This window comes from Microtus oregoni, unplaced genomic scaffold, assembly GCF_018167655.1.
Source record: "Microtus oregoni isolate MIOR12 unplaced genomic scaffold, Mior012 000034F_ref0000314, whole genome shotgun sequence".
Lineage (NCBI taxonomy): Eukaryota > Metazoa > Chordata > Mammalia > Rodentia > Cricetidae > Microtus > Microtus oregoni.
The window spans coordinates 26343455-26415543 of NW_024543093.1; the positions used below are offsets into that span (position 1 = coordinate 26343455).

General features: G+C 43.2%; 1 protein-coding gene across 2 annotated transcripts; it reads right to left on the reverse strand.

The window, feature by feature from the left end:
• Nucleotides 1-1201: 1201 nt before the first annotated feature.
• On the reverse strand, nucleotides 1202-34662 carry LOC121432381 (zinc finger and BTB domain-containing protein 10). Of its 2 annotated transcripts, none has more exons than XM_041630318.1 (6): nucleotides 33633-34662; nucleotides 19898-20780; nucleotides 9317-9415; nucleotides 4996-5172; nucleotides 4636-4808; nucleotides 1202-4394 (listed from the first exon to the last, which is right to left on the reverse strand). In XM_041630318.1, exons 1-6 carry the CDS (start codon nucleotides 34587-34589, stop codon nucleotides 4089-4091), a joined length of 2595 nt encoding a protein of 864 aa, XP_041486252.1. In that variant the 5' UTR covers nucleotides 34590-34662; the 3' UTR covers nucleotides 1202-4088. The 2 variants fall into 2 exon arrangements, with proteins under 2 accessions (XP_041486252.1, XP_041486251.1); XM_041630317.1 differs by having other exon boundaries at nucleotides 4969-5172.
• Nucleotides 34663-72089: the final 37427 nt, after the last annotated feature.

Consider the following 72089-nt stretch of genomic DNA (forward strand, 5'->3'; position numbering starts at 1 on the left):
ATAAGCCCCAAATTTCATTCTTAATAGTGTATTCCAAATTTAGTACCCCAATATTCTAAACTCCAGGGCTAGAAATAGAAAACATCTTTGAAAGTGTGCTTATCCCTAAAATGTTTTAAATGACCTTGTTCAAGTTCACTTGAAGCCTGGGATACAGCAGGGAAGGGACAAAATAAATAATCCTATTTCAAACCCTAAATTGATTAAGAAAACATCTGTTAGTTCAAACTGTGTAGATTAGGTACCATAGTTAAGCTTAAGGATCTGGGTGACTGAACGGCACAAAAACTGAGGCTTACATCTAGTTCTTCGGACTAAAAACCATCCTTTTCTAAAGTGAAAAGGTCAGGGCTCACTAATGACGCCAACCACAGTGAGGTGTTTAGGTCAAAGTGACGAGAGCTCCCAGAGGACCGTGTGGTAGGAAGCTTACTGGGGGCAGATAGGGTACAAAATTCCTAACGCAGCCATTTTACAGGGAGAATATAAATTTACAAAAGAGCTGTTTTATGGGGCAAATAGAGCCCCCTAAAAGAGCCAGGGCTTCCAAAGCAGACCTGATCAAACCCAGATCTGGTAAGCTGTAGTAGTTAGGCAAGTGTCTGGTATCTCTGAGCCTTTATCTGTAAAATAGAATAGCACCTACTTTAGAGTCTAGAAAAAAATAAGGCAGACAACACAAAAGTATAGGCATACGGAAAAGGCGTGGGAGCTCGAGTCAGGAATCCTCTTCTGCTATCTGCTCAGAGAAGGGTAAGGTCTCAGGCTTGTCACTGCCTTCCATGTTTACACTAGAGCCAGCCTTGGGCCCTTTCAAAGTCCCAATCCTTTAACTTCCTTTCTACTAGCTTTCATTAATTTTGTTCTTGGCTCACGTCTAAACTACTTAGTGTGCTTGAGTAATCTGTGAACGGCAATAATTAGCTCACTTTTCATCAGGATGACTCAACCTAAGCCAGATAGTGTTTTTTGCCCCCAAAGTAAAAACTACTGGTTACTGTCCTGTTTCCCCTTCCAATACTGCACACCCTCAAGATCCTGATCACTAGGGCACTAAAATTTAGCAGCTTGTATAGGAAATAATAACCATGACAAATGAAGGACCATATGGGAAGTGTGTCTGGGAGAAATAACACATGATCTGAATTTATGACATGGTATTGCCACTGTGGAATATGAAAGTGTATGCTCTTCCCCTTCATTAAAATTAAAAACTCTAAAAATATTTTATTTAAAATATAAATTACAAGAAAAACTTCACCAAATGTACAACATAACTCTGTCAGACTTCCAGACAAAATCATGAGTATCCAATCCATTACCTTTCTGAGACCAATCAAAAGTTCTTAAGCAATTTATCAACTTCCTGAAGTTGTATTGTCAGAAAAGGAATATACTTAAAAAAATAGAAACGTCCAGTAGTATACCTTAGTACTAAAACTATTTTTTAAAAAAGATCTCAAAGGGAAAAAGGCGATCCCTCAAGACCATGAAACAAAATAACTTAGGCAGTCAGCAAGTAGAAAAATCTGTCAATTCTGTTCTGGTAAAGTGTTTACTTCAAAGAAACTTATATAGGCTGAGGCAAATATATATTCAAGAGTATAAACATTTTTTCCTTTGGATTACCTAAAAACAAACTTTTTAAAGTATATTTCAGATGACTAAAAATATAGCCAAATCTGTCACAACACGACATAAAAGGCAATGGACAATTATAGAATATTTTAAATTAACAGTAATAAGTCATCTACATCAAACCTGTTTCCAACTAAAATCAAAACAAAAGCACAACAACCCCGTAGTGTACCAAATGTGTATTTCAATTTACTGTATGCAATCTAACAAAAATTTGGTCATAATTTACCAGATATACATAAATGATTTAAGTAATAAAAGAAATTCTGTTTCAAGATAAGGTCATATCTCGAGTAAAATAAAGTACATTAAGGATGTAAAACCAAGTCCAGTTTCTATGCAATAAGTGAACTACTGTCTAATAAAGCAGATTTAGGTGATTTTTTAAATATATATATTTGCTCTTTAATATATATTTATAATATAGACAGATCTACCAATTGTAAACTATGGTTTATTTTAAAGGAAGGGGATAAATGGGATGAAAGAAATCTTTATACTATACTTACATATTCACAAAGCAGAACATTTTACGTTTAAAATACTTTTTCATTCATAATATTTCTGCCCAACTATGTCTACTTTGGACTTTACTAGAGTTACATTTTACTCATTTGTTTCAAACACTGAGAATAAGGTGTACTCTTCATTTTAAACAAAACTCAAACCTGAACTAGTCTTCTGCCAGGCTCCCAGGTGTGCAGAGACTACCATACAGTTGAGGGCCATGGGGGCATCTCACAATGGAACACTAACATTTCATCTCTCATCTAGCCACACAGAAAGTCACTGACCAGTATCAAACCATCATTCTACTGAAATCAGAGGCAATGATCAAGTTTGTCTCTTTAAATGGAAATCAACTTTTCAACTTTGACCAGACGGAGCACCAAAAAGATTGTGTCTGTCAAAGAGGCTCTGTGGTTTCTTCCACACAACTGGCCCACTTTAGTTACTTGATATAAAATAGGAAAATATACTCAATTTGTATTCAAAAGAAAGTTGAAAATATGCTGTCTCTCACTCTTCTCTAGTATACAATATGCTCTTGATCCATGTCGTCATGTTAGCATGTAGAAGGCTGCTCAAGTTCCACTGTCAGCCAGTTCATGTCACCAGACAAAATAAATCTAACAATTTCAACTCAATGAATCACTCTTTGACTCCTAAAGAATTTAGATAATGGAACAATAAAGGCTCTCAACATTTTATTTGTAAGATTTCTGCAGTTTGTTGAATCATGGTGACTATAAAGATTTCATCAAGGTATGGTGACTTTAAGGAATGGAAAAACAAATTAACAGCCACAATTTATATCACTCAATATCCCGGTAAGCATGAAACAAAAGAGAATGCACATTTTGGGTTAATTTTAATGATTTTAAAAAAAGGGCACAGGGGGAGAAAACCCTGATATTTCACTTATTTTGCATAACAAGCTAACCAAACTGGACATGGATGATAAATTATAAAACAAATAATTTTATGTGTTTTTCTATGACTTTTCTTCAATTAGACTTCTGTATTTCAAATAAGGCTGAGGTATAGTACACTGGCAAAATTTAAGAGGCAAACAAGAATAGTGCCAAAGTAACAGATACCCAAAACCAAAAACTATGTCAGAAAACATTATATAGTAACCATTTATCGAATTAGAGCAGCAGGAGAAAGTCACTTCTAAGTCATCATCATTTTAGTGGTTTGTCAGCTTCACCATGGCAACGTCGTAACATCATTCTTCATTTGTGCAGTGGGAAAATTCATGTCAAAGTGGAAGGAAGGAAGGGGAGTCAGTTCATTCCAATAAATTACCTCTCCAGTTCTTATAAACATGCCTATCAGCACAGAATTCAGAAATAATATCTAAGACTAGAAGAGACTTGGTTTAAGTTATAAAGCAAATAAAATGAAAAAAATACAAGAAAATAGAACCAATGGGGTTGAAAAAGCCCCTCACTGAAAATCTCTATTAAAAAAAATAAAATTAATAAAATAAAAATAGAAACAAAACTCTACTAGTACAAACTAGCCTGAGTGGTTTGATTGACAGAGTGATTGGGTCAACTGTCACTGTACTTCCACAAATGGATTTTCTTCATTCATGTTACAGTAGTACATGAATGTAACCTCTAGAAAGGACAAGTACTATATTTTCATAGAACCCAAATAGTTAACTGTATATCCTATAAATAAAAAATATTTTACTTTGATAACTGACTGAATGTGGGGACTCCATGTATCCAACCACATGGTTGTTTGCTGTACAGTCCTGTGCAAATATAAAAAAAAATTTTTTTTTTGCTATAAGGCTTTAACCCTACAGTTTTTCACAGCAACGTAACTACCATCCAGCATGTACCATATTTTGCAAGCCTTCAAGTTCAACAATCCAAATTGTCGATTCATAGTATGTCCAAATGCAGCATTCTTGAGGAATATAGTAAGGTCAGTTAAGCATCCAGAGACATACAGACATCTCCCGATTCATCCCATCGAGACGCATCATTCTGGTCTTCTCCATTCTCAGCCAGCTCTTCATCAGGCTCTCCTCCTTCATTCTCCTCGTACTCTTCATCCCGAGGGAACTCTGCATCCTGTCCCTGATCTACACCTTCTTGCCCTCCTGGCTGTGACTTATCTGCACAGTCCATACAGACTCCATAGCGTCGAGATCCATGTCTTATTCCAACACTGGCTGCTAACATGAAGATCTTCTTACACACCATGCATTTGTATTTCTTATCCTTTTTATGCACCTAATTGGGAGAAAAACCCAAAATAAGGATAGTACAGATAAAGACCACATTTGAGCCATTCAAATTAAGCCATACATTTAATAATAAAAGGATAGCTAATGGATAAATACTTTCTAGAGGAAGGACAGTATCAGCTCAAAAATAAATGTTTAAAGCAACTTAGCCATTCTTCCTTAAACTTGCGAATAAAATGCTAGAAACATCCGTTGCCATAAAAGCCCTCATCTTCATGATCACTCACCAGGGAATGTCTTTTTACATGTTCTCTTCTAGTAAACAGCTTCCCACAAATGTCACAGCTAAACGATCTCACTCCAGTATGAATGAGCAAGTGTCTTTTTAGTGTTCGTCTGTATTTGGCTACATAGGTACAGTGAGGGCATTTTAACTTGTTCATGATTAGAGATGAGTCACCTTAAAGGAAGAAAAACAGTACTGTTTAATATATATACCTTTAAACAGAAACCTTATATCAATACTTCTATGCTTAGCCATAAAAACAGCAACTGTTAACACAGCTACTATTTATTTTTTAAAGCTCAGAATGTGGAAGCTTTTAAATATTAAAAATTACCATTTTGTATTTGTTGATAATACTTGCCATTTTCCCACGTTTCTTGTTTGGGCCAAGATTCTGGCAATAATCCATACTTGAAATCATTTGAAGCACCTGGTAACAATCCATATTTGAAATCATTTGAAGTACTTGGTAGCAATCCATACTTGAAATCATTTGAAGTGCTAGGCATCACACCATACTTGAAGTCATGGGATGCTCCTAGAGCAATTGGAAAGGGATATTGAGGAAATGGTTAGGGGAAGTCTGTTATCCCTTAATTAGAGCCCAAGAAAATAAAACACAATTATAAGAACATGATAAGCTTTCTAATAGACACTAAAACTCCATGTTCTGACTCATTCACACCTGTGAGACAGGCCAGGAGTTCAGGGCCAAACTTGGATACACTGTGAATTTGGAGTTAGATATGGTCACATAGAAGATCCTGTCCTAAAACCTATCCGATTCCCTCACCCCGTCTTCACTCCAAAACCTAAATAAAAACAGGTCTTGGATTCAATTCCCATTCTAAAACAATATAAATAAAATTCTTGAACCTCCAAAAATGCGAGCTTACTAACAACAAAAGCCTAGTCCTATAAAAACCCGACAAACACAGAGTCAAGAATTATCTCTTTTTGGATTCAATTACATTTTAAATATATACATACAATTTATTGGGTCAAAGAATTTCTTCTGTATACAGAATCATCAGTTTGAGACTCGATCCAACCAACCATCAATTCTAACATGCAGATTCTTTTTCAGTGGTTGCCAACTTGCTACCCAGTTCCCACTCAGTCACAGCATTTCCCCTCTGAGGCGTGGTATTATGCAGTCCAGGCTGGCCAGCCTTGAACTAAGCAACCTCCTGCCTTCACTTCCCAAATGCACCACCATACCTGTCAGCAATTGTTTATAAGACAATAAAACCACAATGCTTGGGGGGCTGAGGCAAAGCCAGACTAATAAGAGAAAGACCCTGTTTCAAAAATAAGATCAAACCCAACACACTAATTTAGAGCCTGTCAGGCCGCGAGAATCAAGGGCTACCCATCTAACTCACTTTCAATGCCAGATCAAAGACTAATACGATGGAGCCTTTCCTTCCAAACACCTCTCTGGGCTGCTCCATTCCAACATAAGGACCTCTGGGAGGTTTCTCCATGTGTGGTAAATAGACACTTTTAATTCTGACTTCCCTGAAACATTCCTTTTTAATATAGATAGACAGGCACAGAACATGTAGTAATAACACAGGCAGAACATCTCTAACCTAAAAACCCACACAACCTCAAATGCTCACAAATCTAGAATGCTTTTAGAACATCGTATGCTCAGAAAACTTTCAGACAGGATGCTGGAGAGATGGCTCAGTGGTTAAGTGCACTGACTGTTCTTCCAGAGGACCCAGGTTCAATTCCCAGTACTCACATGGCAGCTCATAACTGTCTGTAACTCCAGGTCTTAGGGATCTGACACCTTCACACCAACAAACCAATGCACGTAAAATAAAGTTAAAATTAAAAAAAAAAAACAAAAAAAAAAAACAACTTTCAGACCTTGGACATTGTCAAGCTTTTAGATGAGAGATGTCAACCTATCCGTAAATATCAAAATATTTCAAAATTCAAAAGACTCCAACATTTTAAAAACATCTGGTCCCAAGCACTTTGCTAATAAAATTTCCCATTTACATATTGTACTGTTAAAAATTAGAGTAAAAATTTCAGGCAGTGGTGGTGCACGCCTTTAACCCCAGCACTCAGGAGGCAGAGGCGGGTGGATCTCTGTGAGTTTAAGGCCAGGCTAGTCTACAAAGCGAGTTCCAGGACCGGGACCAAAGTTACAAAAAACTAGAGCAAATTTATTTTCTTTGGTAAAAGAATATAGAAAGAAGTTAAAAAAAAAAAACTTCGTGGGATGATTTTTTAAAATGTACTACATTACCATTATATAGCTTTATACACACACACAGGGAGAGAGAGGGAGGGGAGAGAGGGAGGGAGAAAAAGAGAGAGAGAGAGAGAGAGAGAGAGAGAGTGTGTGAGTTAGTTCCTGGACAGCCAAGGCCATATAGAGAAACCCTGTCTTGAAAATCACCAACAAACAAACAAACAAAACAAAGAATACCCTTCTGGGGCTATAAATACAATGCTGTTGATCTCCCAAGTGGGACGTGGGACAGGGAGGGGAATGGAATGGCAGCCTGAGGCAGTCAACTTTTCAATTTCTACTTTCCCATTTCTAAACTGAGCTGGGGCTTTATGATTCCTATTTCTTACCCATGTACAAAACAAATTACAGTTGCTCTCTAGGACAGCAAGACCTGTCTTACTTTTGTGCTTCTAGTGTTTAACATAAATGACCTTTACCTATTTGTTGAATAAATATTTTAGAAAGAGAACATGAACTTGATATTTTTAACGTGTTCAATATACTTCAAAAGTTGACCTCAGAAATCATATTAGATCTGCTAAAATTCAAATAAATAACGCTGACTATATATAGACAAAAAATATTTAACAAACTGACAATGCAAGATTAGAATTAAATTTAAAAAAACCACACACTTCCAGTTCCATGCTTCTCTGTATATACCATTCATTACTAACAGTCAGAAATACACACTTAGGGAGACTACGCAGTGGACTAAGGCCCTTGCCTCCAAGCACTATCAATTGACCGGTTCCCTGGGACCCACATGGTAGACAAAGTCAGTTCCCAGTTGTCTTCTGACTTTAGTGTCACATCGTGTACACACAAATAAATCAAAGTATTTTTAAAAACATTAAAAAATATTTACAATTCAAATTAAGAAACCCACACTCCAAATTTCAGAGAAGTCTTCTAATTCTTAATATTAGGAAAGATAACTTGTAGAAATTATGAGAAGCTGTAATTCAACATACCTAAGAGTTAATAAGGTCTATTTCAAACAAATACTTAATGTTAACTAATGTCTTTGGTATATCATTCCATAGATTAAGGAGAAAACAGTTGAGATCAAACTCATCAAAAGGGCAACCTATGACAAACAACTCTGGAATCCAAAAGAGCCAGCTTGATTAGCATCTGCCAGACCAAAATCCCAATATTTAGGGAAATAACCCTAAATCAAAGACTTACTCTTAAAAATTAAAACAAAATGGCTCATTTTCCACAGAAAGCTGTTTGTGTGTTGTTTTACAGTTTTACATTCTTGAACCCAATTTCTAAACCAAAAAATTGGGTTCTATTAAATACTCTTAAGACAATAGTAATTCTCCATACAATCAATAAATAAGTAATTTATTTAAAAGATCTTCAAAATTCTCTATTGCTCAAAAAAAAAAAAAATCCAAAGGCATGCTGGGCACTTGGGGGATAGGGTCAGGAAGATCTGAGTTCCAGGCCAGCCAGGGCTACAGAGTGTGACCTGACTCAAGCAAACGAAAACAAAAAGGTGTCCCTCAAAAGTACAGGGCGTGGCCGGCATATTCAAGGCCCTGTGTTTGATCTCCAGCACCTGAAAGGGAGTGGCAGGAGCCAATAACTTTTGCAAGCAGTGCCATCTGGTCTTCCACCATTAATTTTAAAAAGTTCAAATATGAAGTTGAATTTACATCTATATTTCACCTTTAGATGTTAGTATTTTGCCCACATTTTATCCGCTATTGTAACAGGTACTTTTTGCTTTATGCCTAAATACAATATATATATACTATACACAAATAAAAATGTGTGTGTACATATATATGTACATATATGTGTACACACACATATACATTCTTCTACAAAACCAGATGTATACAAATTTTAAACTGAATACTGCTAACAAATACATAGCCACATTTCCAACTTCTTCCTAAAAGGGCAAAAGCCCTTGATCCGATCAAGACCGTACTGTATTGAGTTCAGTCTCCTTTCAGCTAGTGGTTCCTCTGTATGTCTTTCTTTCCAGCCATTAGGGCTTGGACTGCTTGCTGTGTTTTTAAATTTTCTCCTCACAGATAAGATTCAGGTTAAACATTTTTCAAAAATACTTCCTCGGTTGCTGTGTACCCAAAAGTGTATCACATCAATAGGTTCATACCATTTCATTAAGTTGTTTTCAATGACAGTCATTCTAAACAGTCGGTTATATTAATGCTCCTCAGATCTCGTTAGTGTAACCATACCTCTTCCTTCTTGGTATCAATTTGTATTTACCAAGTTCCTAAAGTCATCACAACCGTAACTAATCTCAGACTGGTCTCTAAGTGGAAGCAACTACACACAAGCAGCAAAGAACCTACGGTAGACTTCAGTAACCATGTACACTAGCACTCCACAGCCTTCAGGTCCTTAGATATGTTCTTGCTAAAAATCTTACTGTACCTACCAGCATCACCTGCATCTTGACCACTGCAGGCTTCTGCCAATAAATTTGAATTCACGGTCCTATCGCCATCAGACCCTGAGAGTAGTGCACCGTCCAAATCTGAAAATGATACAAGAAGTTTATTTACAACCATGGCATAACAATTCACCCAAGAACAGTAGTTTCTTTCTAGACCTCTTTTGTTTATGATGCAGGCCAGTTAAGAGGCCTTCCAGTATTGTTTATCCACTACATGAGCAATCCTAAGCCAGAGAGGCATAGCTACAGCAGTACAAACAAATGTAAACTCCAGGTGAAGCAAAGACCCGAACTTTCCTACTGTTGAAAATGAACACCCTCCAAATACTTGTTAAATAGACGTAACACTCTATGTACCTAATGTGTGCCAAGAGTATGAACTTGCAGAGTCTCTCCTTTTACCATGAGTTTCAGGACTTAAATTCAGGATGCCAGACCTGCGTAGCAATCTCTTACAAGTCTTCTCACCAGTCCTGTTATTTCTGACTTTCCGTTAATTGTGAAAACTGTACTAATAATGTGAAAATACTTTTAATTAAATGTTTTTTGTGATGCTGAATGTTCAACCAGGGCTCTGTAGGTCCTAAACATCCTAGGTAATACTACCTTCTTTACAATGTCATCATGTAAGATGAGACAGAACATACTAAAAACAATGACAACATCATTTTACTTTTTGTATGAATATAATGCCTGAACGCATGTATGTGCACTATGTTTGTGCCCATTTGAGCTCCTGGAACTGGATTTACAGATAGTTGTATGCCATGATGTGGGTGTCAGATAATGAGAAACAAAGACCATGAGAAAAGGCCAAGTATATGAAAGGGCCCCTGAATTATTTTTATCCCATTCACAAAGTATTTATAACACTATTAGGATAATACTTGGATTAACAGGGCAAGTGGAAAGAAGGAAGGCTTGTGTTGGGAATCAAAGAATGAGGGAATGTTTTATGAAATGTGACTATAACATGGAAGAGTGAGAAACTGAGTAAGAATTATTTTAGGGGGTAAAAGTAACATCTTTAAACGCTGCCAGAAGTCACTGAAAGATGTCAAGGATACTCAACATATATCAACAATGAGAAGAATATTTTTAAGAATCCAGAACTTGCGGGTGGAAAGAAGGCTCAGCAGTTAAGAGTACTGGCTGCTCTTTCAGGAGTCCTGAGTTTAATACCCAGAAAACACCTGGTGGCTCACAACCACCTATAATGGGATCCCATGCCCTCTTCTGTCATGCAAATGGAGCATCATGCACATAATACATAAAATAAAATCTCTAAAAAGAAGACTCTAGAACTCCAGGTAGGAGTATTCAAGAGAACAGTGCTGAGTGTGCTAGGCTCGAACCAGTAATTCCAAATCCTTGAGAGATGAAGACAGGAAAACTGACCTGAGTTTGTGAAAACTGATAACACAATTTCAAAATCCCAGGACCTACATGAAATGTGCAGTGAGTGTGTCTGCAACGCAGTAACCCAGCACTGTTTTGGCACCGAGAAGATTGTTGGGCATTGCTAGCCAGGTTCAATGACAGATCCTGTCTCTCAGGGGACAAATGAGCAGGACACAGCACCCTCAATACCAATACTCTCGAAAAGAACAGGGTATAAACTGACAGCATAAAAAAATTTAAAAATAGTAAAATTCCATTGTACAAAACCTCTTAAGAGACTATGATCTATACAAGTTTCATTTTCATATAAACATATCCATAATTTATTACCATGGCATATAAAAAAGTATGCAGTTACTTAAAAGCCCTTTATTTATCATAACGAAAACGGGTATTTTTCTTTCTCTTTCCTATTCAGTAATTTCATTTACAACACAAACGTTGTAAATGCTAATTTCTTAGCATCCTACAAACTTGTTTTCCTTCACCCAAACTCACTGATTCAAGAGACTGACTGCCCTGTCTTGTTTATACTGGGCTCCACATAGTTTCTTCTTCTCACTATTCAAAGACATGTTTCTGTCAACAAATAGTCCTCAATACACTCTAGCTTCCTCAATACACTCTAATTCTAATTAAAAAGATCAAACCTCTACCTGAGAAACCTCCGCTGCCCAAGTCATAAAACAAATTTCACAACTCACTATCTGGCATACAAATATATAATATAGCCCTAAGCCTAACTCACCTCTCGTCCACTCACTTTGTCTTCTATCCTCTTGTCCTTGCACACTCCAGCTTCTTGCTACCCTGCCATGAATATCTTTGTTCCTCTCCTGACAAATTCCCCTACAACACCACACCAACTCTCACTGCATTCTCTCCCAAATCTTTTCTGGTCTGTCAGCCCACCTCCCATACTGGAACCTTTCTCAGGATTCCTAAACACCCAATAGATCATGAATTACTACTTACAAATTAGTTTTAGGTAAGATATTCTTAGTCTTAACCTCTAAAATGTGCTTGGTATCTTGAGATGTAAATTTTGTTTCCAGACTCTTTATGATGTGGAAAGGAATTTCCCAGAAGTATCATTTGTTATACTGTAACCTTTTTCAAAGAGTACGGCATTGAGAACAAAAATTTTCAAATACTCTGGCTGGAGTGTGATAGCTCAGTTACTTATAAACCAGTGCTGATAAAATGGAGACAGGCAGATCCCTGATATTACCTTACCAGCCAATCCAGCCCACCTGGCAAAGCAGGTTCAAGGCAAGTGAGACTCACTTTAAAAACAGAAAAGGGGGTGGAAATAAGGTGGATGTGCACACCTGTCTACATGCAGACATAGATATTCAAAACAGAAAACAGCCAGGCAGTGGTGGTGCATGCCTTTAACCCCAGCACTCGGGAGGCGGAGGCAGGCAGATCTCTATTGAGTTCGAGGCCAGTCTGGTCTATAGGGCAAGTTCTGGACAGCTTGGGCTGTTACACAGAGAAACTGTCTTGAAAAAAACAAAACAGGAGAGATGCCTCAGTGGTTAAGAACAACTGGCTGCTCTACTAGAGGACCTGGATTCAATTCATCCACTTAAAGGATCATGATCATCTTCAATTTTCAGTTCTTGTCTAGCTTCCATGGGCACCAACCATGCACATAAAAAACTGACATACAGGGCTGGAGAGATGGCTCAGAGGTTAAGAGCATTGCCTGCTCTTCCAAAGGTCCTTAGTTCAATTCCCAGCAACCACATGGTGGCTCACAACCATCTGTAATGAGGTCTGGTGCCGTCTTCTGGCAAGCAGGCATACACACAGACAGAATATTGTATACATAATAAATAAATAAATATTAAAAAAACTGACATACATGCAAACAAAACACTCAATGCAAAAATTAAAAAGGAGATAAATTCAACAGTCTGGTCAACTTACTATATTGCTGTCAGAAGCAAATAGTATTATATAAACTTGAGTGGTAGGATGATATGATAGGTACACAAAGCCCCCAGTTTGCCTTGCATTACCAAAACACAACTACTTCTCCAAACTTAGAGGTCCACATTAATAGTATTCAAACAACTTATCGCCTGCAGCAAACAAATCACAAAAAAGCTCTCTTACGGATTAGTTCACATAAGGCTTCTTTCTTCAGCTACTAAGTTCCTATAGCTTCACCTCTGTTGCCTGGGGTTTCTTACTTGCAGGCTGTAACCACCAATACACCCAAATGAAACCGGAAAGGAAGGAAACCAGAATTGAGAGTCTACATAACTCTTGCACCCGAGAGGCAGGGAGTCTCAATAGCCAGAGATCATTTCCAAAATGAAAAATAAAAAATATCAAGAGCCAAATTCATGAGGGGGGGAGGGGAGATGGCAGACACTTTCACAGTTCCATCTCTTAAGTATTTAAAAATTCTTATTTAGTAAGATTTCATGGCCCAATAACTACTAAGTGAGCAGTAAACCTTCCTTTTGGGGGGTTGGAAGAGGCTCATTCTTCACAACATAATCCTTAACAATTGAAGCCCTTAAGTGTTGCCTGAACATCTAGACATATGGAGTCCAAGTCCATAAACGGAGAGGAGAATGCACATTAGTCCAACCACCCACTGGAGTACATAGGCAGTACCCTTCAACCACAACATACAGACTGCAAAGTGGTGGTCTAGGCTGAACTACATAACCAGACCTTGCCACAACAGAATCATATCTATGATAAAATTTAAGACAAAACATTAAAATATACAAAACATTTGGTTAACAAAATTAATTTTCTTTAAAAATTTGGGATCTTGGACACTTTTACATAATTTCTAAATTCTGAGCTGTTTGCTTTCCTCCTTTCCCATTAGAGAAGTTGTTCGAGCTATACTAGGGGATTCTTAAGAAACAGAACCATACCTAAAACCCACATTGCAATCAAAGCAAACTCCACAGTTCTAGACTACTCTGAACAGTTCATACAAGAGGTTCTATTACAAGGTCAAAACAGTACGAGGGCTCAGAAATGCCCAACAGAAAACTATTTTAATGGCATGTGAACTATCTCAGTGGGTAAAGGCATGACCTGCATTCAGGCTCTGTGAGTTACATAGTAGAATAGATTCTCCATAAACTGACCTTTGACTTCCACACACAAGAAAGTATATAAATACACGTGCGCATGCACACAAACGTGTTAATTTTTAAAGAATATGTATGATTTTTTAGCATTTCAGAATTTTGCAATACCCAAAGTAATAATGAACAATAATTATTACCACAAATATAGGACAGAAATGCTGACTAGCATATAATCCTAACTAAAAGTTTCCTGCAATTAGAATTACTAGTTATTTTGGATACATGCTTTATTAAGATTCCCTAAAGGTATGTACTTTGAGCACTGCTTCCTCAAAACTGTTTTCTCAGCTGGGTGATGGTGGTGCACGCCTTTAATCCCAGCAGAGGCAGGTGGATCTCTGTGAGTTCGAGACCAGCCTGGTCTACAGAGCTAGTTCCAGGACAGGCTCCAAAGCCACAGAGAAACCCTGTCTCGAAAAAGCAAAAGAACAAAACAAAACAAAAACCTGTTTTCTAAATGTCAAATTATACTCTATTTCACTAAAAGGCAATTATGTGAGGCTAGGGTCAGTGAGATGGCCCAGTGGGTAAAGATGCCAAGTCTGTTGCCCTGAGTTGGTTCCCTGGAACCCATGAGGTGGAAGGTAAGGACTAGTTCCTGCAAACTGTCCTATTTCCAAATGCATACTGTGGAAACCTTACATATGCAACATGCAAAATAAATGTAATAAAAGACACAGGTTGGGGTAGCACATGCCATTTACCAAAATGCTCCAGAAGCTGAGGCAAGGGGATCACAAGTTCAAGGTCTTCATGAACTATACACAAAGTTCAATGAAGGCCAGGACATTACTATTAGCCTGTGCCAGATATAACAAATAAAAATTTAAGGCCTAAATGCGTATTTCATTAAGTAAAGCTCTTCAAAGAAAACCAGCCCACAAATCACAATCCCAGAGAATCTAGACAACATTGAGGACCCTAAGAGAGACATACATAGATCCAATCTACATAGAAGTAGAAAAAGACAAATCTCCTGAGTAAATTGGGAGCATGGGGACCTTGGGAAAGGGTTGAGGGGGAGGGGAGAGAGGCAGGGAGGGGAGCAGAGAAAAATGTAGAGCTCAATAAAAAATCAATAAAAAAATAAGTAAAGCTCTTGCCTTGCATTCACAGCGCCCTGTGAAAACACAATATTGAAAAATAAACTAGTAACTAAATTTTAAATCTTATAATTTACCCAATTTGGTTAGAATTTAATTTCCCAGTAACAAATCAGTTAAAAAAATTAAAAATCATTAGAACTCTTTTGATTGGCAAGTTTTCAGTTTAGTCTATAAATCCAATACGAAAGGACAAAATTTTAAAATCCTTGATTCTCCTTCATGAATTTCTGTGTTTAGATATGTCTTTTGATTAGGACAATTCAGTTAAGTCAAACAAGATATGCTACTTTAAAGAATCAAAATGTAAGACTCAATATAACCTCCAGAAAATGTTCGGAGATGCAATACCAGCTTCAACATTACAACGGGACAAGAAGACACATTCTTAGAGCTGCAGTTACAAACTGTAGACTTACGACCTGGGCGAAGTCACGTTCCCTTTACAGGTTTCACAAGTCTAAATGTGCCAAGCATTGATTTTTAGATTTCAAAATATTCACTAGCACTTTTCAGATATTTGTAATAGGAGATTTAAATTCATGCAAAAACATTTCACTATTTTTTCATTATTTATTATATAGAAGTTTATGAACAAATTTTCAGGTTCAGAATGAATTTTTTTTAAGATCTTAGCATGAGACATGAACCTGAAGAATCCTTTTACTACGGAATAATCTTAGGAAAGACCTTCACCTTAATAAACACACAGATTTGTTTTGTTGGTAAGAACTTCCTTACAAATTCCAATTCTCTATATTCAAAACAGGAGAAGGAATGGCACTTAAATTAAACATGAGTTCAGAAGTATTTAAATTTCTAATCCAATTAAAGGGTTTAAAACTATGTCCAAATTACACTAAAAAAACAGAATAAGGGTATTCCAGAAGTTAATTTTGGCTCAATATAATGGCAACTTCCATTAACACTTATCATATACACAGGCTGCTTAAGGTCATGTTTGTCAGCATTCAAGCAGGCCACGCTATGTAAACCAATTATCTAACGTTTGGCAAAAAAGCACACAGCACTGGAAAACTGTTATAAATAACTTCATGACCATGGTAGATAACTGTGCATGTATGCTTGTTGTTTAATTTCCATGTGCTCTTGTAAGAAAATAGAATGCATTTTTAAATAATAAAGATACTCACAACCAAACCACAGAGAAACCCTGTCTCGAAAAACAAAAACAAAACAAAACAAAACAAAAAAAGATACTCACAATCTTAACCAAGTCAATCATACCAATCCCACTCATGAAATGGGGAGTCAGTTTTAATGACTAACTGAATCTGGGCTCTTACTCCATCATCAGTTGACATGCAGCTCATCACCATGAAACCAAATTTGTGACTGAAGCCAAGTTCAGGCACCAAAGCGCTATAAATGATGCAAAAGCATGACATTTATCATTTTTAGGATGAGATAAACTGACACATTAAACTGCCAGCAGTTTTTGGTGCTTGCTAAAATAATTGCTAACAGTGTTGAGACTTTTCAAAGTATTTTCATCATGGGTCAATACTGTTGTTTTTGTTTTCTTTTTTCTGTTCTTTTAAAGTCATTCCAATTTTATGTGATCGTTTCTCTGTTTTTTTGTTTGTTTGTTTCTTTGTTTTTGTTTTTTGAGACAGGTTTCTCTGTAGCTAAAGCCTGTCCTGGAACTGAACTCAAAAGATCAGCCTGCCTTTGACTCCTGAGTGCTGGGACTAAAGGCATACGCCACCATTGCTAGGCTTTATAAGACCAAGATTTGCTCTAATTAGTTCTGCCATCACCCAAAATACCTGCTTGTTTCCCCAAAAATTTTTTATTATATTCATGTTTCAGTGGTTTAGGGTGTGTGTGTGTGTGTGTGTGTGTGTGTGTGTGTGTGTGTGAATATACACTTTTTAAAAACACTCTAGCTACTACCACGTTGGAATACATTACCATTTTTGAACTGTCAGGACTTCTGTATTAAGTCAATACTCAAAGTGCCAGCTGAGGCATTAGATAAAAACTACCTCAGAGGGAGGTATGTTGGCACACCCTTATAATTTCAGGACTTGGGAGGTGGAACCAAGAGGATCAGGATGGATATAAAGGTGATACTCAACTATAGTCAGAGGTCAGCCTGTGCTACATAAGGCTGTCTCAAAAAAGTCTCATCAGGGATTTGCTGATAAAACTGATATAAAATACAAGGAAAAAGAACAGCAGCAGGGCAGGGTGATACACACCTTTAATACCAGCACTTGGGAGGCAGAGGCAGGCATCTCTATGAGTTTGAGGATAACCTGGTCTACACAGCAAGTTCCAGGACAGAGTTACATGGGGAGACCCTGCAGTATGCATGCACATTCCCACACGTTAATTTAATTATAAACTGTTTGGCCTATTAGCTCATGCTTATTATTAACTAGTTCTTACATCTTAAATTAGCCACTAATTCTTGTCTATGTTTAGTCACATGGCTTGGTACCTTCTCTTAGTAAGGTATTCTCATCTTGCTTCCTCTGCATCTGGCTTATGACTGCATCTCTGTCTTTCCTCTTCCCAGAATTCTACTCTGGTTGCCCCGCCTATACTTACAGCCTGGCTACTGGCCAATCAGTGGTTACGAATACTGGCTGTTCTTCTAGAGGACCTGGGTTCAATTCCCAGCACCCACAAGGCAACTCACAACTCCAGTCCCAGGCAGGATATCTAAGGACCTCTTCTGGCCTTCACAGACATCACGCACAACCATGATACATAGATACAGATGCAGGTGGAACATTCATGCACATAAAAAAAAATAATGAATTTTTAAAAAATGTACAAGAGCCTTATCCAACAGCATTTCTCTTTTTTTTCTTTTCAAAGCAAGAACACTGAATCTAATTTCCTTTGTTTAGCTTTTTTTCTGATCATTATCTATAACAACTTGTAACCAACACTCTGTTAAACAAAAACAAATATTAATAATCCATTTTGCTAATATAGACAGTTCTAGGCTATTTCCTGATAATTGGGGGCACTAATAATCTTGTGGGGACCCAAAGAAAATTTAGTATTATTCATTTCCACATCATTATTTCTACTAGAGAAAACTAACTCAAATCCAAAAGGTCAAAACCCATTTCCCAGGCTTGCCTTCTGGAAAGGAAACAGTGTGTGACGACGAGCAGGATGGCTCAGTGGGGAAAGATGTTTGACTTGCCAGCTTACAACCCAAGTTTGATCCATGGAACTTTCATAAAAGTGAGAACACCACAGAGCAGTCCTTTGACTTTCACATGTGTGTGCTACGCTTTTACACACACACACACACACACACACACACACACAATAAAAATAGTAGCTTTTAAAAGTACTCCATCAAGATGGGCGGTGGTGGCGCACACCTTTAATCCTAGCACTCGGGAGGTGGATCTGAGGCCAACCTGGTCTACAAGAGCTAGTTCCAGGACAGCTAGGACTGCAACAGAGAAACCCTGTCTGGGGGAGAGAAAAAACAAAACAACAACAACAATCAAAAAACCCCACTCCATCCTCATTATACAAATCACACACCAACAGGCATGGTTTTTGTGGGGGGTGGAGGGTGTCTTTTTTTGAAAGTGCCTGTGAGGGAACTTGCTATGTGGACCAGGCTGGCCTTGAACTCAAGAGATCTGCCTGCTTATGCCTCCAAAATGCCAGAGTATACACGCAACCCTATCAGTTCAAGCAGGTTTTGAGGTAAAACAGGCATTTTCACACAATAGTGCACAAACTTAAAATATGGAAAATCTCAACCCCCAACCCCAAGATGCTTCAAAATTAGGAACAGCCAATTTAAGTCCATGCTATCTGTATTCTTTAGCAGTCTTTTACTCCAGTTTTAAAAAGGTCTTTACCACCAATATGGCATGTATATACTCACTTAAGAATATAGTGAAAACAAAGTCCTCTTTGCCATGTTTGAATAGGAAAATAAAATTCTTCAAAAACAAACAAGCCCCACCTCCTAAACTATACAAATTATATATAACGAGACTCAGGTGACAACTCAGGATCTCCTGCTTCTGAGGCCCTGTGCTAAACAGAGCAGCTCTAAACAAATTAGAGTTCTCTGAATTGGCAAAATTCTATAGCAATAAATATGCTAATGTTAACTAGCTCCTACAAATATTTCAAAAAGACAAAGTGATTAACTCTACACACGACAACTAAACACTCCCTTATAGTCATGCTAAAAACAGGGCAGAGGCTGCCCTGCAGGAGCCATACTCTGAAGGGTCCAATTTAAGAGTTTAATCCAAAAATTTTCCAAATTGTTATAAAACAAAAGCAAGCTCTCTACAACCACTTTACTTTACTTTCAGTTAACTGATTTATTAACTGAAAGTTACTAAGACATTTACTACTTATATAAGATAGAGCTCTTGTTGAATGAGCTGCCAAACAGTGATGTTCAAATGGCTAAGTTTATTAAATGCATTTCTGACTTAGAGACAGCTTCATCTTTTTTTTTTTTTTGGTTTTTCGAGACAGGGTTTCTCTGTGGCTTTGGAGCCTGTCCTGGAACTAGCTCTGTAGACCAGGCTGGTCTCGAACTCACAGAGATCTGCCTGCCTCTGCCTCCCGAGTGCTGGGATTAAAGGCGTGCGCCACCATCGCCCGGCTGAGACAGCTTCATCTTATGATGTGTTTACAGATATAACCTTATCCTAAGTCAAAAAGTATCTGTATATGCAATATTTAGTTATTAATAAGACAGACAGTACTTTAGTTACTACCCAATCTAAAACTTTTAAACTCACACACACACACCAACAAAAAAAAAAAAAAACAAATTTGAGTACCCCTGTTCTTACTACTATTCATGATTAAACATTTTCCAACTAAAAAATAAATCTCAAAATGATTTCTGAAGTACGATCAGAATGAAAACTAGGTACCTTTGCACACATGATAGTTACCTGGTTCTTCCTTGATGAGTAGGGAGTTATTTTCTTCTGGATAGGCAACAGGTGGCTGCATCACTGAGCAATCTTCTACATTTGTTTCATTATTAGGTGGTATATTATAAACAAATCTCTTGGTAGTTTGGTTTTTCCTCCTTGCTTTGCCAGTCTCTTGAGAGCTTACATTATTCCAAATAAACACTTTTGTTTTAACTTGAGATTCATTTTCAGCCAATTCAGGAGAAGCATCCTGGACCCAATTACTGTCATTCATCTGGTAGTTTTCTATTTGGCCCTCGTCGACATTACAAGCATCATTTTCAATTTTTATACTACTTGCCAAACTGGTAAGATTCCGTGTCGCCCAGAAGCTGGCGATTTTTTGATCCCTTGATGAAGTTAGGCCATCTCTATTAACTGGTTTCCTATTATTATAGTCCACAACCACAGACTCTGGAGCTTCTGACTTAATGCTTATATTTAAGGCATCTTTAATGAAATTTCGGCAAGTTTGGACAACTTCGCTCATTTGAAGGTAGCTGGCCACTGTCATCACTTCAATGGCATTTTGGCTTGTGAGCACCAGGTTCCCAGAATACAGGAAGTCCAAGATGACTGAAAAACCTTGAACTGCAGCAATATCTAAGTGGGTAGTATTGTTTTGGTTAGGGCTTTCTTTGTTTGAAACACAATATAAAGTCTTAAAGAAACGGCTGCCTGCAACCAGGATGTTCTTATGAGCTTTAAAGATTTTCCCGCTCACCACAATGCTGACATCACAAAGAATATCTTTCTTTCTCTGCTCATCTAGTTGACGAAGAAGTTGATAGCAATAAGAGTTCTCATTTGGCCTACTATTAAAGTCACAGTACCCCTCCTCTGACGGTATTTCTGACTCCTGTAATTAGAGGGAAAACATTAACATTAAATTTTATTTACATTCTAAAGCCCCCAAACCAAGGAAAACAAATGTAACTGTCAAAATAAATAGTTAAACACTCAAGTATATCAACTCATGGATAACTATATATTTTGAGACAGAAGTGTCCGCCATACTCAACACTGGGAGGAATGCGATTCACTAAATGAACAACTCTTACTGAGGATCAGCAGGACGTCATTGGTTCCTCTTTTCAAATATAAACTAAGGATATGAATTAAGAAACTTTAAAATGAAAAGAACAATTATTTTCTTAAAATTTTCATTTATGAGAGAATCAAATTAGTCTGTTTTATCTCTGATAGGAAAGCAGAAGCCTTCCTCTTAAACTCATTAAACTTAAAATACTCAGGTTATAACACAGTAGGCATATCACCTTCCCTAACACTATTAGGTAGTTAAAGTCTGGGCAGACACTGGCATAAACAGTTTGGGCCAATGAAGTTAATTAAATCTAAACTGGTAATGTTAAGACTGGCAGGAGAAAACCTGCTTCCACTATGAGTATATTCGGTTATAATTCTAGTCAACTTTCAAAATGCTTTCTCTTTAGGGTCCCAAAATACTATCTCATCTATAAGGTGATTAAAAGTTCCTGAATTCAAGAGGGTTCAATGTATATAAATTTTACTTCCCATGATGCAAACAGGTATTCATTATAGTTCTATTTAGCATGATTCCCAGAGAACAATTAAGCTAGACATAGTGGCCCGAGCCTATAGTCCCATCACTGGTGAAGCTGAGGCAGGAGGATGAGGCATTCAAGAACATCTGACGACACCATGTGTTTGAGGTCAGCTTAAAAAGGAGAGGGACTGGGGCTGGGAGCTGAGTTCAATGCCCAGCACTGCAAGAAAAACAAAACATCATATGACACAGGGCTGGAAAGGTGGCTCAGTGGTTAAGAGCCCTAAATGCTCCTGGCATAGGACTTTGGTTATAAATTCCCAGCATACACAGGTGAGCTCACTACCATCTGTTAACTCCAGTTTCAAGGGATATAGCACCCATCTTCTGGGTGCAGTGCAACTGTATCTTCCCAACACATACACAAACACAATCTTAAAAAAAAAACCTACATGATATAAGAGTATGATCTAATTTCACAATGTGTGTCCTCTGGCAATTCACTCTCCCTGAGGCCTTAAATGATACTGATATTAACAACATTAAACATTAGTTCTAATTAATAACTGTGGCTTCATTCAGGGAATAGGTAGGCAAATGCTCCAGGCAGAGCTCTATATTCCCCATCAACTTCATATTGCTTTGCACTATTTCTGCACGCTTTCCAATTGTTAACAGTCAATAAATAAATATAAATAAATAAAACCCACAAATGCGCAACAAAGCATTAGCATTCTAGCACACGAAGTGCTCCCAGGCCTGTGGACTAGTATGGACTTGGAAACCTGCGGTACAAATAGCTGCTGGAGTGGTGAGTGGACAACACATAGAGACTCAACTGCAGTCTACCCTTGGTTTCTTGAGGTTATTCTACTACAGCACACCTCCTAACCCATCCTTTTACACCACAATCTTCTAGACTGTACATTAGCTACTTCTCTTCTACTAAAACTCTAACAGTCAGGAATAACAACAAATCTATTTATTCAGTAGAGTAAGTCTAACTTTTTGCTTTGAAAGAGAGTGAGGTTTCAAAACTGAGAGGATAGCTGAAGAATGTGTGGCACAATAAACTTCTAATCCAGCACTAAGGCAGGCGAGTGATAAGGTGAGATGCTCAGTGATGGGTGCTTCCCCTCTTCCTGCACAATATGCATGCATGAGGTTATTTTTAAAATATGAATCTTGTATATAAACCACATTACAAAATTTCCAAATATTTAACATAAGTGAGTAAAAATATTTGACTTATGTAAATAAATGCAAAAGACAATTCTAAAAATGTCTATAATAAGCGTTGTTACAACGTAACTTCGAATAAAAGAACCAATCACACTGACCTGATAAAAAACCTGGATCCTTTTAAAAACAGACTACCTGAATAAAATTCATTAACTTACCAAAGCTCTCCACAGACAGTAGGAAACACGAAAGAGAAAGTTTCTGGTTGCTGTTGTTGTTTGTTTGTTTGTTTGTTTGTTTTGGTACAAACCTAGCTTTAAACTGTCAATGGTGTATATCTGGCTAATATAAATGGACTCATTTGATTGGTTCCAAGTTCTACCTAGCAGGTATTACAGTAAAGGTTTGAATCCTTGGAAGAAGTAGAAGTGTTCACCATTTGACAAATGAGGCAGCACTTCTACGAAGGCTCTGTGGAAGCAGTGAATTGCCATTTAAAAGCAAACAACTGCCAAAAGTTTAAATAACAAGCAGTGTGACGCACAGACCTGTAATAACAGAATTGGGGAAGCCAGGGCGGGAAGTTTAGTTGAGGCCAGTCTGAAATATATAGTTCAGTTAATGTGTGGGTGCTGGGAAGGTGAACCCAGATTCCTCTGCAAGAGCAACAAATGCTCCTAACCAATGAACCATCTCTCCAGATCCGCAAAGGGCTTTCTCAATACTGTTAGACATAGCATAATCCTCCAGTGTAAAAGGAAGTATTTGTAAAAGCAGACATTGGTGTTATTCTATAGTTATAATGAGAAAACAGGTGGTTACAGGGTGTTTGATTTGTACAGTATGGCTATGTTGTAGGTATGCTTTTGACTGGGGAATTTTTTCAAAAAATAAGGACATTTTGTGTGACAAATGCAACAAACCTTACATAAATAGGTTACAGGACCCAGTGACATAGCTTAGGACAGCTGCAATAATTAGATAGAACTACTGCCAATTATGGTTTTTACTTTCTCCTTTTGGATGGGATCTTATTCTAGTTCCAGGGTATTCAACTCAGGGGTTAAGAGTACTGGCTGCTCTTTCAGAGGACCTGGGCTCGGGTTCAATTCCCAGAACCCACATGGCAGTTCACAACTATCTGTAACTCCAGTTCCAGAGGACACTGATACCCTCACACAGACATACATGTAAGCAAAACACTAATGCATGGATCTTTATATAAAGAATATAGGGTAAAACAGGGCGATGGTGGCCTACGCCTTTAATCCTAGCACTTGGAAAGGCAGAGGCAGGTGGATCTCTGTGAGTTTAAGGCCAGCCTAGTCTACAGAGCAAGTAAGTTCCAGGACAAGTTTCAGAAAAACCTTGTCTCAAAAAAAAAAAAAAGAAAAAGAAAAAAGAAAAGAGGGTAGGAGGATGAACATTCTAAACAAATGAGATATTTTAAAAAGATAACCAAGATGGTCTGCAGCATCCTTAAAATTCTAGATTTATTTATACGAGAACTACAAGGTGTCCAGTGTCCATAAAGCACAAATAAGCACTTATCAAATTTCTCACACATAAATGTGTCTCACTTCCATCAGATTTATAAACAAGCAGCACACGCCTGTAGGGAAGGAGAATTACAAGGTCAAGGCCACCCTGGACTATATATAGGGCTGCAATAAATTAAATAACAGAGCTGAGCCTGATGACAAAGGCCTATAATGGTGGCAGTGACTGGGGGTAGCTAAGGCAGGAGGATCTCAAATTCAAGACCTGTGTGGGTTTTGGTTTTCTGAGACAAGGTTTCTTTGTGTCAATCTGGCTATCCCGGAACTTGCTATGTAGACCAGGCTAACCTCCAACTCACCACATAGACATGCCTATTTCTGCCTCCCAAGTACTGGGACTAAAAAGCATTAACACACCCGGTCAAACTAAAAAGTATTTAAGAAAACTGTAACGCCTGCCTACCATAGCCCTAGACTCAATCCCTGACACCACAGAAATAAATGAAAGTATATCTTTCAAAGGGGCAAGCACCACTGCTACGGATGCATTACAGAATTTACGAGATAGGGTTTCTTTGTGTAGCCCTGGCTGTTCTGGAATTTGGCATCGAACTCAGAGCAAGCCATCCATCCACCCGCTTCTGTCTCCCAAAAAGTAGGATGTGTGTTTTGTGTGTCTGTATGTGTCTGTGTGTTGTGTGGTGGAACCCAGATCCAGGCTTAAAAAATTAGGTACAGTATTGGATTGGCAGACAGACTCAAGAGATGACTATGGTGAAGAGGGATCAATACTACAGAATTAAACAAGAATTACTGTGACCAGTTGGGAACCTACTATTAGCAGTGTTAACACAGTAGCTCAATTGGCAGAGAGATTATCTGGCATGCATAAAGTCCCGTGTTTGATCCACAGCATTGTATAAAACTAGGCACAGTGGCAAACATCTACAACCCCATATGGGACAGGAAGATCATTAGTTCAAAATCATCCTCAATGACAAAGAACGAGTTCAGGGGCTGGAGAGAGATAGCTCAGTAGTTAAGAAAGAGCGTTTGCTGTTCTTGCAGAAGTGGGCTGGCTCAGTTCCCAGCACCCATACCATGTCTCACAGTCTGTAACTCCAGTTCCAGGGGATGGATCCTCCACCCTCTTCTAGCCTCAGCATATGCACTAGGTATGCATGTGGTTCCCATCTATCCATACATGCATGTAGGCAAATATTTACATCATAAAATAAATACTTTTACATTGAAAGAAAAAAGCATTTGAGTCCAGCCTTTACTACATGAGAACTTTTCGACAGAAAAGGGTGTGTGTGTGTGTGTGTGTGTGTGTAATGTAAGGTAGAGGGAAAAAGACATGTTAATGGAAAATAAGACAGCCTAAATGATGAGACATGGGAGAAAGAACAAAGAACTCGTACTTTCACCATTCTTCCTTGAAGAACTAACTATATTCCAACTTGCAGACCACTTAATAGAGCACTAGCCAAGTCACCTTTTACGGTGAAGGAGAAAAAGCTTATCATAAATAAGCAATAAAACCTCATCATAGCTTATCAAATCATTAACAATAAAAATTAGCAAGTATTTTCTTTCTCACTCAGAATTTAGTCCTTTTATGATAATCAGATAGCAGAAAAAACATTATTTTCAGCGATCATCAATATATAAACTTAAAGTACTAAAAATTCACTATTATTTGTTTCAAGAACTCACTAGGAACAATATTTCTGCTTCTAAGTTTAAAAATAAAATCCAGTTTCTAGGATGTGAGAACAAACAAGGCCATAGCAAACATGACCCCAATCTTCTTCTGGTGTTAGCAAATTCAAGAGCTGATGGGAAAGACACAGCTCTCCTCTGTAGTCTGTCCTCTCCATGGTAGCCTTGTGGGATGATGCTATAGTCTTAAACACCATCCCCACAAATTCTACTTCTGTTTTGTTTATTTTGCTTAAGGCAGGGCTTCATTATGTAGAGCCGTGGCCTGGAATTCACTATGTAGACCAATTCAAAGATCTGGCTGGGAGTAGTGGAATGCCACACCCACTATAAATTCTAATTCTGTGTTTGGGGAATGAGAAGGTGCGTGTCAGGTGGTTAAACCCTGGCATCTTTGGTAATCAATTATATATGCATTATCCCAGCTTCCTTCTCAAATTCTAAACCTACATATGCATTATGCTGGTGTCTCCAGAAGCACATACACATCTGATTCGTCCCTACTTAAAATGGTGTTGTTGCTCATTTGCTAACAGAATACAATGCAATTCTTTTGTTGTTTTCAATTGGTTTGACTGAGACAGGGTCTCACTCTGAACTCCCACAAACTTCCTGCTCGAAACAATGTTTAGGATGGTAGGTATGTTCTACTGTACCTTACAACGCCACCTTTATTGCATGAAAAAGATCCTTCAAGATCTGGTGATCTACCTGTTAAAACCTAATTTGTCACCTGCTCAGGAATTAAACAATCCATCTCTCAGGCATATCAGCTCTATTTTCACTCTCCTGCTGCTGCTTTCTTCCTCATGCACAGCCTAACACCCTTTCCTCCTTGGTCAAAACCTAAGTTAGCAGGAAGGACTCATCAGCCTGAACGGTAGTGTCTTCATTTTTTTAAGTTTTTATTTTTATTTTATGTACACGTGTCTGTGTGAGGGTGGTAGTTATTGGAGTTACAGACAGTTGCCATGTGGGTGCTGGGATTTGAACCTGGGTCCTCTGGAAGAGCAGCCAGTGCTTTTAATTGCTGAGCCTTCTGTCCAATCCCCAATGTTCTCTATTTCTACATGGTTACATTTCACTGTGGCCGCTCCTTGAGGGCAGGGAAGTCTTTCAGGTTTACCTCATGTCTTGTGTACCCACCTAGTATAGGAGGAAGATGTCCCTTCTAGATATGTAATAATTATATTTCCACACAAAAGAAATAAACCAGGTTTTATGAATCAATTACAAATTATACAATGGTAATTTGATGGATCATAGCCTCATCTTTCATACTAACTTTCCCTCTCAGAAGACTTTCAAGGGCTGAGGAGGCATGGATCATTTGCTCAACATATATCAGGCCCAGTGTTCAAGTCCCAATGCAGAATACACCAGTTGTGGTGTTAGAAGTCTCGCACCTCAGTGTTCAGGAGTGGAGTCAGGAGTTCATCCTCAGCTATACAGAATATGAAAGTAGATTTGGGATACATGAGAGCCTGACTTAAAGACTTTCAGGACCCACAAGATGTCTCGGCAGCTAAAAGCACAGTTTGACACTAGAGCCCACTGTAGGAAGAACCAACTTCTGAAAGCGGTCTTCTTCATACACACTCCCACACACACCATGTATGTACACACGGAACACAATAAAAAAGACTTTCAGAATTCTTCCTAAGTTGTTAAAAACTAGCCAACCAAGTAAGAGTAAACACCAAGCAACCTTTGGGACTTCCCGTTTCCAAAGCCCTACCTCACCTTCCTCTTCTCCACCTGACAGCATGCGCTCCAACCAGTAATTTCAATCACAGCACTAGGCTGAATCCACTGTTTAATTTCTGGAAAGGTTAACTAAACTTACAATAATAATAATTTGGGTGCATGTTGTAGGCTTAGCAGACTGCAGAGAGTTGACTGAACGAGTGATTTGGGCTCTGAGAATTTCACAATCGGGTAGAAAGTGCTCTGAACCAAGCTACAGTGGTCATAACTGTAATTAAAGCAATTTTAAAATCTTTCTGGGCCAAATGGCCAAATTCTGAATGAGATAGTTCTTGAAATTGACTCTGACACACTTCAGCACCAAACCAGTAAGTTTGTCTTACGGACACTTTCCAATGGAGGGTCTCCTCTTACTAAGAAAGCCTCAATACAGATTCACAGAGGATCTTAAGGAACCCTCCCCAGGGGCTGTGGATGTAGACCAGTGGCACTTGACTAGCTAGTATCCATGAGGCCCTAGGATCAAAAGACTCCCCCAAATAACCTCTCCCCAAACCAGGCATAGTATTCCCATCTGTAGTTCCAGCAACAGTGACGGAGGTGGCAGTACAAGAATTTGAAGCCATGCCGGGCGGTGGTGGCGCACGCCTTTAATCCCAGCACTCGGGAGGCAGAGGCAGGCGGATCTCTGGGAGTTCGAGGCCAGCCTGTTCTACAAGAGCTAGTTCCAGGACAGGAACCAAAAGCTACGGAGAAACCCTGTCTCGAAAAATCAAAAAAAAAAAAAAAAAAAAAAAAAGAATTTGAAGCCAGGGCTCCAGATTGCCAAGCTGGTAAGAGTGCTTATCACACAGCCTGACAGCTAGTAGTGCAACCCTTAGAAGGTCACAGCTGAGAGACTAACATCTACAAAGCTGTCCTCCAAACCTCCACACACATATACACAAACGTTTTAAAAATAAGAGTTTGAGGCCAGCCAAGAAATCCTGCCTCAAAAACAACAACAAAACCACATACTACTGCCACCACCAAAACAATTCTCCTTAGCAGTCCTTAATAACTAAAAAGACAAATATGAACTCCAAGTGCAGTAATACTCTCCAAGAGTTCTGATCAGATCAGAGGCAGATCACTGGAGGCTTGGAGTTCAACCAGCCCGACCACCACCACCAAAAAAACTAAAAGAACTTTTCTTATTTATATAAAGCATGAGAAACTGGTCCTAGCAAGGAACATGTCTGTAATTCCAACAGCTCAGGAGGCTGAAGCAGAAAGATCACAGGTGCAAGGTCTTGTAGGGTAAGAGTTGCAGGCCAGCCTAGGGGTACCTGGTGAGGGGCGAGAGGATGGCTAAAGATACAGTTCAGTGGTAACGCTCTGTTCTAGCTTGTGAGAGCCCCTAGCTTCAATTCCAGTACCTGACCTCCAAGGAATGAGAAATAGAATAATAGAAATAAACTTTAGTAATGTACTAATACCTGCCTGAATTCTCAAAACTCCAGCAGCAAAGAGTGATGGCACATTCCTTTAACCCCAGCAACTCATGGGAGTTCAAGGCCAGTCTAGTCTGTTTCAGACCACCCATGACTATGTCTCAAAACACTAACGAACAAAAACTCCAGCATGGTACAAGCAGGGAATCCTGGCACTTAGACCGGAGTACTGGGATCTTCTGTAGGATACTAGCCTGCGCTACAAAGCACAGTAAAATCCTGTCCTTAAAAACACAAGGGGCTAGAGAGATGGCTCAGCACTTGCTCCTCTTTCCCAAAGGGCTGGAATTTCATTATGACCACCCACATCAAGTGATTCACAAAAGCCCCTGGACTCAGCCCAGGGGGTTCTCATGTCTCTGACTTCCTCAAGCACCTGCACTTATGTGTACACAGCCACCTCACACCCCATACACACGTCTACAGATAATAAAAATGAAAATTAAAAACTTACAACATACAGTCTTTTAATAGAAAAGGGAGACTTTCAGGTGCAGCTCAGTGGTAGAGTGCTTGCCTAGCATAAATGAGGCCTTGGATTCGATCCTCAGTTGTCAAAGAAAGGAGAGTTGGGTGTGTTGACACACGCCTTTAATCCCAGCACTCAGGTGGCAGTTAGGCAGATATGTGTTAGTTAGAAGCCAACCCGATGTACCAAGTTCCAGACTGCTGGGGCTACAGTGAAACCTCGTGGGGGTAGGGGAAAGGAAGGAGAGAGGGAATAAGGAAGCAGGGGGGTGTGGCTGTTCTTCACGCCCACAACTGAAGAACACTACAAAAGGCAGGGTGAATTCAAGGTCATTCTGAGCTAGAAAGTGAATCCCTGTCTCAAAAAAAGAAAAACCGCCGGGCGGTGGTGGCACACGCCTTTAATCCCAGCACTTGGGAGGCAGAGGCAGGCGGATCTCTGCGAGTTCGAGACCAGCCTGGTTTACAAGAGCTAGTTCCAGGACAGGCTCCTGTCGAAACCCTGTCTCGAAAAACCAAAAAAAAAAAAAAAAAAAAGAAAGAAAAAACCTCCATAGGGAGGAAGTAAATCTAGCTTACAGGGTCTAACTATGTAGCCGAGAGATCCTGCTGCCTCTAGTTCTAGGGAGTATGCCATCATGCTCAAGTCAAACTCAGTTTTTGCCTAAATTCTATTTTTTTTTTTTTTCGAGACAGGGTTTCTCTGTGGTTTTGGAGCCTGTCCTGGAACTAGCTCTTGTAGACCAGGCTGGTCTCGAACTCACAGAGATCCGCCTGCCTCTGCCTCCCAAGTGCTGGGATTAAAGGCGTGCGCCACCACCGCCCGGCTTTGCCTAAATTCTAGAACTCCCATACAGTGTTTGTTAAAATTGTGTCTTGACTAGCCAGGTGGTGGTGAGCACGCCTTTAATCCCAGTACACCTTTAATCCCAGCTCTCCGGGAGGCAGAGGCGGGCGGATCTGTTGAGTTTGAGGTTAGCCTGGTCTACAAAGTGAGTTCCAACAGGCTCCAAAGCTACACGGTCAAACTCTGTCTCGCAAATACAAAATAAAAGACTGTGTCTTGGGCAGCCCAGGCAAACACACACACACATATATCCAAGAGCTGGGATTACAGGCATAAGGTAAAATTTGTACATAAGAACATTTTTGTATGCATACAAAATTCATCTTTCATGCCTGTTGGAGCCCCTGGACTGGAGTTAGGGATGGCTGTGAGGCATCGAGTAGGTGATGTCAATCAAACCCCATCTCTGAAGAGCAACAAGTGAGTAATAACCACCTAACCACTGAGCCATCTCTTCAGGCGCCATTTCATTTTTTAAATAAGGAAGCTAATACAAGATACTCTGTGAAATTTTGGAATGCCCAGGCTGATGATGGGCCTTGGTCTTAGGAAGTATGAATCAAGGGCAACACCATGACAAAGTGGCTTCAAAACTGATGACACTGAGAGACTCTGGGGCCAACCTGTGCTAAAAGAGACCCTGCTGAAATAAAATAAGGGTAAGAGGACACTGATGAGCAAGAGATCAGAAAATAAAGAAACCTTGGGCCTGGGGTGTGAAGCTTAGCAGTAAGAGCCTAGCAAGTGTAAGGTCCCAGATTAGATACCCAGCACTGCTTAAATCAATTTAAAGTTTCAGCGGGGTGTGGTGGAAATGCCTGTAGTACTAACATCTGAGAAACAAGTAGAGGACCAAAGAAGGGTGAGGCCAACCAGGTCAGCCAGGACTACAACAAGGCACTATCTTAGTTTAGTAAAATAAGCATGACAATAAATAGGGCTAGTGTTTACTAATTATGTACAGATGTTTAAGAATTTTCCTACTGAGAAAGTGGAGGATTAGGACTCAAGACCGACCCTAGGCCCTTACAGACTGTGTTACACTGCCTCCTAAAGGTAAGGAAAGGTGACAGGGCAATGACCACAACAAAACAGCAAATTCTCCTCAAAGTACTAGGAAACTGTCACTAATATTAGCAAGGGAAAGAGTTTCAGGTGGCTTTTTTTTTTTTGAAGAGCAAGCTATCCCTCAAACTAAGGTTAGCTACAAATTAAGAAAAATGATCAATTCAAAGTGGTAACACCTAAAATTCAATCAAGGAGACTAATATATAACCCCTAAGGATTTAACAAAATGCCCTAAAAAAGTGGATGTCTCCTAGATCACATTAAAAGGCACTGTCATTAAGGGGATGGGAAGGGGTAGGTCAGATCAAGTTGAGTAAATTTTTAAAAAAAAAAACAAAAAACCTAGGAATGAGCTGAGATCCAGGCAAATAAATGCCTGCAGGATACACCCATAGTAGTTCTACCATAAGGTTATCCAACTAACTCCCTCTCCCGGAGATGCGGATCACTGAGCAGCTAATTATAATTTTCAGTCCCAATCATGTTTGCCTACAGAATAGAATATTCTTGGTCCACTGTAGACTAAGAAAACACAATCCATTTTTTAAAGTTTAAAATTTCAAAATTGTTAAGTTTTTTTTTAAAGTTGTAAATACTAACCTACCAATATATGAAAAACACAGCTTTCCATTTCTACAAGCCACGACATCTACCATCTTACTAAAAACCTTCAGGTATCTATCACTTAACTCTTTAACGCCTGAAATGCATCTTCTGTAAAACAGAAACAAAATTACTGCCCAGAGTAATGAGAATGAGCCTGGCACACCTACAACAAGACAAATGTTAGTGCCTCTTCTCATTACATAGGCCCTAGTCTCAGCTGTCATCCAGGGTTTAAGGCAATTTACTAAAAATTTCTAGGCTTTACATTCTTGAAAAAACAAGCGACCTTCAGCCAGGCGTGGTGGCACACACCTTTAATCCCAGTAATCCCAGGCAAAGGCAAGGTGGGCCTGAGTTTGAGATCAGCCTGGTCAACAGAGTGAGTTCCAGGGCAGTCAAAGTTACATAGCGAGACCCTCATCTCAAAAAACAGTGATCTTCCTTGTAAGATTTAGGAAAAGTGATTTCTGAAAATATCAAAATCAATCCAAACAAACCCCATTTCCCTGCCTTCTGGGGAAAACAAACAAACATGCTTTTAAACCTAAAGCCTCTGCTAGATGAGCTGATTAGCTGTGAGCCTAATAAACTACATAGTGTACTATGATGAGCAACAGGCTGGCTCCCATCAACGCCACAGTGAGGTACTAATACCTGAATGCCGACTTCCTAAAAATCAATAACTAGCTAGCAATACAAAAGGCTGACACCACAGGTCGTCTGAGTCATAGGAGTTCAAAGGAGAACTGATCAGTATCTGTTTGACTTTAAAAGGGCTATCAAAATGGTTAGGTTATTATAAGACTGTTTTAAGAAAGAATTGCTTTGTAACTCTGGACTGCCGGTTTTCCAGGGAGTGAATGATCCAATCACTTCACACTAAATACTTCCAAAGCCGAGCTTAACTCTTCATGTATGCTACCCTGAACAAAGTTTGTGAAAAGGGCAATGAGAGAGTCTTAGAGGAGAAATACGGACAAAAGCAAGCAACTAAAACTAAAGTTAGTACTTTACCAAGAGCGTTCACCAGAGATGGACACCTCCACATTTACATATGCCTCTCATATTTCACATTATCTCGACCTGACCTGAGAATTTAAGAGGGAACTGCCAGTAGCACCAAAGCTGAAGGAAACTGCTTAAATCCATTCCTCGGGCTACTTCTAGCACTTTCGTGTGTACCAACACAAGGCTGTTCTAAAATCTGCTCTGATAAAAAAAAACTTTTAAACTTTTTGACCGAAAGTCAATCCTAAAGTTAAAATCTCTTTCGGATTCAATCTCCTAGACAAACGCTTAGTCATAAAAAAAAAAAAGATAAATCCAGCGCTACCATTAGAGAACTGTCGTTCCACCCCTCCCCCAATACATCCACAACTTTGGAAAACTTTGTTCCCAGGCTTTCTAAACCCCTACGCAGAAGCTCCCCCGAACCTCTCTCGATGGGAACGACGCCTTCACCCGGAGGATCTTTATTTTTTCTTTATCCGCTGTAGTTTTAGTCTTTCTCACTGATAAAACCTTTCCCGAAAGATCTCCAAAATTAAAAGTAAAAAAAAAAAAAAAGCAAGAGCAGGATCTACTGTACCTGGGCGTTGGCTTCGTGGAGTTTGTGCTCGGTGGAGACGTGGTGCCTGAGGAGCAGGGTCTTCTTGTAGTTGCGGGTCCCTCGCGAAAGCTCGTCGTGCCCCACCGGGGACAGGTCCGCGCCGCCGCCATCCTCGGGGGGCTTGTGGCACCAGCCGCAGAACATGAGGCCGGTATCCCTGGAGTAGCGCAGCCACGGGAAGTCCTTGAGCCAAGAGGTCTGGAAGGAGCACTGGAGCTTCTGCAGGAGGGACTTGGGCCTCGCGAGCGGGAAGTGCTGGACAGCCTCTCCGTCGCCAGCTCCCACACCGCTGCCCTCCGCGTCGTCCCCGCCATCGCCTCCCGACCGCCTGCTGCTACTGCAGCTGCCGCCTTCCGCCCCACTGCCGTCGCCCGGGCTCGCCCCCTCCTCCTCGTCCTCGGTGCTGTCGCTCAGGGACGCGCCGTCCTGCATCAACTCCTTCCCCTCCAGCGCGTCCAGCTCCAGCTCCACGGCCGCCGGCCCGCGCCCATTGAAATGCCTGAGGGGCCACGCCGAGGTCTCCGGGCGGCCGCGGCTGCTGCCATTGTTGCCGAGACCCCCGGCGCCTCCCCCGCGGAAGGCCAGAGTCCGACGGTTCCTTTCCGCTAGCAGGGGGCCCCCCGCGCCGCCGCCCAGCGAGGCGGGGCCGCCCGCGTCCTGAGGGAGCAGCAACTCCTTGGCGTCCTCGGCGGCGGCCGCCCCGGCGGAGGCCTCCGAGTCCTGGGGCTCCAGGCCCTCCGAGTCCATTTCCTCGTCGGCCCCGCGCCCATTGGGCTGCTGCGGCGCGGGCGGCGCGGGCTGTCGTGGCTGCGGCTGCGGAGGCCAAGCCGAGGCCTCCCCGCCGGCGTTATTGTTCGTGGGGCCGCCGCCGCCGCCGGTGATCAACCCGCCTCCTCGGAACGCCAGCGTCCTGCGGTTCATCTCACTGAACGACATGGCGCGCGCCGCCGCCGCCCGGTGCCTCGGCTCGCACCCGGCCTCGGGCCCCGTCCCGCGCGCTCGCCGCGGCTCCCCCAACGTCTCGCCCCCGCCCCCGCCCCCGGCGCTGCGCCGCTCCGCGCTGCGCTCCCGCCGGCCCGGCCTCACCCTCCCGCCGGCTGGCGCTCGCTCCCGGGCCGCCGCACGCGTCCGCCGCCGCCGCTGTCCCGGCCGCGTCCTCTCCGCCCCGCCCCGCCCCGCCGCGCTCCGGGCTGCGTCCCCCCGCGGGAGAGGTGGGCGGGCGGCGGAGCGGCGAGCCGGGGCGCGTGCGGCCTTCGAAGTTGAGGAGGAGTGCGGGCGGGCGGGCGCCCCTCCGCTGCCCCGCTTCAGCGCCGCGCGCGCACACCGGCCCGCCAACAGCTCTCCGTCCTCGGGGGAGCCGCGCCGCCGACGCCGGCTGCCGAGGCGCGGACGCGAGAGGCGCGCTAAGCCGCCGGGCTCGGCCACATAGCGAGCCGACAATAAAGCCGGCGGAGCGTTTCCGTCCGACCAGGCCCTGGCGGAGGTCGAATGGCAAATGAACAACGGACCGTGCGCCCACAATGCACCGGGGTAGCAGTAACCGCTGGAGGGGGAGAGGGTGGGGGCCGGCCGGGGGAGGGGGCGGGCTGGGCCGGGCTGGGCTGGGCCGGGGGCGCCCGGGGACCGGGAAAGGGGCCGGCCGCTCGGGCCTGCGGGCGGGGGTGCGGCCGCGGGAAGGAAGCGGGCGGCGGGCGGCGGGCGGGGCTCGCGCGGGGCCGGGGTCTCGGGGCGGGGCCGGCTCGGCCAGGACAAACAGCTGGCGGGTGTCAGGGACCGCCTCGGCGCCGCGCGCCCCGGCGCACCGTGCCCGGCTCTCGCCACGACTTCACCTGGGACTCCAGGAGGAACTGCGCTGGCAGCGCGCGGCAGCCGTGGCATCTGCTGAGGGGTGGGTGGCCGTGCCCGAGGAAGTGAACTTATTTTGTTCCTTCACAAAAGACTGGACCAGGCGGTGCCTTCCTCGCGAGGACACCTCCTCGGGCGCCTTTTGTGCGCCGGGCAGCACCTCTGGCCCCGGGCGGTGATCGTTTCGCAGAAAATGCACCGCCCCGAGTGTCTTATTGCTGTGATGAAATGGAAATTTAAATAAAAGGTCGAACACGTGCGTTCACTGGGAAGTATTGACATGGGTGTTACATCACCAGCAGCCAATCAGATGACTCCAGTCGTGTTTATACTTCTACAACCACCTTGTGAGTATTACAGTATGTCATAGCGTTATAAATATTAGGCAGGGTTTTCCCCACGAGCGGGGAGGAGTCAGCTGCTGCGGGCGCTGCGTGCGGCTGCGAGGAGAGAGCCGCTCCGGAGACAGCCCGAGCGGATGAGAATGAATTTTCAGGACTTTGAGAAGACGCTGTTGGCATCGCGTGTGGAATTTAGAGCGATTAGGACGGTCGAAGCCGCAAATGAACCTCCCGTAGTTCTCGTAGTCGAGTTTTTCAGGAAGAGGCTTGCCAATTAGCCCTTAAACTTACCTTCCCCCTTAATTATGCTCTATTTGGAAAACATTAACACGTTTAGACTTTTACTAATTTACACACTGTTTTCATTTATTTGGTTTTTTTTATTTTTTATTTTTTGAAACAGGATCTTCCAGGAGGCAGGTGGATCTCCGAGTTTCACGTCAGCCAAGGAAACACACTGAGACTCCAAAATTAAACAGGGCCCTGCTATCTAGCCCAGCCTGATCGTGAACAGCAGTTCTCCTACCTCAGTATCCCTAGTGCTGGAATTGAAGGTGTACACCACCATGCCCCACAAGATTAATCTTAAAATTCTTTTGTTCAAGCTTATTTCAGGCTTTTATTTCCTTTTTCTTTTCCTTTTTTGATTTTTTTTATTTATTTAAAGACAGGGTCTCTAGACTCTGGCTGTCACTAGACCAGGGTGGCCTCCAACCCACAGAGATTCCCCTGCCTCGAGCCTCCTAAAGGTATATACTACCATGCCTGACTCCCTTTTCCCTTTTGGGTGGGCTGGGCTGGGCTGGGGTGGAGAGAGGAGCCAGCAAAGATTCTCTCCACTTTACAGTTTTCAAGATGCTGGAGACTGGATGGACAGCTGTTCTTCCAAGGAGCTGGCTGGCTCCTGGAGCTCCAGCTACTGGGATGTGACAGCTCATCCGTCCCCAGGCACCAGGCAGCCCATGGTGCACAGATATACATGCAGGCGATACACAAATGCACATAATTTTTTTTAAATTTAAAGCTATGTGTTACAATTCTCCAAAGTGTTATAAATTACTGTTTGCCAATAGGGGTTTTTATTTTTGTTTTTGTTTTGTGAGCCGGCTTTCTCTGTAGCCTGGCTGGCCTTGACTTGGGTCATGGTTTTGTCACCATGCCCAGCTACCTAGATGGAGTTTTTGGGTTATTTTGTTTAAAGGTCTCACTTCATACCTCTGGTTGCCCTAGAACTCAGTGTGTAGCTCAGGCTGCCTTCTAACTCAGGCAGTCCCACCTCACTTAAGTGCTGGATTCAAGGTGAGAGCCACTGTGCCCAGTTGCCTTAACGTTTTTAATTGAACTAAACACAAGCATGAACGTTGAGATTTGTGTTGGTGCTGACTTTTCAAAGCCACTTTGACTTAACTTACCTTAATTTTAGGATCCGAAGTACTGCAGTTTTGTATATGAAATTGGTTAATTCCAGTGTGAGCTTGTGTTTTTTTGCCTGAGTTCGTCTATCACCTGTAAGGAACAACATAATTTCAGTGTGAAGACTGACAGGACTGCAGTTGCACAGAAAGCCGTGGGGCTTGAGTTATCTTCCCAAATGAGCATCTCATCACCTACATACATTGTCATTGGTCGCCAGATGCTGTAGCCACTTACTCTGATACCGTTGGTGAGCTCTGGTTGTTGATGTTAAGAGAGCCTGCACCTACCTTTACCTTGGAGTACGAAGAGAAATTTACCTGCTGTAGCTGCTGCAGTATAGGAAAATGTAACAACATGCTTGGTTTCCCATGCATTTTTTTTAAATTCTAGGCATTTTAGAAATAAGTACATAATTATATTTTAACCACACAGCCTCTCCCACTTGAAAATTAGTTATCAGATTAAGATGTTGAGGCATGTCGTCTGTATGTCTGTTTTATTCCAATACTAATAAATCTTACTTCATCTCAATCTTGTATCCCTAGCTAATATATAATTACTTTATCAAGTTATGGTATTATTTGCTTTCTTGTAGTGATAGGCAATCAAAAAAGTTGGGATCCTGGTGGCGCTCAGAGCGCCTTCCCCTCACACCTGCACCCTAGTTGTTGCGTCTACACTGTTGTCAGATGCCGTGACGGTGACGCACCACTGCGGTCTCAGAACCCGGGAGGCCGAGGCCGGAGGACCAGCTCAAGCTTGCCTCCGTTACCTGTCAGGCTTTCGGCCAGCCTGGGCTACACAAGACCCTGTCTCAAAAATACACTGATGATCAAATATTTAATTTAAATAAAATCATTTTCACATTGTGTTCTCTCTGGAAATTGAGGAGGAGCAAATAAAGAACGAATGGCGGTGGGGTGGGGGCGATGCTCACAAGTACCTCCTCTTCCTGCTCCACAGGCAGCCTGCCCCTGGCACACACAAACACACACAAATGTGTGAATGCCGTGGGAGTCGGGTCTCAGTATGTCGGCAGAGTTGGTGGCGTGCTTATCTAGCGTGAAGCCACGGTCTCACGTCTTGTACACAGGCATGCTAGCACCATGTCCGTGGTTAGATCCCCAGGACATGCTAGCACATCCCTGTGATGTAAGTAGAGGGAGAGAGCCACGAGCTAAAGGTCATCCTTAGCGCACAAAGTCTGGGGCCAGCCTGGCGTTCAGGAGCTCCTGTCTCAATAGAAAGGTGATGAATGGTTGAATGATGCTACGTTCATGGAAATGATTTAAATTCTACTACCACTGAACTGGTTAACAGCCAGATAGTAGCAGGGAGAGTAGCTGTGTGTGTCCTCTTTTCAGTGGTCTGCCTCTCAAACCTAAAGGAGATGAGAAGCAGATCTGTACCTCCAAATACCCTGTGCCAAGGGAACTTTGAATCACAAGGGGATCTCCTCTGTAAATGGAGTTTTTAGGAATTCCCCCACCCCTTCCAGTCTCCCACTAACAGGCAGGGACCTGTTCTCTCCTGTAGCCCCCTTACTATTAGGGTTCTGCCATATTCAAGGGAATTCCCCCTGATGCTTACCAGGGGAACCCCTGAAGAATGGGGCAATCCCAAGCAATTTGTCCCCTAATTTCATCTAATCTGTGTAAAACCTCTGGAGGTGATGTTTCGTGCTGTCCCCGTGGGCCTGATAGGGATGACCCTCTAGCCCTGCCGTAGCAGCTGCCGGGCCAGGCTGCACCGTCCGCAGCGCCTTGGTAGAGGGCGTTTGCCTTCAGCACTTTGAATCTTTAGGCTCCAGAAACAGTGGCCCAGGCTTCTGCGGAATTGGCACAGGTCCTCTCCCAGGAAGATGGGGATGATTTAACTGAATAAGGTGCTAGGCCCAGCCTGTCAAAAGCCAGCCACCAATAAGCTTTGGGAAATGCTTACCATGTCTTTCCTTGTGTAGTCCAAAACTGTGAGCCTGTTCCCATGTTGGCCAAAGGTCAGAGAATTGGAACTTACTTCTAGTTCCTTCAAGGGTGTCGTGCTTCTGCCTCAAACCAAAGGTTCCTCCTATTGTAAATCAGAGAGTTCTGCTCTCTCAAGGTTATTGTCAGTAGGTGTGGCTAATAGCCAGACCTTGTATTTCAGGAATTGAGAAGTAGACATGTTTCTACCTCAAATAGAAGTCTAAAGATCCGACTAAGGGTGCAGTTCCTTTAGGGAGATTTCTTGTATCATGTTAATGAAGTTTTTTGTCTTAGTCCTACCTTTTGGGGTCAGTGGTATTTGAACCAACTGGAAATTAAATGCCGGCAAAATTTCAGTACTTGCTGGAACTCCATCCCGATACTATTCTGTGTTTCACCATTTTATTATTTTTATTTGTATCTTCATATTCTTTTCTATATTTCTAAATCCCCACACCTCTACCAGCAAAAGATACTTTTGTTGAGACTGGTCCCCAACATTTCCTCACCATAACTCCACATGCCACTTCAATAAACGCTTCTTGTGTTTCTCTCTCCCTCTTTCTGGTTTTTCGAGACAGGGTTTCTCTGTGTTACAGTCTTGGCTGTCCTGTAACTCACTCTATAGACTAGGTTGGCCTGGAACTCACAGAGATCCGCCTCGCCTCTGCCTCCCAAGTGCTGGGATTAAAGGCGTGCGCCACCACCACCTGGCTTTCTTTTGTTTTTCCCATCTAAGGAAAAGTTATTCTTTCAAAAATAGTGAGTTAGAGCCAGAAAGGCTGGAACACTTGTGTAGTCCAGCCATTAGAAGGCATAGATAGGACGACCAGACACTGAAGGTGTGCCTCAACTGTAGAGAATATCTTCAGCTAGAGTAATACCTTCCTTCTTGAGAAGGATTGGGGGTGTTGGAAGAAGTATATCACTAGGGGTGGGCTTTGAGGTTTCAAAAGCCCAAGCCAAGCCCAGCGTTGCTTTCTCTTCCTGTTGCCTGTGGATCCAGATGTAGAACTCTCAGCTCCCTCTCCAGCACCATGTCTGCCTGTGTGCTACTATGTTCTCTGCCATGATGGCAATGGACTTAACTCTGAAACTGTCAACCAGCCCCAATAAAATGGTTTCTTTTATAAGAGGTACTGTGGTCATGATATCTCTTCACAGACAGGTTAGATAATTATTTTTTTAGTGAAAACGATTATTATTACTGTTTGTTTTAAGACAAAAATTCATGTTATCTTAGGCTGCCTCAAACTCCTGATCCTCTTGCCACAGCCTACTAGCTGCCAGGATTACAGGAATAATCCCACGTTTGACCACTTTATTGATTTCTATTAATTGGGAGGCTGAGCCGGGCGGTGGTGGCGCATACCTTTAATCCCAGCACTCAGGAGGCCGAGGGAGGCAGGCAGATCTATGTGAGTTCGAGGCCAGCCTGGTCTACAAGAGCTAGTTCCAGGACAGGTTCCAAAGCTACAGAGAAACCCTGTCTCGAAAAACCAAAAAAATAAATAAATAAATAAATAAATAAATAAAAATAAAAATAAAAATTGGGAGGCTGAACCTTAAGATTTCTTATACTGTTTGACTCACAGATTGGTTTCCTGGGGAGTTAACTTGGTTCTTTTCAGTGGGCACAACACTGTTCTCTGCTTATTATTTTTATTTTTGTAAACTCACAAATTCCAATCCTTGACAGAACACTGGCCAAGGAGCAAAGTTTGTTCTTGTTTTTGTTTTGGTTTGTTTGTTTGTTTGTTTATGCTATATAGACCAGGCTAGCCTCAAACTTCTGATATCTGTCTGCCTGTGTCACCTAAATGCTGGGATTAAATGCACGTGTCACTCTGTCTAGTTCAAGAAAATGTTTTATACAACAAAATGTCCTGGGCATCATGAGGAACAGAAGTAGCCAGCTTTCCACAAAGTTTAGTGCACGCAGTCATCCGTCACTTCAAGGCTTCTCTGAGCTATTGTCTGTCGGTTAGGACAGGGATGTTGAGATGACTCAGCCCAGAAAGGTACTTGCTACACGGGCTGATGACCTGAATTCTGCCCCCAGGACCCCATGGTGGAAGCAGTCCTCTCTACATGTGCGTGCTCCTTCCCACAAGAAATAAATGGTGGTGTTTTTTAAAGGATTGATTTAATAAATAATCATTGATGATTGAGAATATCCAAATTAGTAACGACAAGGAGCTAGCTCACTGATAAAAAGTGCCCGTCTATACTTGAGATTCTGGGTCCCATCTCCAGCAGAAAAAAAAATAATTTAAAAAGTTAAATGTTAATAAACTTATATATAAGTTGCTATGGAAACGTGGACTTAAAATGAAATACTCTTTTTCTTCTTTTTTGAGACTGGGTCTTCCTCGTAACTCAGGTCAACCAGACTTTACTATGTAGCAAGCCTGAATTAAGAGCAGTGCTCCTGCCTCAGCCTCCTAAATGCTGGGATTGCAGGTATAAGTTACTGTACCCAGATCAAAAAGAAAGTCTTGAGCCAGGTGGAGGTGGTGCACGCCTTTAATCCCAGCACTCAGGAGGCAGAGGCAGGCAGATGATCTCTGTGAGTCTGAGACCAGCCTGGTCTACAAGAGCTAGTTCCAGGACAGGCTCCAAAGCTACGGAGAAATCCTGTCTTGAAAAATCAAAAAGAAAAAAAAAATGTCTTGAAACTAGGTTTTTAGATACAAATGAAATTTGTTAAAATACAAGCTATTTCAAACATAAGCAAATGTTATGGTGATCACTGTATTTAGAGTGTAGGAGAAAGACTTGAGGTGAGGCAGGGGATAGGACTGGAGTTCAGTGACAGAAAGCTTGCCTCAAATGCAGGAGGCCCAGGTTTCAGTCCAAAACAGGCAATACAGGCTTTGATTTATCCTGGTAAGATAAAATGAGGAAACTGAAAGGGTTTTAACCTTAGGACAGACTCCACCAGCCCTTATGCATATCTGTTTCCTTCATATTAATTCTATGGTCATCAATCCATTCCATTTTTAACTTGGCCTTGACGTAGGTCACCTGCCAAGAAGAAATTTCCCTTGGAAACAAAGTATGTCACCTTGCCACGTTTGTTGATTTGAAGAGTAGCGAAGCCACTGTTCCTTCTAACATGCTTAGTTTGATATGGTGTACATGAATCTGACATGTTTCAGACCGACTCATCAGGCCCAGTTAGAGGGCCGTGCCTGAGCTGCAGATCTGGACGATACAGCAGCTAACCCCACCTCTTCCAGTCCTGCCCAAGAAGCTAGAGACTCTATGGGACTCAGAGATTGCCTGCTCATGGGGACACTGAGAATTCCCTAGTCCCTGTCTTATTTCTCTTTTCTCTTTTTATTTTCTTTGTGTCTGTGGTACTACATATTTAACCTAGTGACTCATGGCTAGGCAAATCCTTTGTAGCTAGACAGACACTCAAAGCAGCCATAGTCTCATGAGACAGCAGTCATACTTTAAAAGTTCTTACTGTGGCACATTTAGGAGGTAGAGGCTACACAGAGCTCACGTCCAGCCTATGATCCTGTCTCAAGGGGAAGAAGGGCTATATGCAAAAGCCATATGAAAACCTTCAGTTTTGTAAGCTAATTAAGTATAACTTAACAATTTAATGCATGATGATAAATGAAGAACAATAATACTTACAGTCATTATCCCAACTTCTAACAGATGCAGGTGGAGCTCTTTGAGATGGGCCCACATAAGGTTCCCCTCCAACACTCGGCCTTGCCGCCCCAGCAAGACTTGCAGACTTGCATAGTGGGGCCCAGCACTCAGGAGATGGAGGCAGGAGAATCTCAAATTTGACACTAGCTTGGCCTGCACGTGAAACTCTTTCTACAAAGGAAAACAAAACACAAACTAGACAGCCATGCACCTGGCTGGGCCAGGTAGTGGAAGGAGCAGAAAACACAAGCACCTTTGGATAACCTGCTCTGGACAGTCGCCATGCCGACACCGGGCCGGTCTTCCACAGCGTACCGTAGACACCCCAGTCTTCCACAGCGTACTGTAGACACCCCGGTCTTCCACAGCATACCGTAGACACCCCAATCTTCCACAGTGTACCGTAGACACCCCATTCTTCCACAGTGTACCGTAGACACCCCAGTCTTCCACAGCGTACCGTAGACACCCCAGTCTTCCACAGTGTACCGTAGACACCCCGGTCTTCCACAGCGTACCGTAGACACCCCATTCTTCCACAGTGTACCGTAGACACCCCAGTCTTCCACAGCATACCGTAGACACCCAGCCTTCCACAGCGTACCGTAGACACCCCAGTCTCCCACAGCATACTGTAGACACCCCAGCACCTGGGAGGCAGAGGCAGGCAGCCTGGTCTACAGAGTGAGTTCCAGGACAGGCTCCAATGTTACACAGAGAAACCCAGTTGGGGAGGAGGGGGAGTGATTATTGTTACACACGTGAAGAAGAGGAGAAAGATGTCTTTAGGACTGCTGAAGGGCAGAAAGCAGGCCCAAATGGCTACATTTGAGGAAAATGCTATGTGAGATGGAGAAAGAGGGCTCATGACCCCATGACACAGCACTCTGCAGCAAATGTGTGTATATATGTATACAAAAGAACATATATCTTTTTGTATCATATAGATATATATGTATAACAGAATATATACGTGTCTGTGTGTGTGTATTCATATGAGCAAGGGCAGCTTACCAAAGGCTACACCACTGAGGACTCCCTTTGCTCCAGTAACTTCCGTTGCTCCTCAGGGAAAGATGAAGCCTTATGAGCCCTCCCTGATCCATAATAGCATGTTGTTGGGCTTGTCTTGTGTTGGTACCTTCTGGTGCTCTGAGTTCACGAGGCAAGGACCGCTTCACCTCCAGAGAACAGTCTTTCACAGCCCTCCTAAATTCCTTCTCCCATTTCTTCTGTGGTATTTCCTGAGCTTTGTGTAGAGTTGAGGGTGGTAGTGATGCTCTTTTCCAGGATAAATACCAAAAGTCACTTATTCCCAACACTTTGACTAGTTATGAGTCTTGCATTACACTTTGCCAACTCCAGACATGTTTGTCTAGTAAAATAGTGACAGTAGGCCAATGACCTCCCAGTCATAGACTTTTGATGGGTTTTACAGCACCAGGTATGGATTCCTCCTGTACAGGAGTGGATCTAGAATCCAATCAGGAAACCCATGGTTACTGCCATAACAGCCATGTCACCTCTGATAGCATAACAGTAGAACAGGGTTCTATGATGACGTCACCATAGAACACGGTCACCTGTGATGATGTCACAGTAGAACAGGATAGGATCACCTGTGATGACATCACAGTAGAACAAGATAGGATCACATGTGATGACGTCACAGTAGAACAGGATAGGATCACCTATGATGACGTCACAGTAGAACAGGGTCGCCTGTGATGACGTCACAGTAGAACAGGGTCACCTGTGATGGCGTCACAGTAGAACAGGGTCACCTGTGATGACGTCACAGTAGAACAGGGTCACCTGTGATGGCGTCACAGTAGAACAGGGTCACCTGTGATGGCGTCACAGTAGAACAGGGTCACCTGTGATGGCGTCACAGTAGAACAGGGTCACCTGTGATGGCGTCACAGTAGAACAGGGTCACCTGTGATGGCGTCACAGTAGAACAGGGTCACCTGTGATGACTTCACAGTAGAACAGGGTCACCTGTGATGACTTCACAGTAGAACAGGGTCACCTGTGATGGCGTCACAGTAGATCAGGGTCACCTGTGATGGCGTCACAGTAGAATAGGGTCACCTGTGATGGCGTCACAGTAGAACAGGGTCACCTGTGATGGCGTCACAGTAGAACAGGATCACCTGTGATGGCGTCACAGTAGATCAGGGTCACCTGTGATGGCGTCACAGTAGAACAGGGTCACCTGTGATGGCGTCGCAGTAGAACAGGGTCACCTGTGATGACTTCGCAGTAGAACAGGGTCACCTGTGATGGCGTCGCAGTAGAACAGGGTCACCTGTGATGGCGTCACAGTAGAACAGGGTCACCTGTGATGGCGTCGCAGTAGAACAGGGTCACCTGTGATGGCGTCGCAGTAGAACAGGGTCACCTGTGATGGCGTCGCAGTAGAACAGGGTCACCTGTGATGGCGTCGCAGTAGAACAGGGTCACCTGTGATGGCGTCGCAGTAGAACAGGGTCACCTGTGATGGCGTCGCAGTAGAACAGGGTCACCTGTGATGGCGTCGCAGTAGAACAGGGTCACCTGTGATGGCGTCAGAGTAGAACAGGGTCACCTGTGATGGCGTCAGAGTAGAACAGGGTCACCTGTGATGACGTCACAGTAGAACAGGGTCACCTGTGATGACGTCACAGTAGAACAGGGTCACCTGTGATGGCGTCACAGTAGAACAGGGTCACCTGTGATGGCGTCACAGTAGAACAGGGTCACCTGTGAGGGCGTCTCAGTAGAACAGAGTCACCTGTGATGGCGTCTCAGTAGAACAGGGTCACCTGTGATGGCGTCGCAGTAGAACAGGGCCACCTGTGATGACGTCTCAGTAGAACAGGGTCACCTGTGATGGTGTCACAGTAGAACAGGGTCACCTGTGATGACGTCTCAGTAGAACAGGGTCACCTGTGATGGCGTCACAGTAGAACAGGGTCACCTGTGATGCGTCACAGTAGAACAGGTAAGAGACATAAACCATATGTGCAGCAGGCATTTAGAAAATAGTCTGCACTGGAGATTTTTCAACATATGTTTGGAAATTACCAACTTATACCATGTCCTTAAAATCAGAGTAGATGAAAGAAATGAAGGGAAACACACCAAGAGGTAAGAGGCTGAGAACTGAATTCTTTTTGCAGTACTAGAGCTTAAACTCAGGGCCTTGCACATGATTAGCAGGCACTGTTCAATTGAGACACCACCTCACCCCATCAGTAGAGAACTCAGACACATGAGACTGTGGAGACCTGAAGTAATCCCGAATCTGATAATCGTTTTCAAAAGTCCCTTTTCTATCTGAGTTGGGCCTTCCACTTTTCTGAGTCCATCTTGAAGAAAAGCAGCTGATCTTCATCCTGCATGTAACAGCCCTTCCTATGCTCAAATACTGTTATTAAGAAACCTAGCAGTCTTCTAACTTGGGCTAAATAATCTCTAGCTCCTATTTTTCTAACCCTTTAATCATCTCTGTGACTCCCTGTTGAATCCCTTCCACTTTCTCCACATCCCTCTTTAAGTTGTGGAGTCTGTGGCTAGATGTTGTACTTGCAAGGTTCACTTTGAGGGACCGTCAGAGCTCCCTCTCCTTTCCTTCACCCTTCCTCTCTTGCTTTTTGGTTTGTTTTTATTTTTTAAAGACAGAATCTTGAGCCTGGCAGTGACGGCACATGATTTTAATGCCAGCACTTGAGAGGCAGAGGCAGGCCAGCTTGGTCTACAGAGTGAGTTCCAGGGCAGCTAGGGCTATACAGAGAAATCCTGTCTCCAAAAACAAAAAAAAAAAAAAAAAAAAAACACACACACACTCCAAAGCAAAACAAACAAACAAAAAAACCAAGGGTCTCACCTGAGTACTTAGAATACCAATCTACCAGACAAGATATGCTCACTATTGTAATAATGACATTCTAGGGGTAACTGACCACTTCCTGATTAGATCTGACACCTGGTACCATAAACCTGGCCAAAAGCTGAAGGCTAGGAAGAGCATAGGCCATATTGTTAAATAGACATGCAGTTAAACTACTTTCCAAATACTTGTGTTTATATCCTTAGTCCGAGATGCTTCCTTTGACAGTGGGTCACAATCAAAACATAGACTCATAACCTGACAAAGTTCTATAAATGGACCATCTGCGTCACTCACCTGGGGCCCAGGAGACATCATGAACTATGAGGTGGAAAGACTGTAAGGCTGAAGGATTTGGAAGAGTCCTGTAAAATGCCTCTTCTGGGTATGACGTGCCATTGTAATTATGAATATGTGGCCGCTATGGCCACCTGCCTAAGGCTTACAAGAGACTCATACAAGACCTACAAACAGGAGAGGGGCTAAGACAGAAGAAGGAGGCCACCAGGAATAGGAATGGATACAAGAAGGTAAGGGGTGGGAATCTGATCGCAAGTAGAAACTATTAAATATGTAAAATCTCCTAATATTACAGCTGTTAATAAAAGAGGGCTGGAGAGATGGCTAGTAAAGTGGGCATTACTCTTCCAGAAGGGTCTGAGTTCAATTCCCAACACCTATATCAGGCCATCCACAACTGTAACTCCAGTTCCAGAGAATCTAACACTTCTGGCCTCCAAATATACCCACAGCATGTGTTATATACACATGGGTAAAAGTAAAAATACATCTCTAATAATGATAATAGTTACAAAAAATGAGGTCTTGCCGTACTGTGCCTAGGCTGGCCTGGAACTTATAGAGATCCTCCTGCCTCTGCCTCTCAAGTGCTGGGATTAAAAATGTGTTACAACCTCCTGGATCTAATTTTTTCATATAATTAATTTTTATGTATTTCTGTACTATACTTGGATTTTGGTAAAGCAGTTTATCTTGGTTACTTATATCTAATTGGCTAAAGTAATTTTTTTCATGTATTATTGATCTTAAATCCCTATTGTCACTCTTCAAATAATAATAATGTTTCAATGTTGTTTTCAAAGATTTACTATTTTTTGTGTTAAGTTTTGCCTCTATGTATGTATGTGCATCATGTATGTGCCTTGTGCCCAAGGAATCCAGAGAGGGTATCAGAGCTCAGGAATTGGAGTTACAGGTGGTGGTGAGTCTGCACGTGGGCACTGGGGACTGAACTAAGCCAGTGCTTTTAAATGCTGAGCCATCTCTCCAGTTAAAATAATAGTTCCTGATGCCATTATAGATGAAGTAAGTTTTTTTCTTAACTAAATCATTTGACGTGGGAAGACCCACTTTTAATCAGTATCTTTTGAGGTGAGAAGATCCACCTTTAATCTGGGCCACACCTTCTGCTGCAGCCTAAATGAAGGGCACGGAAGCAGGAGGTTTGCTCTCTTCGTCTGCTTGCTCTCACTGCAAGTCCGTTCCTTCCTGGCAATAGTGCCTGCTTCTTCGGGATTCAGGTGTATACCGAAGACGAGCTGAGACACCCAGTCTCGCAGACTGGACAACTGCTGGACTCTGATCCTTCTGTTTGTAGACAGCCTTTGTTGAGTTAGCTGGACTACAGCCTATAAACCATCCTAATTGATCCCAAATATATATATATCTTTTCATTCTCTAAGTTCTGTTCCTCTAAAGAACCCTGATTGTTGTATAATATTATTTTAAGGTGTATTGCTTTTGTTTATGCTCTGGAACATTTGTTTAACAATGCAGGATGTGTTGCATTCCTTTATATTGCATTTATTTAGCTCTATGAAGCTGTGTTACTATGCCCATCTAAAACACTGGATGGTCTAATAAAGGGCTGAATGGCCAATACGAGGCAGGAGAAAGACTAGGCGGAGCTGGCAGCAGCGAGAAGAGAAGAGAGATCAAGGAGCATGAGAAGGGGCCAGCCACCAGCCAGGCACGGAGTCAGGGCGAAAGTGAGATTACAGAAGTACGAACAGGGAAAAGCCCAGAGCTGAAAGGTAGATGGGATGATTTAAGAAAAGCTGGCAAGAAACAAGCCAAGCTAAAGCCAGGCATTCATAAGAAAGAATAAGACTCTGTGTGATTTATTTGGGAGCTGGGTGGTGGGGCCCCAGGAGCCAAAAGAGTAAAACAGCAGCAGCAGCAACATTTCTTGTGTTCCAACGTGGGTTAGAGTAAAAGAAATCCAACAGCTGGTAGTTCAGCTTCTCTCGCTGTGCTGCCCTCTCTCTCTCTCTCTCTCTCTCTCTCTCTCTCTCTGGAGAAGGACAATTATTCCAACCATCTCTGTGTTCTCAGTCCACTTTGCTTGTTTGTTTGAGACAGTTTCTCTCGGCTTCCCAGAGGGTCTCGCCCTCCTGCTGCAGCTGCTGGAGTGCTGGAATTACAAGGTGCACACCATCACACAGCTCTCACTCCGCGGACTGTTAATAACATTTTTAATGTTTGTGAGTCTGATAGGCCAAAATACATTGTTATTTTCTCGACTAATAGTGAAGTGTAACATTGTGTACACCTGTACATTGGACATACTTGTTTTAGAGTTACTAGTGACATTGTGTACACCTGTACATTGGACATACTTGTTTTAGAGTTACTAGTGCATGGCAAGTATGCCGGTTAATGGGCCTCATTATGCTATTTCCATATGTGGACATAATCACGTTTTACTCATGCCCATCCTCCTTTCTACCCACTCATTTTTTAATTATTTTTATTTTTTTTTTTGTTTTTTCGAGACAGGGTTTCTCTGTGGCTTTGGAGCCTGTCCTGGAACTAGCTCTGTAGACCAGGCTGGTCTCGAACTCACAGAGATCCGCCTGCCTCTGCCTCCTGAGTGCTGGGATTAAAGGCATACGCCACCATCGCCCGGTTATTTTGTTTTATGTATATGGGTATTTTGCCTGCATTTATTTCTGAAACCCCTGGAACTGGAATTAAGGGACACTTATGAGCTGCCATGTGGTTGCTGGGAATTGAACCTGGGTCCTCTGGAAGAACAGCCCGTGCTCTTAACCACTGACCCATCTCTCCAGCCCCTTTCTTCCCACCTACTCTTATCCTTTCTCTACTTTGTTACCCACCCCCTTGCTTTTCCTAGACTATTTCTCTTTTCGAATTGCATCGTCATACACTTTCCTTATTTCCCTTATTGGCCATTGCTCCTTTCAGGCTTTCCACACATAGCACGCGTGGCAATTTTCAGAAGTCAGTTCTCGCCTCTAACCATTGTAGGTCTGGGGGAGGAAATAAAGTCATCAGGTGGCAAACTTCTTCAGCTGAGCCATCTTAGCAGCCCTCCCTATTGCTTTTGCTGTTGTTTTGTTTTTTAATCTTTATTTATGTGTGTGTGTGTGAGACACATGCATGTGTGTGAATGTAAGTCTGCATGTGCCACAGAGCTTATGTGAACATCAGAGGACAAACATGGGTGCCTATCCTTGAGTTAAGATCTCTTCGTTGTTCTCCACTGCACTAGTTGGGCATTCTCCTGCCTCCACCTCCCATCTAGGAGCACTGGGATTACAGAAGCCCACAGTCTTGTCTGGCTTTCCATGAGCCCTGCGGACTTGAACATGTGTCTTCATAAGCACTTCAGTCCCTGATCCTTCTCACTGCAAACTCTGTATCCACACATGTTAACTATGCTAATGGATTTCATTATGACATTTCCATCTATGTGTATAATGTGTCTTGATCATAATTCACCTCCCATTACCGTATATGTCCTCGGCCACCACCCCCCCCCAGCTCACCTCTCAGCTGTTTATCTTGAGAGTGCTGAGCCAGGTTTGAGTTACCTGCCAGCTCCTGCTGGGCAGCTGATGGAATATTTCTAGCTTGTCAAAAATGCTATTGTGCACAAAAATTGCCTGTCTTGTGGGTTATCATGGCAGTTTGCCATGAATCTGGAGCACAGGAGAGGAAGCATAAATAGCGTATGTTTACCACTAATAAAAGATAACAGCCAAGTGTGGTGAGACAACACCTACAGTCCCAACATTGGGAAGACTCAGCCAGGATCAGGGGTTCAAGACCAGCCTAGGCTTCATAGTACATATCACATTTGAGACCGTCTAAAACTCAATTCAATTTTTAAAAACTTAAAGCAGGAATCAAAGAAAAAATTAAGAATCAGGCAATGCATCTTAGTTCCTGTGAGGTGCTTTGGTCCCACCCCAGTAAGTGACAGTTCCTCTGAGAAAGGAGAGAGGTCTGCTGAGTTTATAGGACACAGAAGGACAACAGAACATCTTAGAGTTCATGGCCCTGTTAATCGACTCACCCACTCATTTGGCCCAATTACCCACGCTCTATTTTTAGTGGCTCCTAGAAATTAGGTAATTGTTAATCTGCACAATTGCAGCGCTGTCCCAAAATGTCACTTGAAGAGTTTTGTCTGTTGTTCAGTCCTTGATGTGCCTCAGAAAACACTCGATTTGGCTTAGACGTCAACAACAACAAAAATAAAGTGTTTGGAAACTAATTAAAGAATGGGCAGCCTTTTTAAACGTTCCAGGAGAGGGCTAGGAACACAGCTCAGGGGTCCTTAGCCTGCAGGAAGCCCTGAGTTCCATCCTCAGCACCTTGTGAACTGGGCTTCATGGTGTGTCCATCAGCCCAGCACCCCGTGTAGTGAAGAAACTACAGAGTTGTTGTGTTGGACCCTGGCGTGTGAGAAATAGTCCCAAGTGCTGACGGTGACAGCACAGTTTTGGAGATTTCTGCTTAGTTTATCTGACTTCCCTTCCCTTGACGCAGAGATGAAGTCTAGGTGCTCTCCCCAACCTACTTGTATTTGTGGGTTTTGTTTTGTGGCTAGGAGCCAGGCTGGCCTGGAACTCTCCTCTTGTCTGGAGGAGTTGTAACTACACTCATTAAACCATCAGCATTAGCTAAGCTTAGCTTTGGCTTCTTTGGGGTATTTTTTTTTCTGTGACAGGGTCTCAGGTAGACCAAAATGGCTTGGAACTCACTGTATAACCAAGGCTGACCTTGAGTCTCTGAACTTCCTGCCTCTTCCAGACAACTACTGGTCCCAGGTGCCACCAAGACTCATACAGTGCTGGAGATGGAACCCAGGACTTTGTGTGTGATAGGCAACCACTTTACTGGTTGAGCCATGTCCCCAACCTAATCACAGAATGTTTTAAAAACTCGCTCTCAGCCAGGTGGTATTGGTGCCTGCCTTCAATCCAGCACTTGGGAGGCAGAGGCAGGCGGATCTCTGTGAATTAGAGGACAGCCTAGTCTACAAAGTGAGTTTCAGGACAGCCAGGGCTGTTACACAGAAACCCTGTCTCAAAAACAAACAATCCCCCCCCCAAATTCTCATTCTCAATTTGATTAAGAAAAAAAAATCACTAAAAATTTCAGACAAAGCCAGACGATTGTGACATAATCTTTAATCCTAGCACTTGGGAGGCAGAAACAGGAGGCTCTCTGTGAGATTGAAGCCAGTGAGGTCTACAGAGCAAGTTCCAGGACAGGCTCCAAAGCTACAGAGAAGCCCTGTCTCAAAAAACAAAACAAAACAAACACAAACAAAAATTCAGACAAGCTGGGTAGTGACACACTCCTTTAATCCCAGCACCTTGGAAGGCAGAGGCAGGTGGATCTCTGAGCTCAAACAAAGCCAGCCTGGTCTACAGGGCGAATTCCGTGTCTTCAGAGGAATCCTGTCTTGAAAAACAAACAAAAAACCCCCAACAATGAAAGAAGGGATTCCAGACAAAATTTTATGGTTCCAGGCTGGCCTGGAACTCCTGCCTCAGCCTTTTAATTGCTGGATTACAGTTGTGATCCCCCACTTCCAAAACCTTAAAGTCAAGGATTCTTTTTTATTATTATTATTACTTAAAAAATACCAATCCAAATTCCCACTTCCTCCCCTCTTTCCAGTCCCTTCCCACTCCCTCCACCCTTCCTCCCACCCCACTCCCTCCAATCCTAAGAGAGAGAGCAATGCATCCCGCCCTGTGGAAAGTCCAAGGCCCTCCCTACTACATCTAGGTTGGGCAAGAGATACATCTAAAGAGAACAGGATCCCAAGAAGCCAGTACATGCAGTAGAGACAAATCTCAGTGTCGCTATCAGTGGGCCCTCAGTCTGCCCCAACTGTCAACCACATTCAGAGGGACTAGTTTGATCTCATGCTTGTTCACTCCCAGTCCAGTTGGAGTTGGTGAGCTCAGGCAAACTGTCTCAGTGGATGGACCCCTCATGGTCAAAGTCAAGGATTCTTAAGATGAGCAGCCGGGCACACGCCTTTAATCCCAGCACTCGGGAGGCAGAGGCAGGCGGATCTCTGTGAGTTCGAGACCAGCCTGGTCTACAGAGTTAGTTCCAGGACAGGCTCCAAAGCCACAGAGAAACCCTGTCTCGAAAAACCAAAAAAAAAAAAAAAAAAAATAGATGAGCAACCATAGCTGGATGTGGTGGCACAACCTATATACTCTTAGCCCCTGGGAGCCAGAAGCAGGCAGATCCTTAGGAGTTCAAAGTCACCCTGATCTACACAGCTGTTCTAAGCCAGTCCAAGAACACGTCTTTAAAAAGCAATATAAGTGAGTAAATAAGTCAGGGAGATGGCTCAGCACACAAAGCTGCTTGCTGTCAAGCCTAAGGACCTGAGTTCAATGCCTGGTACTGTAAAACTTAAAGACAATTCTGAAGCCATTTCTGACAATTCTGAACTCTCTCAGCCTCCGTGCCTTAGTGCTTACCCTCCTCCCCTGGGAACCAAGGACCTAACAGCTACATATGCACGTATGTTCTCCAGAAATTGGGGCAAGATAACCTTTAAGATATTGACTTGGTTCCTAAACAATTACCTATACACGCATGTTTTGATTCAGTCCCCTGGGAAATGGGGTCAAAATGACCTCTTACCTCATCTGATCTGGCAACAGCTCTCCAGCCCTTTTAAATAAGCCAATCATAATAGTCAAAGAACAGTCACCCTTGCTTCTGTGGCCTTCTCCTTTAAAAGTAGTCTGTACCAGCTATTCGAGACATGACAGAATTAATAAAATCCTCATGCTTTTACATCAGCTGTGGTGTGAGGGGTGGTCTCTGGGGGCGACGCCTCCTTGGTGTTTGGACTCTAGAGTCCAACAGTGCATTAATATGTAAGAGTTAGCCAGTAAGAAGCTAAAGCTAATTGGCTGAGAAGTGGTTTAATTAATACAGTTTCTGTGTGATTATTTTGGGGCTAAACTAGCTGGGTGGGAACCAATAAGAGGCCCCTCCCTTCAACAAATTGGCACCAATATAGCCAATTAAAATCCACTTAAAAACCTGAGAGAGCTTAATTCTAGACACAAAAATACAGAGTTTAACACTTCTCTTCTTCTTCTTCTTCTTCCTCTTCCTCTTCTTCTTCTGTTTTATTTTTTGTTTTGTTTTATTGTTTTTTGAGACAGGGTTTCTCTATAGGTTTTGGAGCCTGTCCTGGAACTAGACCAGGCTGACCTTGAACTCACAGAGACCCCCCCCTACCTCTACCTCCCAAATGCTGGGATTAAAGGCGTGTGCCACCACCACCCAGCTAACACAGCTTCTTGTTGTTTACTGGCGGCATGCCACAGCTCCTTTAAGAGAGATTTTCCTGACTCAGCTGTAGCAGAAAAAAATGCACCATTTTGAAATGCAGGCTTTCTGGACCATGCTGCCAGCGTGACCTCTGGCTCTTCGAGGAGACAGAATATTTGGATGGGGTTTGTGTGTAGCATGCTGCGGCTTGATTGATGGCAACTTGGACCAGTTGTGTGCCTGGAAGTGGGGCTGGGTGCACAGGTTAGAGGCATGAGTGGCTCCGCCATGGTGGACTGGGGGGGGGCAGGAAGTAACGTATATACTCTAGTAAAGGTGCAGCTTAAGTGTTAAGAAGCGCTTAGCATTTTAAAAAGCAGTTCTGGTCAGTAAAGAAACTGATATGCAATAAAGACAAATCCAGATTATATAAAAGACCTATAAATGGGTCACAGTGTTGGGTAAATGTACATAGGCTTGGGATAGAGAAGAAAGAGAATATAGACAGTTATTAAAAGAAGCAAATGTTTTTTTAAAAAAGGTAAAATCTTTAAAGAGACAAAGTACAGTCAAAGATTAAAGGAGTAAAAATAATAAATATTAAAAAGTAATATTCAAACAAATAAGCTATGTAAAGATGGAATATATACACAGAGTCTGGATTATGTATATTATTGTGTTTTCTTACCAAATGCAGGAGTGTGGATTCACACAAGTTGTTTTCTGACTTCTTCATGGCCTCCAGACACACACAGTAAATGTAATAAAATTTTTAATGTAGAGCATATAAATAAACAACAAATACAAAATATGTAACAGTTATTTATAGTGACTGCTGTTCAGGTGGAGCTCACCCATAATCTCTACATTTATGAGGCGAAAGCAGGAGAATCAGGAGTTCAAGGCCAGCCTGGACTACATAACAAGATCCTCCAGGCCAACCTTGGCTATAGTGTGTGACAATGTCTCAATAAATAAATGGAGTGGCCTCGGGGAAGAGACAGAAATGTTTAATAAATAAATAAATAAATAAATAATAAAAATAAAAAAATAAATAGAGTGGCTTATCAGAAATGACATGCTTTATCAAAATGCTGTAGACCATCATCTCTCAAGTATCATAACTGATTGGGAACCATGAAGAAAATGGTGCCATTCCTGTTTTATTTTGTCTTTATAAGGCATCAATTACTAATATTTGTTTTTTGAGACAGGGTTCCTCTATGTAACAACCCTGGTTGTCCTGGAACTCACTCTGTTGACCAAGCTGGCCTTGAACTCAGAGATCGTCCTGCCTCTGCCTCTGCCTCTGTCTCCTGAGTACTGGGATTAAAGGTGTGCACCACCATCACCCGGCTCAATTACTAATATTAAATACAGATACAACCTTTTATGATTGGCAGATGAATGCAGTCTAGGGAACTGTACCATCCTGAGTGCCCAGCACCTGACACAGCCGTGGCATTTCTGCTGTATGAACGAACACATACCTTCAGCCAAGGTTCTTTAACCTGCCCATTTCCCCCAGTGATTATTTTAGATATGAATTAGCCTAATTTGTTCTGTAATTTTTTCCAGATACAACTATTTATTTATGAGACAAAATCTCACTCTGTAGGTAGCCCAGGCTGCCCCTATCCCTCTGCAGTTCTGACCTGGCCTTCCAGGCACACCTAGATCTACACCAGCTTCAGCTGGTCTGTGGTTCGCGTCACTTTTCTCAGAGTGCACTTGTGAGTACGTTCCTACCCCTTCATAATGGTGGGCCTTAAAGAAGCTAACACATAAGGCACATGCCTTTTATCCCACCTCTCTGGAAGAAGAGGCAGGCAGATCTCTGTGAGTTTCAGACCAGCCTGGTCTATGTGCCTTCCAGGACAGCCAGGGCTGTTTAGAGAAACACTATCTCAAAAAAACAAATACACAAGAAAGAAGTTACATGTGTCTTTTTGCTTTGTTATTTTATTTTGCTTGAGAAAGGGTCTCACTATGCAACCCAAGATTGTGGGTAGGGTCTCACACCCCACTTTTTTGTTCTGGTTTAACCCTAACATTCTTTGTGGACATTCTGAATTTCACATAGATCCAATCAGTCCAGGTCTGATAAACTGTCACAGACTATGAGACACTCCCCAACCTGAGGAGAAGCCCCTACTTTGCCGCCCCAGGCTCCTGTGACTCAGCTTTCAGAGATGCGAGCCAGGTCTAGCATCGTCCTTTCTCCCGCAGTCCTAAATACAAATGGGGTTCTTTGCTTTGATTTTTTGGACAGAACAGGTTTTGATAAATATTTGCCCAATGTTACTTTAAAAATTTTCCCAGAAAACAGCAGTTTGGCTTTGCTCCTTCCCCAGAAGTTTTTGTCTGTCTGTTATTGAGGACCTTGTGTAGGTGGCAGACGATGATCTGTAGGAGGACTCGTGGTTTGGACAGTCTGATATAGGGGTTCCCTCAGCATCTCCTCTCCTAGCCTTGGGCATCAAGGCTTAGATGGACAGAGGAGAGAGTCCCCACGTGTGTTTGGCCTGTCTACACTGTACACTGGGATGGCAGGGGTGTCTCTGTGCCAGGCTCAGAGTGACCACAAAGGCTTGGCCTCCAGAGACTCATTTGGACTGGCCACCACATCTCTGCTGAGCCCAACCATGGCAGCAAACTATGACTTCTTGAATCATGCTTTCTCTTAGCCTTTCTTTTCTTTGTTTGGTTTTTGAGACAGGGTTTCTCTGGGTAGCCCTGACTGTCCTGGAACTCTCTCTGTAGACCAGGCTGGCCTTACACTCAGAGATCCGCCTGCCTATGCTGCTCTAGTGCTGCGGTTAAAGGCGTGCACCCCCCCATCTGTTAGCTTTCTTGTTTTCTTTTTTCAGTGCTGAGGATTGAAATAAAGCCTCACTGTTAGGCAAGTGTTGGACCATTGAGCTACACCTCCATTCTGGTTCTTTATTTCTTCACTGCTGCTTCAAGTATTTATTGTCTACCTCTGAAAGTCTACTGAACACTGACAATTATGGGCTGTATCAGTAAGGAAAAATTGAAAAATAATCACATTGTCTCATGCTATTTGGTGAATGAAATAAAGGCACTGGATCAAGTATGAAAACGTGACTTTGGTATTGTTTTGATACAGGGCTGCCCTAAACTGCCCAGACAGCCTCAGCTTCTACTTCCAACCCTTCAGTGCTGGAACTGAAGGCGTGCACACTGAGTCTTTCTGGGTTCTTTCTATTTAATCATTTTCTCTTTTTTCTTTTTTGTTTGTTTTGTCTCTTGAGGCAAGGTTGCCCTCAAGTAGTAGTCTAGACCCGTTCTCAAATTGACAGAGTAGCTGCTGAGGGTGACCTTAAATTCCCCATTCTCCGGCCTCCACCTCCCAGTTGCTGAGATTAAGGTTGGGGGGCGGGGGAACACACACCCAATTTCATTCCATTTATTCCTGACTTAACTTGCCTTACTCCCCTTGTAGCCAGATCTCAAGATGATATCAACTGTTATCATAGCAAACACCCCACCTCCCCACCCCAGCCCAAGAGAAGGCACACCCAAATTCCTACTGAAATATCTTTCTAGGGATGATAGCCCTGGGCTGATCCCACGTCCCCACGTCTGGGTACTCATCTCATCCTTGGGTACGGAGCCTACTATTAAACTTGGAGTTATGGGAGCCTCTGAATCTCGGGGGAAGGAGGACTACAGAGAACCCGACACTGAGGTAGTTTCAGGATGGGAGCTTTCCAGTCTGTGTCCCTATCACCAACCCCAAGACCATAAGCAAAGCCCCAATTTCCTTTTCTGTTAGAAGGTAGTAGCTCCCAGCTTCAAAGGTACGCCAAACAATTTTCTACAGGAAAGACACATTAACAAGCCAGGTGGTGGTGGCGTGTGCCTTTAATCCCAGCACTTGGGAGGCAGAGGCAGGCAGATCTCTGTGAGTTTGAGGCCAGCCTGATCTACAAGAGCTAGTTCCAGGACAGGCTCCAAAGCTACAGAGAAACCCTGTCTCAAAAAAACAAAACAAAAACAACAACAGCTGTGTCCCTCATCTAAAAATAAAGGTAGCCCTGGCCTGACTTAAAGTCTGCGCAGAATGCTGGGCGGTGGTGGCGCACGCCTTTAATCCCAGCACTTGGGAGGCAGAGGCAGGCGGATCTCTGTGAGTTCGAGACCAGCCTGGTCTACAGAGCTAGTTCCAGGACAGGCTCCAAAGCCACATAGAAACCCTGTCTCGAAAAACCGAAAAAAAAAAAAGTCTCCGCAGAAGATCAAGGTCATCCTCACCTTCCTGAATTCAAGGCCAGCCCCCCACTCAAAATAAATAAAAAGACAGAAGAAACGAAGGTATGATTTGTTTAAAGGACAGAACTAGCCCACTAGGCTTTCCCACACAGGTGCTCCATCACTGTTGACCGCTTTGGGCTGATGAGATGACTTATTGGATAAAGGCACTTACTGCCAAGCCTGATGACCTGAGTTCAGTTCCTGCTCTGCTCAGTGGTAACACCCCTTACCCCAACGCTCACACAATAAGAAAAAAAAAGGAGCTAACTACTCTGCCAGATTTGATTAGGGAATAAAGGATTCCAGGGGTCAGTGCTGTTTAGATATCACAAAGACCCGGGTGGAGGGTGATATTGTAAAAATAAATGCTGTAGGTTCCCCGAGGGGCAGCAACGGGCAGCAGGCAGGGATCCCCAGTGACCCGTGGGCTATGAGAGTCAGCGAGTTCCAGGCAGGGAGCCGCTTGGTGGGTGAGAGACCTAGACGGATAGGCACACCATGCAAAGTGAGGTTGGATATGAAAAGGAAGGGGAGAGGGAGGGAGAAGGGGGAGTAGGAAAGAAACAGAGGGGGATCTGGAGGGGGGGCTGAGACAGCAGCTACCTCTTTGGGGAAACAGGAAGGGGCTCTGGCTGCCTGGGTGGCGGTGGTAGTGGGCTTGTCTCTTAAAAGGACAGGACAGACCATTACAGAGGGAGGCAGGAGGATGGCAATGTTAGCAGGAGAACCTTGGGGAAGTGTTCAGCCAAGAGGGACTGTACGTCTTCTAGACTTTTCCGCTGTACCTAGAAGGTGGAGGGGAAACTGGGCATTCCAGGCTTCTGTTGTATTTGGCTGTCTGGATTCTTTGTTGCTTTTCTTCCACTCTATCTTGTAGTAAGTACTTCCAGGATCCAGGATTCAAGTGAGTATCCAAGCCAAGATTGATTAAGTTTCATGCACTAGCCTGGGAATTTCACCCATAATAATGTTTCTGAAAGAAAAAAAAAATGATTTTATCTTCCAAAGAGCCAACCCTTAAATGCAGTTTTGGAATGCAATCTGTTTGAAAACGGAATAGCAGGGAAGCCTGTATAAGTTCGCTTTCCAAAAAAGTTTGGAGGTAAAAGCATATCAACTACTTATTTCTAATGGGAGCTAAATTTTTCAGCTCTATGTTGGATAGACTTTGGAAGGATCTGGGCTCAAAATATATAGACGAGGCTTACGGATTAAAAAAATACTTAAGTAGGCGCTAAGACCTTAAAGCAGAATCACAGATCAGTTTGGTCATGTTTAAAGATCAGGAAACTGTTTCTTGTAGCCCTGGAATCTGCTAGAGTAGCCTCCCCTTGCCCACAGTCAACCATGAATGAAGATATTCAAAGGAACATTCCACAAATAAATCAATTTGTAAATTTGTTTGTTTGTTTTGTGAGACGGGTTTGTGTGTGTGTGTGTGTGTGTGTGTGTTTGTGTGTGTGTGTGTGTGTGTGTGTGTGTGTGTAGCCCTGGCTGTCCTGGAACTCATTATATAGACTAGGCTGGCCTCAAAACCAGAGATCCTTCTGTCTCTGTTCCTAAGTGCTGGGATTAAAAGTGTGTGTCACCACCGCCCAGGATATTATGCTTGCTTTGAGAGCAGGATCTCACTACGGTACCCAGGCTCAGGCTGGCCTGGAACTCTCAATGGTGCCCTGCCTGTCTCCCAAACTCTTAGATAGCAAAGTGTGCACTGTTGTGAGAAGTGAGAGACTCTTGTGCTGGCTTTGCCTCTCTGGGCCATGTCGTTCCTTCCCCGTCAGATTCATAGTGCTGTGGGCTCTCACATCATCTGTCCGTATACTGCAGGGCTGGTGTGCAGTTTACCCTCATTTTACTTAATAACAGCCTCAGACCATCAAGCATTCTGGTGCAGGATGCTGGGCATGGTACAAACATATAATCCCAGCACTCAGGAGACAAACTCTGGACTACAGAGTGAGACCCCGTCTCAAAAGGACAAAACCAAGGAAACAAAACAATAGTGATGACAAGGATGCCCCTGGGCATGAAGGTGGTAGACGTGGCAACTCCGGTACCATACGGCCATGTCACAGGCAGTCTGAAACAAACTTTGGATACATGAGACTAGACATTGTATTAGCCACATTTTGTCAGTATGACAACATATTCGGGAATAAGGATAAAGGAGGAAGCATTTGCTTCAGCTCACAGTTTCAGAGGCCATTGGCTCCACTGTTCCTGGGCTTGTGTCTGATACAGTCCAGCATCCTGGCAGAAAGCATGTGGTGGACAAAATGGCTCACTTCACGCTACACAGAAAGCAGAAGAGGCTGGAGACAGGATGTACTCCGCCCTACTGCAATAGTGTTGCAAGCTGGGGCCAAGCCCCTCCATCATCCCTGCCGGGAATGCTTCACATCCTAACTACAGCAGATACAATCCTTGATCTCAGAATCATCCAGGGTCCTGTGACAAATCCCTAGAGCAGTGGTTCTCAACCTCCTTTAATACAGTTCCTCATGCTGTGGGGACCCCCAACCATAAAATTATTTTCATTGCTACTTCAGAACTATAATTTTGATACTGTTATGAATCATAATGCAGGTATCCGTGTTTTGCAGAGGTCTTCGGCACCCCCTATGAAAGGGTTGTCCAACTCCCCAAAGTCACAGGGCCGTGACCCCACAGGCTGAGAACCACTGCTCTAGAACGAAGACGGCTATGCTCACGTCAGGGTAATTGAGTTCATCTAGTCTGGAATGCAGCCCAATTGTATGGATGGAGACATCACATCCATACCCAACCACAGCGGGTGAAGAGAACCAACAGCCCTGGCCTGCCCATACTGCCCCTTCTTATAATACACAGAGCCACTTATGGTCACAATTTGAACAACTAATTGGCAAGTTGGAATCTAATAATTTCCAATTCAGAATAGCTATAGTTATCAAATCCTACTATACTACCATTGTAACTGCGCCAGTTTAAATGAGACTGCCCTCATTGGCTCATGTTTGAGTACTTGGTCCCAGTAAGTAGATCTCTTTGGAAAGGATTCGGAGGTGTGACCTTGCTAGAGGAAGTGTGTCACTGGGAGACTCCCCTCCACACACCCTATTTCAGATAGAGATGGGATCTCTCTGCTGCTGCTAACCACCTACGACCTGCTACCTCTGCTCCGCCATCATGGGCTCCAACCCTCTGGAACCATAAGCCCCAAATAAGTTCTTCTCTAGTTTACCCTGGTCATGGTATCTCCTCACCCAATAGCAACGAAACAAATACAGTTTGCTCATATAGATAACAATACCATTATTCGTATGAGTATTGGAATGTTTCTACCCAATTCATCCCTCCGACACGTTGATTTATAGCATCTATCCTGGTGAGATCTGTGCTTAAGAATAGTGCCAGGGAGCCGGGTGGTGGTGGCGCATGCCTTTAATCCCAGCACTTGGGAGGCAGAGGCAGGCGGATCTCTGTGAGTTCGACAGGCTCCAAAGCTACAGAGAAACCCTGTCTCGAAAAATTAAAAAAAAAAAAAGAATAGTGCCAGGGGATTAGAGTGTGTAGCTCAGCAATGAAGCACTTACTTAGGAAGTGTGAAGCACTGGGTTCAATCGCCAGTATCACAGAACACACAGACGTGTTTGGAAGCCAGAGAGACACTCGGGGGGTAGGAGTGCTCATTGCTCTTGCAGAGGGCCCAGGTTTGGTTCCTAGCACTCACAAGGCAACTCACAACTGTAACTCTGGTTTCAGAGATCTAACCCTTCTTCTGGTCTCCAGAAGCACCAAGTGCACAGGTGGTACACATACCTATGTATACCATTGGCACGCATAAAATAAAACCTTAAAGCAAAACCAAACCAAACCAGGACAGACATTCTCTCTTTCTCTCTCTCTCTCTCTCTCTCTCTCTCTCTCTCTCTCTGGTTTTTCAAGGCAGGGTTTCTTTTGGGGCCTCTCCTGGAACTAGCTCTTGTAGACCAGTCTGGCCTCGAACTCACAGAGATCCACCTGCCTCTGCCTCCCGAGTGCTGGGATTAAAGGCGTGCGCCACCACCACCCGGCAGACATTTTCTTTCTTAAAGATGATAGCCAGGAGAACCATTGACGGGCATAGAACAGAACCATCTTGAGAGTCCGGGACTAGGGTACCAAACCCATAGGCCCCAGGTTTCCTTCTCAATGCAGCTGGACCGCCAACACTAGTGCAGCTCTGCCGGTGACTTTGTAGAGAGGTCACACTGTCCCCCAGTTCACTACGTCAAACATCTAGAGCACGTGACTCATCTCATTCTCCTTGGCCACATCATCCGCATACTTAACAGGCAAGTCACGCAATATTACTTCCGAATTCCACCTACTTCCACCTGTCCTGTGAGCACCCCCAGCAGATCGCCGTGCTGTCACCGGCTTCACTGACATTTGCTGAACTCCTGATCCTCCTGCCTCCACCTAGTGAGAGTATCCCAGCTGAGCCTCACCACACCTGGCTCTGGGCGCCGGCCTGGCTCTCGCTCCCTCTCCTAACCACCTGCACGCTGCTTCAGCATCTTGAATTACATCCAGTACCTGGAATGACATCCCATTTCTGCTTTGCATAAATGCTTCCTCCTCTGCGATCCCCATCCCAGCACACGCTGCTCACCCTTACCCCCACCCTTAGGCTTGAATTTGTTTTCATTAATTTAGACCTCAGCTAGAAAGGACCTCTTTCAGAAGCCTTCGTCACCACAGTTCCAAATCCTATGTGTTACTACTATTAGCAGTAATTTCTCTCTCCCTCATGAATACATAGTCAAACCGTGGGCTTGCCCTTCTGTCTGAAATCCCACTGGCCTGGCAACCCAGAGAGCACAGGCACTTCAAACAAAGTTTCCTTCCCTTGATCTTCCAGCAACCTCTTTCATGGAAAAAAAAAAAAAATCAAGAAAATCTGCTTGCTTCCAGGGAATGCCTGCTTAAATATATGCACATTCATAAATCCCCAGCCTCTACTCTCAGTTTTCAGTTTTTATACTCTTTAGGACATTATAGCAAATAGCAACCCCGCCATCCCGTCTCATTCATTTTTCCCTCCTGTGCTGGCAGGCTTCTCCTTTCATGGAAATTAATTCCATGTACCTCATAAGCATGCCCCAGGGCGTGCAACATGAAAAGAGAAATTGGCTTATTGCCACGAAAAACCACCAGCTCAGCAAATTGTCCTTTTCTCCTAACTTTAACCCAATGAAGAAAAGTGCTTACATCACCAAGGCTCCCCAGACCCTGGGGAAATAGCTGACAGCTGATTTCTCAGTCTCTCCTGCAATCACAGTAGAGGGCAAAAGCCTAGAATTTACAGGACCCATGCAGTCACAATTCTATGAAGCTGCTGTAGACACACATAAAGACTACATACAAGGCAGTCACCAGTGTGTTTATGGACACTTGGCTCTGTTTTTGGAGTTGAAGATAGGCCGTCCTTCAAGCCTAAACAGATATTGAGGCAGACCCTTCACCATTTGCAGGAGTACCTGGGAGGCATGCAAATTCTCCTTATGCAAGAATCAGAGAACCTAGAGCCAACAGTCTGGCAATCTTCGGGTTCTAGGATGGCAAGAGCACTGTCCACCTTTGCTCAAAGCATGTGCCCACTCCCAGCGCTACCTCAGCTCCCTGGGGACTTCATAGTCAGCTGAACAATGGCCAGCAGGAGAGAATGTGCTCACTGAGAAGTCACGTGCTCCAGAGTCCAGGAGAAATGGTTGCCTTCTGGGTCTTAATGTCAATAGTCTTTGCTCTGTAGACTGTTTGGTTGTTTGTTTGGGGTTTTTTTTGGGGGGGGGTTATTTATCTCTTTCTCTCTGTGTGTATATGTATGTTTGAGCATGCAAGCATGAGAGCTTGTGCCTGCAGAAGCAGAGATCAACATCTCCAGCTGTCTTTCAGGAGCTGTGCACCTTAGGGACAGGATCTGGCACTGGGCCCTAGAGCCTGACAGCCAGGTTAGGCTGGCCTACCAGTGAGTTTGTAACTGTCTCCTCCCAGAAGCATTGCGAGTACAAATCACCACACCTGATTTTTTTTTTAATGAGGATGCTGGGAATTTAACTCAGGTCCTCCTCCTAAACTATAACCCTAGCTCCCTGCTTTTGTTTGTTTGTTGTTTTGAGACAAGGTCTGTTGTAGCCTTGAATTTGTGATGATGCCCCAACTGTTTCCCGAATGCAAACCTTGGGACTGTAGGCGTGTACTACCATACCTATGCCCGTGAGCAAATTGAGCTTAAAGAAGAGGGGTCCCATGAAGGCACAAGCTTCTACAGATCTGCTGGATAAATTGTCTACAATATAGAAAAAGAGTGTTTGTTATAGTAATAGTTCATTCTGAATTCTGAAAAATAGATATTGCAGCTGGGTGGTGGTGGCGGCGGCACACGCCTTTAATCCCAGCACTCAGGAGGCAGAGGCAGGTGGATCTCTGTGAGTTTGAGGCCAGCCTGGTCTACAAAGTGAGTTCCAGGACAGCCAGCACTGTTTCACAGAGAAACCCTGTCTCAAAAAACAAAAACAAAAGACAAAAAAGAAGGCAAAAAAAAAAAATATCGCTTGAGTATGTGTTCACATGCAATACAAGTTAGCACCCTAAGAAGTAACCCAAGAGGCAGAAACTAGTGTATCCTGGTCGTTGTTGTCTTTATCGTGTTCAGAAGAAAATCTCTTGTATTGGCCACTACTCCTGGCATGATCTGGCCTTGCCTGTGTTTCCAACCCTGCCTGCTTCCTTCTCGGTGTCCTGTGTCCACCTTGGCCTGATGATAATTGCTCAGATAGTTGAGGTTTTCTCCCTTCCTTTTCCTATATTCCCCTCCCTTCTCGTCCCTCGTCCCTTCCCCCTTCCCTTCCTTTCTTTTTCCCTTTTCTTTTTCTTTACTTTTTTCTTTTCTTTCTTTTTTTTTTTTTTGTTATTTCGAGACAGAGTTTCCTCTGTGTAGCTTTGGAGCCTGTCCTGGGACTCACTCTGTAGACCAGACTGGCCTTGAACTCACAGAGATCCACCTACCTTTGCCTTCAGAGTGCTGGGATTAAAGGCATGCACCACTACCACCCAGCTTCCTTTTCTTTTTCATTGACAGGGTCTCATATAAACTAGGCTGTTCTCAAACTGCTTTGTAGCTAACGCTGGCCTTGTACAGGGAGCATAAGTATCGATCACCACACTGGCCTTGAGGATTCATAATAGATATTTGTCGAGTGGATATATAAGATATTTGAACTGAGAAAATGTACACTGACGTTGGTTCTGTGAATTAAATATTGCTTACATAAATTAAAATTTATTAATCTCAATATCTATATATGTTTAAACATTTATGCGTGGAAGCCAGATGTGGTAGCACATGACTATATCCCAGCACCTGGGAGGTGAAGACAGGAGGATCAAGAAGTTCAAGGTAATCCTCAGCTATATAGCAAGTGGGAGCTGCCTGGGCTACCGGAGACACTGTCTCAAAAAAACTAAAAAGAACAGAGCTTGCTGGCACAAACCTTAATCCCAGCATGCAGGAGGCAGAGGCAGGAGGATGTCTCTGAGTTGAGGCCACCCTGGTCTACATAGTGAGTTTCAGGCCAGCTAGGGATACATAGTGAGACCTTGTTTCCCAAATAAGTTCATATACAGAGTGAATGGATACAGATTCAGACTACAGAAGTGGAGCTTTTTTTCTTTGGCCTTCCGCCCGCTTGAGACAGGGTTTCTCTGTATAGCCTTGGCTGTCCTAGAATTCTCTCTGTAGACCAGGCTGGCCTCTAAGTCACAGAGATCTCTTCTGATTCTGCCTCCCAAGTGCACTACCATTGCCTGACTTCTTTCCTTGGCTTTTTGGGTTTTTTCATTGCTGGTTTTAGAGACAGGGTCCTTGTACTGCATCTTAGTCTAGCCTCAAACCCTAGTGGTCAGTAACTAGGTAGCCTAGGCCTTGAATTTATGATAATTCTCCCAAATTATGGGGTTACAGTTATGAACCATCAAGCCCAACTAGTGTTTTTATTATTAGTAATTACTTTGTGTGTGTGTGTGTGTGTGTGTGTGTGTACATGGGCGCGCGTGCGCGCACACGCGCGCGCGCGCACACACACACACACACACACACACACACGCACGCGCCGGGTGGGGGAGGGGACGGGGGAGTGTTTAACTCTGTGGCGTGGCTGGCCACATGTTCTGCCTCAGCACAAGTGCTGGTATTATACACATACACCACTATGTTCAGCTTGATACATTATTTTCAATAGCTAAGGAGCCCCAGTTCTTCAAGGGCTGGTGTCCTCTGACATAAAATGTATGATCTTCAGACTGTCCCTAGAGCTTGCTTCTTCTATGACATGATATAGAAAGTGACCTTTCACCCTTTCACTTAAATTAAAGAACTTCTTGGCGATGGGAAGGTCAAACAAAATGTCCTTTTTGAGCTGTAAACAAAACAAAACAAAACAAACAACCCAAAACATAGCCTGGTATAGTGGTACACACCTTTAATCCTAGTACTCAGGAGGCAGAGTGAAGATGTCTGTCTGAGTTTAAGGCCAGCGGGGATAATAGTGGGACCCGCAAACAAACATAAGTCTAAATCTCCTCCCTTTAAACCTTCCGGTCACAGGCAAGTCTGGTGGAACAAGGCCTACAAAGCAGCTAATTGGTAGGCTGAGGCAAAAGGATCACAAACTAAGAAATGGTGGTGCCCATCTTTAATCCCAGCACTCAGGAGGCAAAGGCAGACTGATCTCTTGAGTTTGAGGCCAGCCTGGTCTGCGGAGCAAGTTCTAGGAGAGCAGTCTACAGAGAAATGCAGTTGGAGTGGGGGCCCGAGGGGGAGAGATCACAGACTTAAGGCTCGCTGGCCAATTTAGGGAAATTCTGTTTCAAAGAGTTAAAAACAGCAAAGGGTGTAGCTCAGCTGTGAAGCACCTGTCTAGCTCTGGGCTCAGTTCCCAGTACTGCACACAGACAGACAGAGACAGGACACAAGTTTGTAGTTTGTAGCCTCAGTACTTGGAAGGCTGAGGCAGGATGACCAGTTTTTTTGTCAGGAGAGGGAGGGAGAGAGGGAGGGAGGGAGGAGGAGGAGGAACAGAAGGAGTGAGGATCATTGGTTTTCAAACTTTGCTTTCTGTGATTTAATGCCGTCAATTAGATAGTTTCTTTATTTCGCTTGGTTTTCAATGTCCTACTCCATATTGGGCAAATGATCATCTTTTAGCAGTCGAGGACCTGACTGGGACACCTTCAGCAGTGGTAATTCAGTGGGAGTCCGGAGAGGGAGCTAGTTTGCAAGAAGCACCTCACCCAACCCAAGGACACCAGAAACAAATTTCCGTAGGAGATGGCCCACAACCTAGACCTCCTAAGCTGGTGGGGGCCAAGTTGGAAGACGTGGAAAGATCACGTACACACTTCCAGCGAACCGAGAAACATCCCACTGTGTTCCAGGAATCAGAAGCAGCCTCCTATCTTGCTTGGCCCACGACCCTGGGGTGAAGCAGGGGCTATGCAAGCAGAAGAGGCAAAGGAAAGGGGAAGCTAGGGCCTCGGCTTGTAGGCCGCCTGAACTTTGGACTCTGGGGGATGGAGATCCTCATAGTATTTTGTAGGAATCGTTAATAGTTAATCTCTTAGAACATGTGAATTGAAAATTTTTATGTAAATTACTTTCCATTTTTACACTACTAGCAGTTGGAAGAGACATATCATAAACTTCAAAGGATTTACAATCTGCCACTCTTTTAATTGTGTTTATTCCAAACACTCTCCACACCACAATGGATGCTGAAAATGAATACATTAGGTAGAGGGAAGCCGTCCATCTTTGGTCCTGATGTTTATTAAACAGAAAGACTCAAAAACCATGCAATTATTCTTGGAAAAATGTGCATGAATGTGTGGTATTTGGAACTTTATTTTAGAATCCAAATGTCATAGACATCTGGACACAAAAATTATGCAAGAGAGACCTTTAGAAATGTGTTGCTAATTATTGACTCATCGCTGCAGCCACACAGCTGAGCCTTTGCCGAGGTGCTGTGTGTGCTACCATGGTAGACCGCGGCTCTCTCAAGTCACAGTGTATTCTCACGAGATCCCCTACATGGCTCCCACCGCCGAGCTCTTCGCAGAGTTAGCGAGAAAACTTGTAAGCTTCACAACTCAGCGGGCTATATTAGCCCTGGGGAGCCTGCAGTACCAGCCCAGGAAAGCTTGGACGGGAGAAGAGCTAGCACCAAGCTAGCTGAAGGGTTGGGGGGAGGACGCAGAGCAGCCAGGTGGGATGCAGAGTTGATGCGAAGGCACGGAGGCAGAACTGGACACTCCTAGCTCCCCTCTCCAGACACCATTTAGACTCCCTGGGCTCTATCTTTCCATTAAATCTATAATATAAAAATATCATACTTGGTTTAACCTTAAAGCATAGATTACACGATGTGAGTTCATCTAAAAATGACTGTTATGCTTCACAGAGAGTCCCAAGAGAAGATCTCCATGAACAAGGCAAGACCCCTGTTCTCCTAGAGCTGAGATTCTAAAGGGAAGAAAAGACAAACAGGAACTGTTTCCATAGTGCTGGTTGGTTTTATGTCAACGTGCCACAAGCTATACTCATTGAGGAGACTCAACTGAGAAAATACCTGCACAGATCAGGCTGTGTGCAAGCCTAAAGCCCTTTGTCAGTGGGACCGCACTGGAGCGGATGGTCCTGGGTTCTATAAGAGATTAGGTTCAGCAGGTCGTGGGGAGCAAGCCAATAAGCAGCACTCCTCCATAGCCCTGTGTCAGTTCCTGCCTCCAAGTTCCTGCCCTGACTTCCTTCAGTGATGAAGAGTGTAAGTCAAATAAATCCTTTCCTCTCTAATTTGACAGGAAAGCGGTCAGTAGGCCATGTAGATGCGCGTGGCAGTGGGGTGGAACTTGATTTACACATCCAGTGGGCAGGCCTTGCTGGAAAGGGATGCAATCTCATTTTCACTTTCTTTTCTTTTCTTTTTTTGTTTCTTTGTTTTTGCTTTTCGAGACAGGATTTCTCTAGGTAGCTTGGGAGCCTGTCTTGGCACTCACTCTATAAACCAGGCTGACCTCAAACTCCCAAAGATCCTCCTGTCTCTGTCCCCCTTGTGCTGGGATTAAAGGCGTGTGCCACCACTGCCCAGCAGCTCTGGCTTTGCAGTGAGTTTAAATAACCCTGAACTACACGAGATACTGATTCAGAAAGTAAAATATGTACACATATGTACAAGCATATGGGGGCCTAAAGTGGGAGGATGCTGATGTCATCCTGTATATAGTACTCCCCTTAACTCACTGATAACCCCAAATACGCACAGCACCAACTTCAACACAAACATTGTCAGAGCAAAGGGCATTCATTAAGGATTATCTTTTGCCTAGTGACTTTTTTCATTTTTTTCATTCAATTCAGCTCAAGATTTTTAGAGCCGTGAGTCAATCTGAGCCAGCGTCTACATTCACATCCACAGTGAAACATTTAACTAAGGACCTAGACTGCCCCTTCCGCACCCCCGTGTCCTCCCCAAAGATGTTGTGATCTTATCACGAGTGTATATATATATTTTTTTTTTCTTGCCTGTTCATTAAATATTTAAGCAACACAGAAAAATACTGGTGAATAACAATAAAAAAATCAAGATATATGGCCAGTTAGGAAAAAGTTAAGTAATAAAAGACATCGTCACCTTAGGTTTCTGAAGTAACGATATTAGCAAACCATCTTAGTGCATTTACTATAAATACAGTCACCACACTTTAAAATGTCATTTATGTGATGTTTGTTTGAAACCCAAGAAGTCTTTCTCTAGAATGAATATAATCATTCAGGCCAGCCATAAATATCAATATTCTCTTAATAGTCAAATTACAGTGAGTAACACCATAGGTTAAAAACTGAATCGAGCTTGGGGAATCCTGCTGAAGAGACGGAGAAAGGATTGAACGAGTCAAGGGGGTCAAGGGAAACCCATGGAAACAACTAACCTGGCCTTATAGGCGCTCACAGCGTCTGAACCAACAGCTGAGGAACCTACAGGGGACTCGCCTAAGTGTGACAGTTGTGTAGCTTAGTCTATTGAGAGACACCTAACAGTGGGAACAGGGCTTGCACCTAATGCTTTGACTGGCTCTTGGGAACCATTCCTCACACTGAATTGCCTTGCCCAGCCTTAATAGAAGGGGAAGAGCTTAGTCCTACCTCAACTCGATACGCCATGCTTTGTAGACACCCGCGGGAGACCTACCACTTTCTGAGCAGAAACAGGAGAGGAATGAAATGACAGGGAAGAGTGGAAAGGAGGGAGAGGAGGAGAGGAGGGAGGGGAAACTGAAGTCAGAACGCAAAATAAATGAATAAAATTAATAATAATAAAAAAGAAAGAGCCAGGCGATGGTGGCACACGCCAGCAAACCCCAGCACTCAAGAGGCAGAGGCAGGTGGATCTCCGTGAGTTCAAGGCCAGCCTGGTCTACAGACTGAGTTCAGGACAGGCTCAAAAGTTACAGAAAAACCCTGTCTTGACAAAAGTCAAGAAAAAAGAAAGAAAGAAAAAGTTTCCACTAAGGCTCAAGTTTCCTTTCTGTAAGAAGGCAAATATCTTCACATGTTCTGAGAGTGCAAGGGAAACCCAGGAGAAAGGTTCTGCCTATGATAACTTTTTAACACACCCAACACCCCATCTAATAATTTTTAGTGCCACCTCCGTTTCTATAACCCTTCCTTGAAAGTTCTCCTATCAGACTGTTGAACAGCAATTAGTTGACTGGGCTCAGTTTTTGTTTGTTTTGTTTTTTTGAGACAGAGTCTGACTCTATAGACCAGGTTGGTCTTGAACTCACAGAGATCCCCCTGCCTCTGCCTCCCGAGTGCTGGGATTAAAAGTGTGCGCCACCAGTGCCATCTTTGAATCTCTTCTACAGTCTGGAGACTGCGCCTTGTCCGCAGATCATTGTCTTTCTAACCTTGCCAAAGTTGTTGTTTTCTTAATTGTTATTTAAAGTTAATAAAGAAATCTGATTAAATGAGACATTAACCTTTATCTGGTTGGTAGATAAGTAAACTTCACAATGTGTGCATTCTCGAGCATGAAAGGTTCGGGAAGTAGCTTCACTGCTGTGCAGTCACGTGACCTGAGCGAGTCCAGGAACCCATTTGAGAAAAGGGAAAGTGGGGGCAGTTGCTTTAGGGGAGGAGAGCAGTGGTACATTAGTAAAATACCACAGAGAGGGGGACTACTGGATCGGGTTGGGGATTCAGGAGATGGGGGACAGTAGCCCATGTTAGTCAGAATGAACATGCAACTTGGAACCTACTGTCTGTTAATGCAACTGGAAAACCTAAAGAGAGCTTGGAGGCAGATAGCTCAGGCAGCTAAACAATGCTGGTCTAAAGGCAATGGATTACTAAACACAAACCTCAGAGCCA

Excerpts from the sequence above, each read along its gene's own strand:
- LOC121432381 (XM_041630317.1), bottom strand. The coding sequence starts at position 34,589 with ATGTCGTTCAGTGAGATGAACCGCAGGACGCTGGCGTTCCGAGGAGGC. Across the intron at positions 20,781-33,632 it reads TCCACGAAGCCAACGCCCAG|GAGTCAGAAATACCGTCAGA; the intron begins GTACAGTAGATC and ends CTCTAATTACAG. Across the intron at positions 4,395-4,635 it reads ATGTAAAAAGACATTCCCTG|GTGCATAAAAAGGATAAGAA; the intron begins GTGAGTGATCAT and ends TCTCCCAATTAG.